Genomic DNA, 72089 nt, shown 5'->3' with positions numbered 1-72089 from the left:
TAATCCAATCCCATTCCTTCTCCATTTTTTAAGGCTCATGTCATACAACTCGATTCATGATTGATAAGTTGTTAATGTAGTCATAGCTTGTTTCATTCCTTTGTGAAGAACGAGAGAGACTTGCCAATTGTATGCTTAGAATTATGCTAAAGTCTATTAATAGAGGTGAATACGATGAGCGTTGGGTCATTCATCCCATACCCAAAGATATTCAGAATGGGGGTAGGAATTCTCCAGTCCCATTCCTTTTCTATTACTTAAGGCTCATGCCACACAATTCTAACTTTGACTTAACAAGCTCTTGAAGATGTCACCTTTGATGTGCTTGTATTATCCACTGCTTGGCATGATTGAGGATGCCTTGAGAATCTGACTTAAGGCCTTGAGCTCCACAACTTACAAAAAAAGTCTTATCAAGTGACCAAGGGTCTTTTGGTCACTCAATCCAGACTGCGGGCTTATACAAGTTCAAAGGATTTAATTAATCAAAATTACTTTTGATCAATTTGAATCGTGGGTTAAGATTTGATTTGGAAACTAGGTTAGAACCTAATCTAATGGTTAGAATTATTCAAGGGATCATGCTATAGTTAGTCAAAGTTTGATTAAAAAAATATGTTAAAATTCCTAAGGGAACATGCAATTATGTTGTTAAAATATCAAAATAACCCATAAGGGGTAAAATGGTCATATCAAAAAAATATACAATTATGAACACAAACTTAATTCCAATTAAAGTTTAATTAGAAACTACAAATCGATTAAGTCCTAAATTCTAAAATTAACCTAATCTTCAAGAATTAGCTAAATTCTAAACTTAACTAAAATTAACTATTTTATAATTCCTAATCTAACTAAACTATATTATAATCTAATTAGAAAATTATACAAAACTCCAATTAATTCCTAAAATCTAATTAAAATCTAAAGCTTAATTAAACCTATTTAAAATGCTAACAAAACAATTACTAAAAATATCAACACAAAATAAAATTAGAATTAAAGGTAATTAAAATGGTAATTAAAATGTTGGGCCAAGGGGGGTGCATGCCCTAAATAGAGTGCATAATTCAGCACTGGGGGATTTGGGTCCAACAAAATAAGCCAAAATACCAAGAAGTGTAGTTGGATACAACAACTATGTTGCTAAGTAAAATAGGGGTGTAGAAAGCAAAGTATTGGGCTCAATGGCTAAGCCCAACAGAGTTTGCAAAGGGGCATGTGAAAAAAATCAGCACTCACTCTCTTCTCTACACATCATCTTCCAATTCTCATGTCAAAACAGAACCACCACTAGAGCTCTGGCACCACCACACCGGAGTTGGCCGGAATCAAGAAAAAGCACCACTTTCTTACTCTTCTCAACCTCTTCTATCCTAATCCCTCATCCATTCTAAATAGAAGTTAATAAATTCTAGAAATTGAGCCATTAAAGTCAAGAATCCTAAGCATAAAAGCTGAAATTAAATGGAGGTGGAGGAGAATCAAACCATCAAACCTTGGGGTTTTGATTCTCCACTACATAATCTACAACGTGGTATCAAAAATTCAACAAACAAGCAAAGATGAAGATTCACCGACCTACAAGATAGAGGATTGTCTTGGAACTTATTGAAATTTGGAGGTGATGAAGAGGAAGAAGAGAAAATCATAGGTATGCTACTTTGAACCTTTAATTTTCTACTTCTACTATGAACTTCTCCTCTTCAAGAATTAATCTGAAAAATTCTGAATTGAATTGTTGTTGTTGATGTTGATTATGTGAATGTAGGGATGATTGTTAAATGCAAGAGGTTTAGCTCAATTGATAACAAACTTCAATGTGAAGTTTGCTCTAATTGTGGTTTGAGTTTTGGTGTAGGGTGAAGAATTGGAGAAGATGAAGTGAGAAAAGTTGAGTTTGCAATAAGTAATTTGAGAGTGATGATCAAATTCTGAGAGATTTGGTGGAATGAGAGTGATGTGTTTATATAGGTTATAGGTTTGGATCAAATGGAGGTTTGGAGTTAGTTTTGTGAGGCTTGGAATTGGTTAAATGAGGCTTGGAATTAGTTAAAATGGTTTGGATTTAACTTGAAGAGGTTTGAAGTTAGTTTGGTGTGGTTTGGAGTTAGTTTGACGTGGTTTGGAATTAGTTTTGGGACTGTTATGAGTAACTTACAAATGTTGAAAATATTGGTGAATTGAAGTGTTAAGAGCTTGGTCCAATGCATGAATAATATGGTTGGTTGCTGCATAATTGTGTAGAGATTTCAATGTGTATTGATGCAAGCATTGGAACTGGTTTGGAGTGCAAAGAATGTTGCATTACTACTGAAAAATGCAGTATTTTTGCTACTGTCCTAGGGGAAATCGATTTCCCAAAAGATGGGAATCGATTTCCATCACCCCAGAAATGCGCTTTTGGCCACTGGAATCAGGGAAATCAATTTCCCCATATGTGGGAATCAATTTCCAACACGAAAAATGGTTTTTTCTGGCTCCAAATCACCCAAAAATGCATTTTTGGCCACTAGAAGCAGGGAAATCGATTTCCAACATGAAAAATGGTTTTTTTAGCTACTGGGAGTAGGGAAATCGATTACCCAATATATGGAAATCAATTTCCATCACAAAAAATGTTTTTTTTCTTATTTTCGATGCATGGGCTCATGTGTGAGGCATAATGGCTTGACTTTCTTTGAATGAATGGATGTAATTGAATTAATGGGTCATGGAATGACTTGATAAAATGGACAATGAACTTGTATCAATGGGACTATAAATCAAAGCATGAATGAATCTTGACATTTTGATAACCATGAAAATAATGGATGAAGTGGGAATGAAATAGGACTCAGATCAAATGGATCATGAGACCATGGGGTCAATGAAACATGAATGCAAACATGCCTTGAATCAATCATATAACACATGACCTAAGGTTTACTATGTCAAAGTTCAAATATATGTATCGATCGAGAATTTCAAGCTAGGTGAGAGGTCAACTCGGGTGGTGCATCATTGCCATAAACCACAACTAGGGTTTCCACTACCTCAATGCAAACCGTAGGGTTCACAAACCTCAAAGCCAAGGACTAGGGTTTTGATGAACCGTAGATCAGAAAGCCAAACCAGCAAAGCACCTGAATACTAATTATCCCTGATTAGGGTTGCAGACCAAGCACAAAGCTCCTCAGACAACACCTCAAACCATGTACCCACAATTAGGGTTCAGAAGTCAGGTTAATTACACAAAAGGTCAAACATAAGATCCCATAGGAGCAAATTCAAGAATTAGGGTTTCATCCCATAAGGTGTGCAATACCGCAATCTTCAAGCAAAGCCCTTGTTTTACCAACCATAAACCTTGACTTTATGATGCCTGTTAGCAAGTGTTAATCATGAATGAATGATGCACATGAACGAAATATGAAAGAGTCTCAAGCCATAAGTCAGATGATAAGCGAAAAGGGAGGGTAATTTTGGGGTACAACAACAAGTATTTTGTTTTGTTAGTTGATGAGTTTAGTCGAAAGTCCTGGATCTATGTGATCAAGAGAAAGGATGGAGTATTCAAAATCTTTAAGATATTCAAGATGCTTGTCGAAAACCAAAGTAAAAAGAAGGTCAAGGTTCTGCGAATAGATGGAGGTGGTGAATACACGTCCAAAATATTTGAAGCATTCTGTGCAGAACATGATGTTGATCATGAGGTAACTGCTCCTTATACTCCTCAACATAATGAAATAGAAGAAAGAAGAAATATGACTATATTGGACATGGTGATATGCACGCTAAAGCAGAAGAATTTTCCAAAATCCTTATGGGGTGAAGATGTTTCGACTGCTGTTTATATACTGAACAGGTGCCCTACCAAGAAGTTGAAGAACAAGGTTACTGAAGAAGTGTGGAGTGGAAAATGACCATCAGTGAGTCATCTGGAGGTGTTTGGCTCTATGTATTACAAGCATGTTCCTGATGCAAGAAGAAGAAAGCTTGATGACAAGAGTGAACCTATGATTCTGATAGGATATCATAAGACTGGAGCATATAGGTTGTTTAATCCAATTAATCAGAAGATTATGATTAGTCGAGATATTGTGATTGATGAAAATTCTGCCTGGGCTTAGAATTCTAGTAATGCAATTGACAAGCAATTAATGAACTATGTGTCGCATCCGCGAAAAACAACCGGCGGGCTGAAACAAAAACAACACAGAGCCGCCACCGTGCGTTATTTATCCCAGAAGAGGGAAAGGAAATGCTCGAAGTAAACCTGGGAAAAGCATGGTCTCGCGACCAAAGAGAATGGGATCGGGAGTCGGTTACGCAAGGGGAAGGTATTAGCACCCCTCACGTCCGTCGTACTCGACGGGATCCACGCTCTAAAAGATAGGTTAAGGTTGCTAAAACAAACATCACACACACACTGAAAACAACACAGGTGGAGGAAAGGGGAGAGGGCTCGCTAGGATATCGCATCCTATGCCTACGTATCTCGTCTGGAACGAGAATCAGAGCTGTCGTAGTTCGGCTCACGCACGCCGAAACAAAACAAAACACAAAAAGGCAAACATGGAACCCGAACGCCAATCGCTGGACTTACATCGGCTTCCGAACCAAACAAACCCACACTGGAAACCAGATGCCACTTGATGGACTTATACCGGACTCCAAGCACACAACAAGAGGACACGGAATGCCAATGGCTGGGCTTACATCCGTCTCCTACACACACAAGAAGAAACAAGCAACAAGTTACTAAGGAGTCGGGAACTCGATCCTAGCAACTGTCAAGCAAACACACACAAAAAGAAAAAGGGTGCCCGGAGAGACCTCGCACGATCTCCTGCCTACGTACCTCATCTGGTATGAGGATCAGGGCGACGTAGTTCCCCTGAACGGGAAAGAAATTCTAACCAGATACAAAGGGAGACACACTACTAGGGAGCTGGACTCGAGCCTAGATGTTATCATGCATCATTTCCCTATGTTATGGTTTCTATCCTAACTTGCACTGGCAGCAAGCTAATCCTAAACAGGCAAAGCAATCAAAGCAAACAATCACAAATATCACACACTATATCCAAACAGAGGTGGCTCAAACAAGGGTTAGACTGCCAAAGCAAGTCAACTGTATCAGGGTGATGTTAGCTCTTAACCCTGACATTGAGAGTCAGGGTGAAGCCAGATGAAAGGTGAGTGAGGGGTGTGCCTCACAGCTCTTATCCCTGGCCAGGGAGAGCTTCAGACAAAGGAAGTGTGGGTCCAGAAAGTGGGAACCCTTCTACACTTATGACACTGACTCAACTGTACAACTGTACATGGATCTTAGGTTAGGATCCACAAGGCATCAACATGTAATGTGAGCCAAGGGACGACTCAACAGATTAGCAGGAGGTGGATTACACACCTCTTGTGTCTGCCAATTGCCTTAACAAAGGTCTTTTCCTGCTTGGGGACAAAAATAAACAAGCACAAACATCGCCTCTTAAGGAGGACTTCAGACAGGTGCCTGGCCAAGTAACAGGCCAGGTCTTCCAGACTACGTGGAGTTAGTGATTCTACCTCAATTGGTTTACACAACCAAGCAGCAGCACAAAGAGAGTTCACAAAGAACTATAGCAACTAAGGTACCTGAAATCAATCTAGCATAGTCAGTACTCAGCTCAAACAGTTAAACAGACAAGTTAAAAGTCACACAGTTAACTGTACACAAGCAATGCATCAAGCAAAGCATAATCCAATGCTCAACACAAATGAATTATAAACCACCTACAAAACAAAATTAATGTTAATCAACATCATTCAAATGAGCAACTTAAGCCAAGTGCATTAATTCCTCCATTCCATTTGCCTTTTGTCCTGAAACACAATCCAAACATGAGAAGCAAAACCCTAGGACAAAGCCTAGGGTCCAATAGGAGGAGAAATATTTCAAAACAGAACATGAAACTTATCCAAAATCAAGATCAATCAAATAAGAATCAAATCCAGTTGGTCTCATGTTCAAATCATCAATCATTATCATTTCATGAAGCAAAGAGTACAAAGCATGCAATTTAGAACCTCAAAGGACCAAACAGAATGAATCAATTCAAACTCAATCCAAAACAATTCAATAAATTTCCAAAAAATTCACAGCTAAACAGCATTCATTACATGTCAACCACACCAAATTTCAGGCCATTTGGACAAAGGTAAGCAAGCCAATTAAATTCATCAAGTTAAAGCATGCTCATACAAGTCCAAACAAGGCACAATATCATGTATCAACTTCAAGCAAGCATAAAACAATGTAGGAACATGATAAATGCACCAAACCAAAACCATGATACACTTCAAGATGTCTATAATCACTCCACAAAATTTCAAGTCCATCCAATGCATATCCAGAATTTCACAAAACATTTAAAAACATGACTCGCAAAAGGTCCACATTTGGTCAAACAGAAAGGAAATTCTCAATCAAATTGGAAACACATCCAAAAATTCCATAAAACTTCAAATTCAAACTTAACATACCTAAGAATCAACATGAAAAATGTCAGCTCATTTCAAGTTTATATGGCATGGTAACAAAATTCATGAATTCAGACAAGAAATGGTGTGACACAAATTGTCACACCTCTAATGATCATGTCATATCTCTCAATCCAGGAACTCAAAAATCACAAACTATATACCAAAATGTCCATTAAGGTCTCTAGAACAAGCATGCAAAATATCAAGAATTTCTAATTAGGAATCATCATTTCATGATCAAAAGAGTAAGCATGGTGCACTAAAGGACATGTTCATACAAACCCTAGCCAATTAATTTTTCTACACGTGCACAATTTCCACAAAAATGTTCATTAAATTTTAGAGACCTCAAGGATCATGGTGGAAAAAATCTCATTCAATTTGGATTTATAGTTTGTGAGTTATGAATTTTTCATGTGGAAGAAAAAATAAAAAATGATGAAATGAAGCATGTAAAGTCATATGAAGGCAAGGAAATAAATTGCAAAAGCCAAAATAGGAACTGCTCCCACATGGAATCGAAGCGCTACAGTAATTTATTTAAAAAAGGTAGCGCGCCACTGTAGCACGAACAACATCAGCATGGCAAAACGCGAAAATGAGGATCCAAACCAATTCTGGAAAATTTTTGAAGTGTTCTTCATGTTCATCATTTGATTCATACATTCATAGGCTCAAGAACAAATCTCCACCAAATTGGACAAACTATATATCAATGGAAAGGTCTTACAGCGTACATCATGAATCCATAATTATTTTTTCCTAATTCTTCCTAAATTAAGAGAATCGAAGCCAAACATAATCATGCATGAAACTTCAAATCAACATATCTCTCTCATTTCTCAACCAAATTTAGTGAAACGAATTGCAGAATTCTCTACTAAGAAAGATCTATCCAAATCATCAATCAATTTCAAGAATTATTGAATTCGAAAAATCACCTTAATTTGAAGACAGTTGCGAATTTGCGTGTTTTTGGCCTTGAAATTGCAAAACAGATGCGCTATGACTCTTGTATAGGTGAATGGAACAAGTCTTGTTGCTCAATTACGCACGATCTTGATGAAATCTTGAATTGCCATTGTTGCACCTCACTTTAACAGTCCAAAATTTGGCTTGGAAATGAAGAAATCTTGCTTCAATTGACTTCAATAATGCATATAGATGATGAATGGATGAAGAACAATGCAATGTTTATGCAAATTTTTGAAAAATAAGTGAGAGAGAAAGATGAAGAATTTTGGTAATTTTCAGATCTAGATCTGAATTCTGTTATGATTAAGATGAAAATAGTTATGATTTAACTTATATATGTGATGTTAATGATGTTAGTAATCATGATTAGTGAAAATGCAATGAATTAGTGAAAATGCAATTTCATGCTAAATGGCAATTTGGTCAATTCACCCACACAAGTGCAATGCAATGTAACAGTGGAATTTCATTGTTGCAGCAAGTTACAAATGGTGTATGTGAGCTAGTGCAAAAGGAATCATGTGAAAACAATGAATATTTTGCAAAATCACTTTTTCCCTCCACTTTTTAAAATTAAGTCCACTTGAAAAATGGCCTTTTTATGTGATGAGTTTTGATGAAATGTGATGATGGATTATGATAAAGCATGTCAAATGGAGTTTGCTCAAAAAAGAACCACATGAATTGGCCTTTTGGTTCAAGAGTTATGCCACTTTGAAAATCAACTTTTTTGGATAATGATCAATCCATATCTTGCCAACCACAAATGACAAATTCATGTTCTTGGACTTTTTGAAAAGGTGAGAGCAAGATCTACAACTTTCATGTTGAATAAAATTTCATTTGAAACATTTTTGGACACGTAATTTTGAGGAGAAAAACTTTCCATTTTTGGCAATTTTCAATTACAAGTCACTTTCTATCTTTGGAAAGTTTCCATCTGACTTTATTTTCTTCATTCTTGATGTTTGAAATGTCAAATGAAACTTGTTTAGACATGAATGAAGTGTCTCTAACCCTCTCCCACCTCCAAATCCATCATTTCAGGCACAATTGACCGCAGTTGACTTTTTTGACTGATAGATGAATTTCAGCTTGACTGATCAAATTGAGCCTCAAACTCTTGATGAAATGGCTCAATGATGAAACCCTAGCTTCCATAAGCTCAATATAACCATATGATGATCCCCATATCCACTGAAAACCCCATCTCCTTGCCAAGCCCTGATTGGCCTAATGCAGATGATTAGGGTTGACCAGAGGTCAAAACCCTAATCTCAAGGTATCTGATCAAGCAATGAATCCCTTGGTGATGACAAGACCATGATGATGATGATGTGCCATTGCAACCAAGATCAAGCTCAATCTCCTTGACAACCAAGAAACCCTAATTTGAATCACACATCCTCAGATGATTAATGATCAGTTCAATGAAACCCTTAGCTTGCATCTCTTAACCTCTTTATCTTCTGATCAAGACTTAGGAGGATGACTTGCTCAATGTGGCCACATAATATGCCAAGATGCAATGACTAATGACCTAAAAAATGAAATGCAATATGCTAAGCTAGTCCCAAGAGAGGAGGGCAAATTTTGAGGTGTTACACTATGATTTCGACGAAGCAAGTAATGATGTCGAATTCGAAGATATTATTGATATTCCAGTTGAAGTTGAAGCCGTTGCGGACATACCCGACACATTCAAAGTCATAGAGACTATGGCTAGCACAAGTCATAGACCTCAAAGAACTAGATCCCGTCCAGCAAGACTTCAAGATTATAAAGTCGGGGAGGTTAAGGAGAACTAGTTCATTTTTCTTTACTTGCAGGTGTTGAACCAATCAACTATAGTGAGGCTTTACATAATATGAAGTGTAAGTCTGTTATAGTTAAAGAGTTACAAGCAATCGAAAGAAATAACACATGAGAGTTGGTCGAATTTCTAGCACATACAAAAGATGTCGAAGTGAAGTGGGTGTTCAAGTTGAAACACAATGTTGATGGATCGATAGAAAGACATAAGGCGAGATTGGTAGCTCGAGGATTTCTTCAGTGAGCAAGACTCTACTACTCTAAAGTCTTTGTACCTGTCACAAGATTGGAAACTGTTCGACTAGTGGTAGCCTTAGCATGTAAGCAAGGTTGGTCGATATTTCACTTAGATGTGAAGTAGGAATTTTTGAATGGACCTTTAGATGAAGAGGTGTATGTCACACAACCTCCTGGGTTTTTGATTCAGGAGGAAGCAAGGAAAGCATACAAGTTTCACAAAGCGCTCTATGGTCTCAAGTAGACACCTAGGGCATTGAACAAGAAGATCGACTCATACTTGTTCAAATTGGGATTCGTCAAATGCAAATCTAAGTAAGATATATATGTCTAGGTTGTGGCATAAGATATGAAAATTATCTACTTATATGTCGATGACTTGCTAGTAACTGGAAATAACTTGAAGAACTTGTCAAAGTTCAAAGAGCTGATGAAGAAGGAATTTGAAATGTCGGATATGGGAATGTTGTCATACTTCCTAGGCATGGAATTTTAAATGTCGAAGCAAGGTATGATGCTACATAAAAGAAAGTATGTCAAGGAGATACTCAAGAGATTCATGATGGATGATTTGACTCATGCATCTTCGCATATCGAACTACATTTGAAGTTGGAGAAGCGTGGAGAGGAAGACAAAGTCGATGCAACTTTGTTCAAACAAATTGTTGGATCTCTGAGATATATGTACAATAGTCGACCTAATATATATTTCCCATTCGAATTAGTGAACAGATATATGAGTGAACCAATGGTGTCACACATGAAGGCTACAAGAAGAATCATGAGATACTTAAAAAAGGATCGACAAACTATGAAATTTTATTTCAACGAGACCCTGAAAGCAAATAAGATGGTTTATTGTTATTCATATGTTGATTGGTGTGGAGATAAGGAAGATCGAAGAAGCACTACTGGATATTTCTTTCAAGTATTTGGTGCCCTAATATCATGGTGCTCGAAAAAGTAACATGTGGTGGAATTGTCATCATGTTAAGATGAATATATAGTAGGATCATATGATGTGTGTCAAGAAATTTGAATCATATTTGTGTTGGAAGAGATCGAGGTCAAAGTGAATAAACCTCTGGTACTGTAGATCGACAACAAGTCAGTCATAAATCTTACGAAGAATCTAGTTTTTCATGAAAGAAGTAAGCACATAGAAGCTAGATTTCACTTCTTAATGGTGAAGGTGTATCTAGGTGAACTTGAAGTAAGACATTGCTCAGGTGAAGCACAATTGGCCAACATTTTCACCAAAGGATTAAAGATCGATAGGTTCCTAACATTGAGAAAGAAGTTAGGAATAGTTCAGATAGACAATGATTAATGTGTTTCGACAACTTGGATTATAAGGGGTATGTTAAGATATTAGATATAATCCAAGTTGAGTTGTATGGCCCAAGCCTAAAGCTAATTAGGGTTCAGGGTTTGTTACTTAGTTTGTTATTTTACTTAATAGTCAAGTCACTTAGATGTATATAAATAGACACTTTGTAATTCAGTTTTATTATTATTCAATTCAATAATGCAATCCTTATTTCCTTATTCTCTCTTTCTCTCCTCACCAGAAGCGCCTCAGGAACTAACAATATATATACCGATTATATTATAATGTTAATAAGGACTTTTATATAATATGCATCCTTTCTACATGGTCAACAAATGTCTTGGATGATAAACCTTTAGTTAACAGATCCGCTATTATTAAATTTTTACCAATGTGTTCAAATGACATTTTTTTATTTTTTCACTTCTTCTTTCATTGATAATTACTTCAATTTCATGTGTTTAGCACCTTTAAAATACTTATCATTTTTAGAGAAGAAAACCATTGCATAATTCTTAGCAGCCTAGTTATACTATCGATAATTCCAAACCCTAAGATGAAGTTCTGCAACCATAATGGTTAAATTGAGGGTTCAAAGCATGACATAAATTATGTATATTTATTAGAAGTAGCAATTATAAATTGTTTTCCAGTCTTCCATGATATTGCTCCTCCATTCAAAAGAAAAATATATTCAAGTATGGATTTTCTTGAGTTCACACATCCCGCAGAGTTTAAATCCAAATTGTCAACTACTTCAAGGTGATTTGACCTTCTATATGCAGACCTAAAATATTTGGTGTCTTCTAAGTACCTAAGAATCTTCTTTACAACTTTCATGGCTTGTGTGAACGAGACTTGATCCTCATCAATGCTCAAGTCACATGCATCCACAAGTGAACAATATTTGTTGTCTCTTTGTGTTGTATGACAACAACACAATTAGATGGACACCAAAATGAAGAGTTCCTTTAGTTGAAGAATATTCTCCACAAGTATTTATAATATCCACTTTATGTGATATCTCAATCCCATCGAACTGACTATTTTCAATAAACTAGACATTACCAGACTCAATTATTCATGTATTATGATTATCAAGAAAAAAACTATACATTTTCATGTTAATTATACACCTTTACTTTTGCTTGATAGACCTAAACATGATGATACCTTAATCTAGGTTTCTTTCATATCCATAGTTCAAGGAGTTTTAGGAACTCTCTAGCTAAGAATCCTATTAAAGAAAATATACAACAATATATACTATCCTCCGTAATGACTATGGACTTCTCATTCATTATCAATGTTATGTCTAAGTCTATAATAGAATACTAGTAACCACAAATATTTAAAACACATTCATATGTTAATATTTCGAATAAATTATATTGATTCAAAATAATCAGCTTTTAACATATATCAAAGTCCACATTTGGGTAAAACTTAAATACATTTAAATTGTAACACCCACATATAATATATGTCTAGAATACATATTATACATAGTGTAAAACTGGTACTGAAATACATAAGCGCCTAGCAACACAATGTACATATACATACATGTCCAAAAGAAACATTACATGGCATAAAATGTACACAAAAGTGCCCAAAATAAAACGACTAAATCTAGATCACTAAACAATGATCCCAAAATATATGCACAACGGAGTAACCATCAACCATCAGGTAGGCAAGACATCACTCTATCTTGCCCTTACCCTTCTCCTGCTCAGAACCATCTGAAAAACAATCAACAACATGGGGTAAGAACCATCACTCGTATGGGACTCGAACCCACTTTGAGTCTCTTTCACCGTATAGGGCTCTAACCCACTTGGGTCTCTACCTTTCCCCCATGTCCACCATGGTTAGGGCTCAAACCCAATTGAGGCACGAATCATTGGTCTCACATCCCAATGCTTACTCATCTAAGCTTACCAAATAGAGATGTGCACCATCACAGAAAACACACATTCTAAATACATGATCGGTTCCACAAATCATCGGTTCCACAAACCATAACAAGATCCATCAATCACATGTGAATTCATTCACCATAATACACAACAATAACATGGCTTGTTCCATACAATGTGTCTCATTCTCAAACACAACATCTATTCGTCCACAACCTCACATAAGCGTCGTACGAATGAATATTGTTTCCTCATATTATCTAGGTTATAAACCTAACTCATGACCTAATTCCAATCCTAGGTTATCTCACTAGATTCATCTTTTAATTTTCACCATTAGCATGTATTCAACATAAGCATGGCATCACAAATGATTAATGGTTGGAAGAATGCATTTAGAAACACTTAAGAAATGGATTTTGAAGTTTTTAACATAAGTCAATCGATTGGTTGGGGAAGCCCAATCGATTGGTTCCTCTCACATTTCTGTTTTTCAAAATTTGCTGATGATCAATCGATTGATCTTGAGTGTTAATCAATTGGCTCACTAAAATTTTTCCATTGTTCATATACAGAAGGTTTGTGCAATCGATTGTAATTCACTGTCAATCAATTGGTCCTGTAAAAATCACATTTTTCTGCAAAACAAAAGTTTGTGAAAATCGATTGATGATAGGGACCAATCAATTGATCCACTCACATTTTCACATTTCCAATTCACAGAACACCATATCCTCTGTTATTCCAATTCTAACAAAACACCACTTCTTCTTCCAACAAAACCCATCATACTACATGTTCATATAAGCATATAAATCAAGGATTCCAAGCTCATAATCACAAGGATTTCAAGGTCATAATCACAACCAATCATTTTACCACAACCATAACAAATCATGTTATCACAATAATCATAAGAACACATCAAAGCACATGTTCATGGAAATCAACAAGAGCAAGAAAAATATTCATCATATAGCATGGATTTTCATGATTTTTCTATGATTCTACAACCCTAATCCTCTAGAAATCTAGGGTTTCTAACTAGAACCCACCTTAAGAAATAGAAGAGGAGAAGTTGTTGAAGATGACATGAGGATGAGGATGATGGTGTTGGTTCCAAGCTTTCCTTCTTCTTCTTCTTCTCCACTAGCCTTTTTTCTCTTCTTCTACCTTTCCCTTGAGCTACTTCTTTCTTTCTATTATTTCTGATACATAGAAAACCAAATGGCTTATGGTAGATGACATGTGGTAATAACATGTGGTGATGGATGAGTTAAAGACTAGTTGCAAGTGGCCAAGATAATGTGTGGTAAGAAAGTGGGTACAGCTAGTAACAAATATCTCAAGTGGCACAATACTTGTAATATTTGTTCTACCAGAGCTATTGAACCATTATTAGTATTACTAAAATATCCCAATTAATAAGAGGCCATCCCTAATTAATATTAATTAAGTCAACCTGAACTCACTATTTACTCTATTTATCCCAATCGGCAACTTTTAGAGCACATAGTGTAATACCCCAAAATTTACCCTTCATTTTTCCTGGAAGCATACGCTTTACACCTCATGCATGCATTCATTTTTAGGTCATTTAACATTAGATACATTGCGTTTCATCATGTCAATCAGAATTAGATCCAAGAAACTTTAAAAAAAAAAAACGAAAAAAACGAAAAAAAAAAGTTAAAAATAAATAAATAAATAAAATTAATTAAATAAATAAATAAAACATAACAAATTTTTTTTTGGACTTGGGTCTCTCTCATTTGAGCCCACAAAGCCATGGAATTCAGTCTATAAATACCAAGGCTTCACTTGAGAAAAGGAAAAAGCAAAAATACTCTGAGGTTTCCTTGGAACAAAATCCTGAGGAAAAAGATAGTGAGAGAAGAACTAACAGAGTTCAGAGCAGCCTCCAAACCCTGAAGGGAACTCAACTGCATAGAATCACCTCTGCCTCACATAAACCCTAAAGATTGTTTTGTAAACCTCACGGGTGCAACTCAATTTCAATCAAGCTCTCCAATCAGGTTTGCCCTATATCCATCATCTTTATGCCTTTAATTTGAATGCTCTAAATGTATGAGGTATTATGCGTGAATTTGATACCCTTTTGATGCATGTGTTTGACAAGAGGTTTAGGCCTCCTACCCTTGGTTGCTTTTTGTGAGCTTTTTGTGAATTTTGATGGAATTATTCATGTGGTTACATTTTGATTTGGGGGCAACTCTTGGTTACCCTATCTTGTTTCACTAACCCTTTTGTTGAGTTTTTGTGAAGGCACATGACTTTTGCAGGGATAACTTGCGTGGTTTCCCACTTTATTTGTGGGATAACCCCTGGAGGTTCATTCCGATTACCTGTACTTACCCACTTTCTTTGATGATGTTAGCTTGGAAGGATCTCAGGGTTTCCCATTCCTCTAATTGTTGTTACTTCGGATCTTTATCCGCGTGGTACTTTTACATTTTTCCCGCATTTTACTGCTTTCCTAGCTGGAAGACCTCGATAGGAGGCAATGTTTTTGTGTTTACTTTATGCAGGTTCCTTTGTCCAGGGTTAAGAGCTATGAGGTCTTATCCTCATTACCCTTTTGCATGCGCGTTCCTACAATGCAAACAAACCCTTCATTGATTTTTCTTCTCCATAACACACGTTTACTCCTTCTACTACAGGTGAGTAAGTCTCCAAAGGTCGAGCATCCGGTAGATTGCGTAGTAACGTCGTTCATCCAAAACCCAATCCATAACCCCGTAGTTAGCCGAACTACGGCTTGCTCTGATTCTCATTCCAGATGAGATATGTAGGCATAAGACGCGATGTCTTAGCGAGCACACATCCCCCAACCCATAGGTCAGCCGAGCTACGAAAACTCTGATTCTCATATTCAGATGAGATACGTATGCAGTGGATGCGACATCCGCGCGAGTCATTTCTCTTAACCTTTTTAGTAAATAAACACATTAGGTAAACCCACACCCTTTAGACGAAAACCACAAAAGTGGATCCCGTAGAGTACTATGGATGCGTAAGGGTGCTAATACCTTCCCTTCGCATAACCGACTCCCGAACCCAAGATTTGGTTGCGAGACCCCGTCTTGTCCTTTCCTTTTTCAGGTTTACTTCGAGCGTTTCCTTTCCCTCCTTTGGGATGAATAACGCACGGTGGCGACTCTTCTGTCTTTTTCTTTCGCCGGTTGTTTTTTTCGCGCACTGTATTTTTCAGGTTGCGACAGCTGGCGACTCTGCTGGGGACACTAAGAAGTTGACCTCTTGCTGGTCCATCTTCCCTAAGCGAGTCCCTCCTAGCTTTTGTGATTTCTTGTTCATTGGGTGTTCATGCTTTTGTACATTTATTTACTTACTTGCTTGCATTCATCTGCTGTATCTGTTGGAGCTGTTGTTTGTTTGTTGGGATGGGATGTTCTACGAGAGATAAGCCCATTACCCAGGCTTGAGTGCACACACAGGTTTTAGAGTGGATGATCATGAGGCTTGCGTGGCATGTTGCTACGTTAAGTCGTTCGTGAAGAACCACACCCAGACGAGGTTTCTCTTGGATATATTATGTCCTACGGATGTTCCGTAATGACATGATGTTCCTTTAGAAATCGTCGACTCTGGTGACCATTTCCCGAGAACTCAGTCGAGGCCTCTCCTCCGAGACGTGATTATGTTAGCTCTGGTGGGCGCATTCTCGCTGATCAATCCGAGGACCCCGAGACTGGGAACTTGCTTTAGGATGTCCTGTTGAGGGGAGTCAGTGGAGGTCTTTTATCCCGTAATAATGCCAAACCTTCAGTGGTAAACGTATTATTCACGACTGAAGGGCTGAAGTTGACGAACTTCTGTTCTTAGAACCTACCAGTGAGGGGCGGGCTAAATTCAGGAAACCTTAACCTCCAACCAACCCGGTTTTCTGGAGCAGAGCTTTGATCTTATATTATATTCCTCAGTGGTTTTCTCTTCAGACAGTGTAACCCGACAGATGTTCAAGCGGATACAGCAATCCTGATTGACATGCCACTGCACTGCATTCACATCATCACATCATTTGCATTCATATCATTTAACACATGTTTATCCATTTCAAGGGGGTTTACATCTTCTTATTGATTCCAGTCGGAGTTTTTCTGGTTCTCTTAAGATGGATATTGGCAGAAAGAGACTTGTCGCCTACAAGTTTCCGGTGGTCTGTCTGGAGCCCATCCAACAGTTGATGCAGTTAATGGATCCTGGTTCTCTAGAAGGATTCCGAGAGGATTACGGTCTGATTCTAAGTTTCGTCACGGTTCTTTCCAAAGATCAACATGACGCCCTATTCACACTGCTACAGTTCTATGACCCTCCATTGAGGTGTTTCACATTCCCGGATTATATCTTGGTCCCTACTCTGGAGGAGATTGCCAGTTCTCTCAGAGTTCCTATCAGGTCACAGTTATTGTTCTATAGTTCTGAGTTTCTGCCCGATCTCAGCATGGTTGCTTCAGCCACATATTTGGAGGAATCAGTCTGGAAGGCTAATATGTGTCAGAAGGGAGAAGTTAGTGGTTTTCATCTGAGTTTCTTACTAGGAGAAGCAAAGAAGAAGCTGGAAGACGGTAACCAGAGGGGTTTCAATGCTGTGTTGGCTCTTTGCGTGTATGGGATTGTCTTGTTCCCTAATGTCTCCAAATTTGTGGACATGGACGCAATACGCCTCTTCGTGTTGAGAAATCCAGTACCGACCTTGCTAGGAGATTTCTTTCATTCAGTGCACCACAGAAATAAGAATAGAAAAGGGGGATTGTTGAATTGTTGTGTGCCTTTGTTTTATAGGTGGTTCAGTTCTCACCTACCCAAATCAGGAGTGTTCGTTAATGTCAAGGACTCGTTGAGTTGGTCGAAGAGATTGATGGGGTTGAGAGCTGAAGATATTCCTTGGTGGTCCGACCGGAGCTTGCTTCGGGGCAGATATTATTCATAGTTGTGGGAACTTCCCAAATGTTCCATTGGTAGGAAGAAGATGAGGAATCAACTATAATCCTTCTCTAGCAGTTAGACAGTTTGGATATGCTTTAAGAACTCCGCCTTTGGAAAAGGATGTGGAAGAATCTCTATTTTTCCATTCTTCGCCTGATTTGACGGTATCCCGTAAGGCAGCTGAGGCCTGGCTCAAGGTGATCAAGAGAGGAAGAACCGTCTTTGGAAAAGGAGATTGTAGAACATACCCTCGGTATGAAGAGTGGCTTCAAGGAAGAGTCGAAGAGTTTGGTCTGCCGTTCCCTATTGAAGAACCTTTGTATCCACCTACTCTTGAGCAGTCAACAATGGTGAGCCGAGAGGAGTACGACAAGTTGAAGAGTGCCATGGAGGGACTTCAAACCAAGAACTCAGAGTTAAGTGAGAAGTTGCAAGACTGTATGCATCAATTCCAGGAGGCAGAATATCAGAAGGGGGAAGCCGTCAGAGTGCAAAAGGAAGTAGAGAGGAGATTTGCTGTGGAGGCGGACTTCTTCAGGAAGACAGACGAAGCCTTGAGATCATTCAGTTCTGAGTTGAGGCGAGTCAAGCAGCAGTTAGTAGATGCTCATGGTAAATTAGCTGGGTGGCAGGAGCAATGGGATGCATTTTCAACTTCTCGGAAGGCAAAGGAGGAGGAGACAGTAGCCGAACTGACTGGTCAGATAGAGAAATTGACGACTTTGCTGAAGGGGAAAAACAATGAGCTTCTGTGCGCCCGTTCTACTAATGGCTACATCACAGATCAACTCCATGAGGCTCGAGGACAGATTGAAGAACTCAAGGTGTTGGCAGGTTTGAAGAAATCCAGACTTGAAGAGGTATTCGGAGAAGATGATGGGAATTACTACAGAGAGCACATCAACGAACTGGATGGGATCATTCACAAGAGGAATCTGCTTATCCGGCATTTGACAGAATCTCCAGATCATCCCGACACGGTGGCATTACTGGATGAAGTGAGGAGCAGTCCTTATGGGTTGTATACAGGAGGCTGATCCCTGGTTTATGTTCCTCCCTTTACTTTTTGTTTTGTTGCTGTGTAGTGATAATCCACAGGCTTGTTGTGGGGATCCTCTTTTGATGTACTTTTGGCTAAGGCCCCTTTCCTGGAACTCATTTGTATGTTGGTTTCCCTTTGTTGCATCTTGATCTCAGAAGTTTATCCATGACTCAGTCTTCTTGCACTATTCGCCTGATGTGAGACTGGAATCAAGGGGGTAGAATACCTTTTGGATTTGATAAACATGGCATTGCATTTACATATTCATTGTCATATCTTGCATAACAGGTACCGCCGCAGTGTTCTCATATTGTTTGGTGTCCCACTAGCAGGATAGCTGACTCAGGCATTCACCGATACGGTACCCGAAGGAATCAACAGAGAGCGATGGAGAGCCTACAAGCAGAGCTCACCGAGATGAAGATTCGCATGAATCAATTCATGGATTTGGTTCAAGGGGTGGCTCAAGGACAACAGGAGCTTAGATTATTGGTGCAGAGGGATCCCCCTATTACTCAACCGGAGACGTTGGCTGATCCTCCAGCTGAAGAGGCTAATGGTCCCAATGGACCGGGGCCTATCCCGATCCCGCATGTCAACCTAGATCAACAACCCATTCAGGATGGTCAGGATGATCAGTTCCCCTTGCTTCAGGAAGACTTTGGCATGGACCCCATGTTTAGAAGATTGGAAGAGAGGTTGAAAGCAGTGGAAGGACAGAATCTTCTGGGAGTAGATGTTGCTGACTTGGGGCTGGTCCCAGGTGTGAGAGTGCCACCGAAATTCAAGGTCCCGATATTTGACAAATACCATGGCAGCTCTTGCCCCAAAACTCACGTGCAAGCCTATTTCCATAAAATGGTTGCATACTCTGATGACGAGAAGCTACTTATGTACTTCTTCCAGGATAGCCTAGCTGGGGCATCCTTGGAATGGTATATGAGGCTGGACAGAGCCCACATCCGTTGCTGGAGGGATTTGGCAGAGGCTTTCGTGAAGCAGTATCAGTATAATGCAGACATGGCTCCGGACAGAACTCAACTTCAGAATCTGTCTCTTAAAAGCAATGAGTGCTTCAGGGAATACGCTCAACGCTGGAGGGAGACAGCTTCCCGTGTTCAGCCTCCTATGTTGGAAAAGGAAATGGCCAACATGTTCATGAATACGCTGCCTGGACCTTATCTGGAGCGTCTGGTGGGGTGCAATGCTTCCAACTTTGCTGATGTGGTCTCTACTGGAGAAAGGGTGGAGAATTACCTAAAGACCTATAAGAGCCAGAGTGGAGGTGGATCCTCATCAGGGGTGAAGAAGCCGTTCATTCAGGGACAGAAGAGGAGAGAAGGGGATGCAAATGCCATATCTTCTTATCAGAACAGGGATAACCGGAGGAATAATTTTCAGAATTATCATCAGCAACTGTATGTTGCGGCTGTGACCATTCCAGCTGCAGCGCCACTACAACAACAACAATCACAACGTCAACCAGCTCAGTATCAACAGCAGCAGCAACCGGGTAACAGACCCGCTTATCAACAGAGGCAAAGGATGATGGACCGGCATTTCGACACCCTTCCAATGTCGTACGCTCAGTTGCTTTCTAGTCTTCAACAACTACAACTTGTGCAACTGCGCACTCTGGCTCCTCCTATTGGTAGACTTCCGGTGGGTTACGACGCCAACGCTAGGTGTAGCTTCCACTCTGGGGCAAATGGCCACAATATTGAGAACTGCAAAGCTTTTAAGCACGTAGTTCAGGACCTCATAGATTCAAAGGCCATCGACCTTGCACCGGTTCCAAATGTCGTCAACAATCCCATGTCGCAGCATGGTGGTGCAAACATTGATATGATGGAAGGAAAAGCCAAGTCCATTAAGGATGTGTTGAAGTTGAAGACTCCATTGTTGGATATCAAAGGATGCTTGCTGAAGGCCGATGTTTTCCCCGGTTGTGGGAAGGATTGTTTGGATTGTGCCACTCAGAGTGGACGTTGTTTGAAGCTACAACAGGGTATCCAGGCCTTGCTCGACAAAGGTATCCTCCAGGTTGAAGATTTGTCTGTCCAAGAGTCTGTGAAAGAGGTTAAAGCGGGTGCCTCTATCTCATCCTTTAAGCAGGCACAGACCGTGGTGGATTCAGGTGTTGCTCCCGGTTGGGGGCGTCTGTTGGAATTACCAGTGAAAGAAGATAAGTTCGGGATTGGGTATCAGCCAGTTTTGACTTCTACAACACTTCAGGGGCCGATCACTTTCTCCAGTGCTGGCATCATTCAGTATGGTCAAGTCTCTACAGTCAATGAAGAAGATGGGGATAGTGATTGTGACATTGACAACTGGGTGCGTCCGAGGATCCCGGGTGAAGTCATCAGCAATTGGTCTTCTGAGGAGATTGTCCAAGTCACTTTTCTGAAGGAGTAATTTTCTTTGTTTATTCATGCATGTCCAAGTCTTACGTTCCGCCCAGGGCGTAATGACTCATTGTAGGGCTCATCTATGTGACACTTGCATTTTTATCATAAATAAAGGACGTATTTTTGCATTCAAATATTTCGTTCCCTGTCTTTCTATTTTTGCAGTTTTTCAAAATAAAAAAATGGCAATGTTTTTTTTAGTTTTCACTTGTTCACACTCATAAGCACATACCATCACTCATGCAGATGCACATCACCGGATCCTATTGATAACGTTTCTGCTACGGCTCGTTTCGACTTTGAAAATCCAATCTTTCAAGCTGAAGAAGAGGGTGATGAAGACTGTGAACTCCCTGAAGAGCTTACCAGGTTATTAAAACAAGAGGAAAGGGTTATTCAACCGCATCAAGAGTCTGTTGAAGTGATTAATCTCGGCACCGAGGATGCCAAGAGAGAAATCAAGATAGGGGCTGCTTTAGAAGACAATGTGAAGAAAGGGCTGATTGAATTACTGCAAGAATACGTTGACATCTTCGCCTGGTCTTATCAGGACATGCCTGGGCTGGACACAGGCATCGTGGTACACCGCTTGCCTCTCAAAGAAGGTTGTCCTCCGGTCAAGCAGAAGCTCAGAAGAACAAGACCAGAGATGGCTGTCAAGATAAAGGAAGAAGTGCAAAAGCAGTTGGATGCAGGGTTTCTAGCAGTCACCAATTATCCGCCATGGGTTGCAAACATCGTCCCAGTACCTAAGAAGGATGGAAAGGTACGGATGTGTGTCGACTACCGGGATCTGAACAGAGCTAGCCCTAAAGATGATTTCCCATTACCTCACATCGACGTTTTGGTGGATAATACAACTCAGTTCTCGGTATTCTCCTTCATGGATGGCTTTTCTGGCTATAACCAAATCAAGATGGCACCAGAAGACATGGAAAAGACAACTTTCATAACCCCATGGGGCACCTTCTGCTACAAGGTGATGCCGTTTGGTCTGAAAAATGCCGGAGCAACATATCAACGAGCTATGGTAACTCTGTTCCATGATATGATTCATCATGAAATCGAGGTTTATGTGGATGATATGATTGCCAAATCTCAGACAGAAGAAGAACATTTTGTGAATTTGCAGAAACTGTTTGAGCGTTTGAGGAAATTCAAACTGAGACTTAACCCGAACAAGTGCACTTTCGGGGTGAGATCGGGAAAATTGCTGGGTTTTATCGTTAGCGGAAAAGGGATTGAGGTGGATCCCGACAAAGTAAAAGCGATACAGGAAATGCCAGAGCCAAGAACAGAGAAGCAAGTCCGTAGTTTCTTAGGGAGGTTGAACTACATTGCAAGGTTCATCTCTCACCTAACAATCACGTGTGAGCCAATTTTCAAATTGTTGAGGAAAGATCAGGCTATCAGGTGGAATGAAGATTGTCAAAGGGCTTTCGAGAAGATAAAAGAGTATCTACAGAAACCTCCGATCCTTATACCTCCAGTTCCTGGGAGACCTCTGATAATGTACCTATCAGTGACTGAGAACTCGATGGGGTGTGTATTGGGACAGCATGACGAGTCTGGTCGAAAAGAGCATGCCATATACTACCTTAGCAAAAAGTTTACCGACTGTGAAGTCAAATATTCGCAGCTTGAGAAAACTTGCTGTGCTTTGGCCTGGGCTGCTCGCCGACTGAGGCAGTATATGTTGAACCATACTACCTTGTTGATTTCTAAGATGGATCCAGTGAAATACATATTCGAGAAGCCAGCTCTCACCGGAAGGGTCGCTCGTTGGCAAATGATTTTAACAGAGTATGATATTCAGTACACGTCACAGAAGGCCATCAAAGGTAGTATTCTGTCAGACTACCTTGCCGAGCAGCCGATTGATGATTATGAGCTGATGAAGTTTGAATTCCCTGATGAAGACATCATGTTCCTCAAGATGAAAGACTGTGAAGAGCCAGTTGTTGAGGAGGGACCTGATCCAAACGAAAAGTGGACTTTGTTGTTTGATAGGGCTGTCAATGCTAGAGGAAGTGGAATTGGTGCTGTCATTACAACTCCGAAAGGTGCCCACATACCTTTCACCGCTCGTTTGACTTTTGAGTGCACAAATAATGAAGCTGAGTACGAGGCCTGTATCTTGGGTATTGAGCAAGCCATTGATTTGAGAATCAAGACTTTGGACATCTTCGGAGATTCAGCTCTGGTGATCAATCAAGTGAATGGTGATTGGAATACTCTCCAACCCACTCTGGTCCCCTACAGAGACTACACGAGAAGACTGTTGACTTTCTTCACAACAGTAAAATTGTATCATATACCTCGTGATGAGAACCAGATGGCAGACGCACTTGCTACTTTATCCTCCATGATCAAGGTAATTCGCTGGAACCATGCTCCCAGGATCGATGTGATGCGCCTTGACAGGGCCGCGTATGTGTTTGCTGCTGAACTGGTAGTCGATGACAAGCCTTGGTATCACGATATCAAGTGCTTTCTGAAGAATCGAGAGTACCCTGCAGGGGTATCCAACAACGACAGAAAGACTTTGAGAAGATTGGCAGGAAGTTTCTTCTTGAACAAAGACGATGTGCTGTATAAGAGGAACTTTGACATGGTTTTGCTCAGATGCGTGGACAGACACGAGGCGGACACGTTAATGCAGGAAGTTCATGAAGGTTCCTTCGGTACTCATGCCGGCGGACATGCAATGGCTAAGAAATTGTTGAGATCGAGTTATTATTGGATGACCATGGAATTAGATTGCTTCAAATATGCTCGGAAGTTTCATAAATGCCACATTTATGCTGATAAGGTGCATGTACCGCCAAATCCTCTGAATGTGATGACTTCGTCGTGGCCGTTTTCTATGTAGGGCATTGACATGATTGGAAAGATTGAGCCGACTGCTTCCAATGGGCATCACTTCATCCTTGTTGCCATCGACTATTTCACCAAGTGGGTCGAGGCAGCGTCGTTCGCGAATGTCACCAGACATGTGGTTGCCCGTTTCATCAAGAAAGAAATCATTTGTCGCTATGGGATTCCCGAAAGAATCATTAATGATAATGGTTCTAATCTCAACAACAAAATGATGAAGGAGTTGTGTCAGAACTTCAACATTCAGCATCACAATTCTTCCCCTTACCGCCCTAAGATGAACGGCGCTGTTGAGGCGGCAAATAAGAACATAAAGAAGATTGTGCAGAAGATGGTCGTCACGTACAGAGATTGGCATGAGATGCTACCTTTCGCCTTGCATGGGTACCGCACTTCAGTACGTACATCGACCGGGGCAACCCCTTACTCCCTGGTGTATGGTATGGAAGCAGTCCTACCTGTTGAAGTGGAGATTCCTTCTCTAAGAGTCTTGTTAGATGTCAAGTTAGACGAAGCCGAATGGATTCGGACAAGGTTCAATGAGTTGAGTCTTATCGAAGAGAAGCGAATGGCAGCCATTTGTCATGGGCAGTTGTATCAGAGTCGGATGAAGAGAGCCTTTGATCAGAAAGTGCATCCTCGTTGTTTCTAAGTCGGAGATTTAGTGTTGAAAAGGATCCTTCCTCCTCAGACAGATCACAGGGGCAAGTGGACTCCTAACTATGATGGACCGTATATTGTCACCAAGGTTTTTGATGGTGGGGCTTTAACGCTTGCAACTATGGATGGTGAAAACTTCACTTCCCCTGTGAACTCAGACGCAGTTAAAAAATACTTCGCATAAAATAGACCCGCTGGACAGTAAAAAGAATAGTCCAGGCAAAAAATGGGCATCCCGACGAATCAAGAAAATGAAAAGGTTCGGGCAAAAATTAGGGATTAAAAATGAAAAGATCGTACACCCGGTAAGTTGAAAACCTGAAAAGGCAACTTAGGCAAAAATGGGTATCCCGGTGGATTGAAAACCCGAAAAGGGCGATCCAGGCAAAAGTTAGGGATTAAGCGAATGACTGGGTTCTGAGTTAGCTCTGAATCTCATCTCATGTCGATGACTGGAAATTTTCGAAAGGTAGGAAACAGTCCAATCACCTTTTCAGAAGGCTGATCATCTGGAGGATCTTGAAGACGGGCAAGTCATAGCAGAATTGGAACCCAATAGAAATCCATTTCACATTGCCATTAGATTAATTTTTGTTTTTATCTTTTGTGCGATTACCTCTTTCCAGGGATTGCTTCCTGATGTAAATGCCTATTCAGAGGCCATTCAATCAATAAAATCATGTTATTCAGTATATCTCTGTTTTCATTTTCATTTTACTGTTTTGTTTGCAAAAATGACGTCCGAATTTTTGATAAACATTGCATCATGACACATAAGGGCTTTACAGGTACATGCTCAATAAACATTTAAAATTGCTGTAAATTTTAAGTGCTTTGGATCGTCTATTCAGAACAGATACCCTCGGGGAATTTCCTTAAAATCCCCTGCAGATGATCGTGAATATCTTCCCCAGTGAAGTCGCCAACAGACGAATCTGGTGTCTTATCCCTGCAGAGCTGATCAGAGTGTTGGATTCTTCAATCCCAAGCAGGTTCTCACCACTGTGCTTCCCCAAGCGTTTGTTTCAGGACATACACTCCCAAGTAGAGTTGACAATGCCAGACTATATACCCCCAGCGGAGTTGACAGTGCCAGACTGTATCTTCCCAGCAGAAGTGGCTGCTCCTTAGAGTTCGAGGCCAGATCGATAATCCCAATGCCAGATCCATGGTTTCTTTCCTTGAAGCAGAACCTCGGTACCGTATCAGTGTTTGCTTCCCCTGCTGAGTCATCTCTCGCAGATCGTGGTTGCCAGAACCACTATCGCTTTCCCCAACAGTAGGTTTTCAGTGTCATTCTCTCCCCAGTCTAAATCTCGGCATTTCGTCATTGCTAGAACACCGTGTGGCGGGTCATTTCCCCACAGAATTCTTTGCGCTGTGCATCTCCAACAACCTTGCCAGGGTCCAGAAGATGGTGATCATTTCCCCAGTAGATCCCCTTGCCTCAGCTTGGCATTCTACCCAGCATTTCGCATCCCTGCATGTAGAATCATATTGCATTGCATCCTCCCAAATCGCGTAGCATTTCCATTTTCATGGAGCATTATGCCATTGAAAGATTCAAACATACGCATGTAAGCATAAAACATTCTCGGTATCCCAAGTGATAAGCTAGAAGTTGTTTCCAGTACTCAGACTGAAGATTGTTCATGACCCACCTTGGTTATCCCCAGCAAGTGTCATTGGCCCATGCGTCGCCTCTATTATCATTCCCTATTTCTGCCAATGCTGACAGGCATGAAGTTTTCCGATGTTCAGATCGAAGAAGTTTCCGACGTTCAGGTCGATGCAACTTGTGGCATTCAGGCCAGTTTTCCGGTATCCAGTCCGAAGTGGCATTCAGGCCAGTTTTCCGGTATCCAGACCGAAGTGGCATTCAGGCCAGTTTTCCGGTATCCAGACCGAAGTGGCATTCAGGTCAGTTTTCCGGTATCCAGACCGAAGTGCCATTCAGGCCAGTGTTCCGATGTTCAGATCGAAGAAGTTTCCGACGTTCAGGTCAATGCGACTTGTGGCATTCAAGCCAATTTTCCGATGTTCAGATCGAAGTCCTTTCCAGTATTCAGACTGATGAGCGGCATTCAGGCCATGGTTATTTCTGTGTTACCATTTATTTTGGTATCCAGTTTAACATTCTTTTTCGATATTCAGACTGACTCTCACCGTACCAGACGGATTCTTCTTTCAAGGCCACCTCTTTGCCGATTCTGATAGGCATTGTCACTTCACTTCACTTCAGTGCAAATTTTTGGGCTTTTATTGTATTCAATCCCTTGATACCTCGAAAGTACGAAAGCAACTGCCATCTTCTTTCCGGGTCTCCAGTTGATTGAATAGGGGCAGCTGTAATACCCCAAAACTTACCCTTCATTTTTCCTGGAAGCATACGCTTTACACCTCATGCATGCATTCATTTTTAGGTCATTTAACATTAGATACATTGCATTTCATCATGTCAATCAGAATTAGATCCAAGAAACTTAAAAAAAAAAAAAAAAAACGAAAAAAAAAGTTAAAAATAAATAAATAAATAAAATTAATTAAATAAATAAATAAAACATAACAAATTTTTTTTGGACTTGGGTCTCTCTCATTTGAGCCCACAAAGCCATGGAATTCAGTCTATAAATACCAAGGCTTCACTTGAGAAAAGGAAAAAGCAAAAATACTCTGAGGTTTCCTTGGAACAAAACCCTGAGGAAAAAGATAGTGAGAGAAGAACTAACAGAGTTCAGAGCAGCCTCCAAACCCTGAAGGGAACTCAACTGCACAGAATCACCTCTGCCTCACATAAACCCTAAAGATTGTTTTGTAAACCTCACGGGTGCAACTCAATTTCAATCAAGCTCTCCAATCAGGTTTGCCCTATATCCATCATCTTTATGCCTTTAATTTGAATGCTCTAAATGTATGAGGTATTATGGGTGAATTTGATACCCTTTTGATGCATGTGTTTGACAAGAGGTTTAGGCCTCCTACCCTTGGTTGCTTTTTGTGAGCTTTTTGTGAATTTTGATGGAATTATTCATGTGATTACATTTTGATTTGGGGGCAACTCTTGGTTACCCTATCTTGTTTCACTAACCCTTTTGTTGAGTTTTTGTGAAGGCACATGACTTTTGCAGGGATAACTTGCGTGGTTTCCCACTTTATTTGTGGGATAACCCCTAGAGGTTCATTCCGATTACCTGTACTGACCCACTTTCTTTGGTGATGTTAGCTTGGAAGGATCTCAGGGTTTCCCATTCCTCTAATTGCTGTTACTTCGGATCTTTATCCGCGTGGTACTTTTACATTTTTCCCGCATTTTACTGCTTTCCTAGCTGGAAGACCTCGATAGGAGGCAATGTTTTTGTGTTTACTTTATGCAGGTTCCTTTGTCCAGGGTTAAGAGCTATGAGGTCTTATCCTCATTACCCTTTTGCATGCACGTTCCTACAATGCAAACAAACCCTTCATTGATTTTTCTTCTCCATAACACACGTTTACTCCTTCTACTACAGGTGAGTAAGTCTCCAAAGGTCGAGCATCCGGTAGATTGCGTAGTAACGTCGTTCATCCAAAACCCAATCCATAACCCCGTAGTTAGCCGAACTACGGCTTGCTCTGATTCTCATTCCAGATGAGATATGTAGGCATAAGACGCGATGTCTTAGCGAGCACACATCCCCCAACCCATAGGTCAACTGAGCTACGAAGACTCTGATTCTCATATTCAGATGAGATACGTATGTAGTGGATGCGACATCCGCGCGAGTCATTTCTCTTAACCTTTTTAGTAAATAAACACATTAGGTAAACCCACACCCTTTAGACGAAAACCACAAAAGTGGATCTCATAGAGTACTATGGATGCGTAGGGGTGCTAATACCTTCCCTTCGCATAACCGACTGTCGAACCCAAGATTTGGTTGCGAGACCCCGTCTTGTCCTTTCCTTTTTCAGGTTTACTTCGAGCGTTTCTTTTCCCTCCTTTGGGATGAATAACGCACGGTGGCGACTCTTCTGTCTTTTTCTTTCGCCGGTTGTTTTTTTCGCGCACTGTATTTTTCAGGTTGCGACACATAGGAACTCAATTGATCTCAATTAATAGGAATTTAGGTATATAAAGAAATACGGGGTATTACACCCCCCCCCCCCCTTATTCCTTAATACTTTAACTTCTCGTCCTGCAATGCAATTTGGTAGAGGTTCGAAAGTCAGATCTGCTTCTACTTCTATTGAATCTAGAAGAATAGGATAAAGAGAATATAGAATGAACTTCCGGAGTTGAGATACGTGAAAAACATCATGCATTTCTGATAGAGAAGGTGGTAAAGCTAATTTGTAGGCTACTTCTCCAATCCTCTCTATAATCTGGTATGGCCCTATGTATCTCGGACTTAGCTTCTGTGACTTAAACGATCCTTTCAGTCTCAACCTAGGAGTCACCTTCAAAAATACATGATCACCTTCACCAAATTCCAATGGTCTTCTCCTGTGATCTGCATAGCTCTTTTGGCGATCTTGTGCTTTCTTCATCTTATCACGGACCATCATAATCCTTTTGGTAGTCTCTTGAATAACTTTTGGTCCTAAGATCCTTTCTTCACCGACTTCCGTCCAACATAGAGGTGTTCTACATTTCCTTCCATACAAGGCTTCATAAGGAGACATCCTAATACTTGCATGATAACTATTGTTATATGCGAATTCAATCAATGGTAAAAGCTCCTTCCATTTCCCTCCACTTTCAAGTATACAAGCTCTTAACAGATCTTCCAGTGTCTGTATTGTACGTTCCGTCTAACCATCCATTTGAGGATGATTAGAAGTACTTAAACACAATCTCGATCCCATGGCTTGTAATTCTTTCTAAAATCTTGAAGTAAACTTTGGGTCTCTATCGGACACAATGCTAGTTGGAACACCATGCAACCTAACAATTTTTGAAATGGACAACCGTGCAAGATGACTTACCTTGAAGTAGTCTTCATGGCCAAAAAGTGTGCGGACTTAGTTAACCAATCTATAATCACCCAAATTGAATCATAACCACCTTGGGTCCGAGGTAACCCCACTGCAAAATCCATTGAAATACTATCCCATTTCCGAACCGGAATCTTTAAAGGTCGCAATAAACCACCTGGCTTCTGATGTTCGATCTTTACCAGCTGGCATACAATGCATTCTGACACATACTCTACAATATCTCTTTTCATTCTAGGCCACCAATAGTCCTTCTTCAAGTCTTGATACATCTTTGATGAACCTGGATGTATAGTAAACGCCCCTTTGTGAGCTTCCTCCAAAACTTTTCTTTTCAACTCAACATCATTCGGAACACAAATCCTTTGATTAAACAGAATGACTCCATCTGGTGACTGAGCGAAACCTCGTTGAATCGACATCTCTTGCAACTTCTCATCTATCATTTGTCCTTGTCGGATCTCTTCCCTTAGGTTAGAAGTAACATTCAAATTTCCCATTATCACACCATCCTGCGTCCAACTAAACTGAAGATTAAGATCCCGAACTTTTCCAACAATGCATATTCTAACATCATCAACTCAGCTTTATGTACCTCTTTTCGACTTAAGGCATCTGCAATCTTATTCTCCTTCCCCGAGTGATACTTAAGCTCAAAATCAAAATCCTTCAAATACTCCATCCATCTCCTCTGTCTCATATTTAACTCTTTCTGGTCAAATAAGTATTTCAAACTCTTGTGATCATTAATCATATCAAAATGCACTCCATACAAGTAATGTCGCCACACTTTCAATGCAAAGACAACATCAACCAGTTCGAGATCATGAGTTGGATAGTTCTCTTCATTAGGCTTCAACTGACGGGAGGCATAAGCTAAAACTTGACCATTCTGCATTAACACCCCTCCCAATCCTTTCTTAGAGGCATCACAAAATACTTCATAAGGCTTACTAGGATCAGGGATGACTAAAATAGGAGCAATTGTTAGCTTTTCCTTCAAACTCATAAAACTCTTCTCACACTTCGAATCCCATTTGAAAGAAAATTCCTTTCGGGTAAGTCTAGTCATTGGTAATGCTATCTACGAAAACCCCTTTTTAAACCTTCAATAGTAATCAGCCAAACCTAAGAAACTTCTGATTTCGGAAGCATTCTTCGGTCTTTCCCAATTAATAACTTCTTCAACTTTAGATGGATCCACTAATACTCCTCCTTGTGATATTACATGACCAAGAAATTTCACTTCGTGCATCCAAAATTCACACTTACTTAACTAGTCGAAAAGTTACTTCTCTTGCAGTACAGATAGAAAAATCCTTAGGTGTTCTCCGTGCCCTTGAGGAGTACGAGAATAAATAAGAATGTCATCAATAAAGATCACCATGAACTGGTCCAAGTAAGGATGAAATATCTGATTCATATAGTCCATGAAACAGCAGGAGCATTCGTCACACCAAACGACATTACAAGGAACTCATAATGGCCATATCAGGTTCTAAATGCGGTCTTTAGTACATCCAAACTCTTAACTCTTATTTGATGATAGCCCGATCGTAGATCAATCTTCGAGAACACGCAGGCTCCTTTCAATTGATCTAACAAATCGTCTATCCTTGGCAGAGGATACTTGTTCTTAATGGTAACTTTATTCAACTGGAGATAATCAATACACAACCGCATACTACCATCCTTCTTCTTTACTAATAACACGGGGGCTCCCCATGGTGAGACACTAGGTCAGATGAAATGCTTGGTTAACAACTCTTCCAATTTATTCTTCAACTCTCTCAACTCTAGTGGTGCCAGGCGATACGGAGAAACGGAGATTGGAGCCGTCCTAGGTATCAGATCAATAGAGAATTCCACTTCCCTTTCAAGAGGAAGAGAGGTGACATCCTCAGGGAAAACTTCCAGAAATTCATAAATAACAGAAATTTTTTTAACACTCAGATTATCGCTAGATTCCTTGGTAAGAACCAAGAGAACTGACTTTTCATTCTCAAATAAGAAATTAACCATGCCAACCGTACCTTCCAAAATAATAGTTAATACATCCTTTGGAGTAGCTTCACTAGATGGAATGATAATCAACTTCTCTTCATATCCAATAAACACCGAATTGGCGGAAATCCAATCCATCCCCAAAACTACATCAACCTTCTTAAGTGGTAAATAAATAAGATCAATCTGGAAAATTCTACCATTCATCGAGAGCGAATAATTTTCACAAATCAACAGTGTCTCAACCACATCATCCATGGCGGTAGTAACCACCATAGGAGGAGACAAGGGAATTGCTTGCAAGCCAAGACGCTTCATGCACCGAATTGATACAAAAGAGTGTGTCGCCCCCACAATCAAACAATATAAAACAAGGATAATTATTGACGAGACACGTACCAACAATTAAGGCATTATTGCTCTTAGCCTTCCTTGCATCCAAAGTATAAACTCGAGCAGTGTTCCTCCCCTGCATCTGATTCTTATTCTGAGGACATTCCCTAGACATGTGACCCTCCCTCTGACAAGTAAAACACCTAACTCCGCTTACAACACATCTTCCAAAATGAAACTTCTTACATACTTGACATTGAGGAGGTTGGTTAGGTCTTGCATGTTGTGTAACAACCCAATTTTTAGTATTTATTTATTATACTATTATTATTATATTTTATTTTAATTATGTGGAGTATTAATTAATTAATTGGTTGTTAGGTAGTATAATAATTGATTATTTTAATTAATTTGGTGTGTTAATTAATTATTTAGTTGAGATGAGATATAATTAAATAATTGTATTAATTAACTTGGTGTGCATATTATGTTAGTTTAATTTAATTGAACTAATTAGAGATATTTAAATATTAGGTCTTATTAGGCCTATTAATTAAATTAGAAGTATCATGATTTAAGCCCAAATAGAATACTAGTATATAAAGGGGAGGAGAGTGAGAATTAGGATTCACTTGATCATTTGACAACAATAGAGAAAGAGAAGAGGAAAAGTGAGGAGAAGAGGGGAAGAACAAGAGAGGAGCTAGGGTTTCCAGAAAATTGAAGAGGTAAGGGGGGTAATCCTTATTATTATGGGTTAGTATGATCGGGTCAATTGTTAGATGTATGTTAGGTTAAAATTCCCTAATTTTGTATGGTTGTTTGAAATTATTAGGTTTTGATGATTATTCTTGAATTGTGGTGATTGATTGTGTTAAAACTGCAAATTAACGTTATATATTTAGAGTATTGTATGATTTATAATTTTCTGAACGTGTAGCTTTTTACGGAATCGAAATCGGAGGTCCGAAAGTCCTCCAACGATGAAAAACGCAGAAAGTTCTACATTCTGTTTTGTGTTAACGCATGAATAGCATTTTGTTCTGCGTTAACCGGTTAACCAAATGCATTAACCGATTAACACTGTTGAAAATTTCCAGGAAGTGCATTCTGTTTTGCGTTAACCGATTAACTATATACGTTAACACTGTTTGAAAAGTGAAAAATTGATATTTAAATGTTGTAAATCATTTTGAGATGAAATCTAATTGTGCGTATTTGATAATTAGTTATGTATGTGAATGGTGGATTGTGAATGATATATTGTTATGAATGTGTATATGTACCATTGGTGGATTGTGAATGATATATTGTTATGAATGTGTATATGTACCATTGGTGGGTTTGTGAATGGTGTATTTGTTATGAATATGTATATGTACCATTGGTGGATAATTCATAGAGTTGAATTGTGGTGATATGTGAAATATTAAGATGGTAGAGATGATCTTAATTGCATATGCATTGGTATTTGTACATTCATTCATGGCATGGTCGGCTTCATAGTGGAAGCGGTGAAACTGTGGGTTCACAATAGACGGTGATCCTTAATTGGAAATAGACGTAGCACACGTTGATATTTAATTGGAAATAGGCGTGGTAGATAGACGGTGATCCTTAATTGGAAATAGACGTAGCACAGGTTGATCCTTAATTGGAAATAGGCGTGGTAGATGTTGCACACGTTGATCCTTAATTGGAAATAGGCGGGGTAGATATTGCACACGTTGATCCTTAATTAGAAATAGGCGTGGTAGATATTGCACACGTTGATCCTTAATTGGAAATAGGCGTGGTAGATATTGCACACGTTGATCCTTAATTGGAAATAGGCGTGGTAGATGTTGCACACGTTGATCCTTAATTGGAAATAGGCGTGGTAGATGCTGCCCACGTTGATCCTTAATTGGAAATAGGCGTGGTAGATGTAGCACATGTTGATCCTTAATTGGAAATAGGCGTGGTAGTGGCTTGGATTCTAGATATTGAATCGGAAAGCGGTGAAACGTTGGGTTCACATTATGGTACCACATGCATAGAGTCACATGTCTTGCATTGAGTCACATTAGAGTTATGTGATAATTGAGTGTATGCATTATTGTGATTGTGATGTGTGTATGAGATATGGTAATTGAATTTGATGATGTTTGGATACATAACTTGACAATATATGTGATTATGTGATAATTGTAATTATGTGTATATTTGAGAATATAATATTGGATTTTAATGTTATACTCCTTGAGTTTGATGGATGTTTGAAACATGTGAAATAGATGTTGATGAATATTATTTACATGGTTATATGAAGTGTGATGAATTCCTTTAATTGTCGTTTTAATCATTGCGCTTGATTATACTTCTTCATAATGATTTGAATTCTCACCCTTTCTGTTTGAATGTTACCTTTACATGGGTATCGCGCAGATACTCAGGAGTAGTATTGCTGAAGTAAGTGCAAGGTAGCTCTTTCGAGATTTAGCCGGAGAGCTTCCGTATTTTAGTTGAAGACTAGGTAATGAGTCAATGCTCTGGTCATGTAACACGGGGTAGATTGGTAGTATTAAACTCCTATCCGATTTGGATACATTTTATGGTATTACTTGTGAACATGTTTAATTGAAGAGATTATTGAGAGATGATCATGGTATGGGACATGGATCATTTTATGAAATACATGAGTATTCATAATTTTCCGCTGCGAACGCATATTCTTGAATATTTATGAGAAGTGAAATGTGTTATTTTAAATGACCAAGTGTATTATATATTGATGATGAATGATTTTTGGTTTTTGAAAGCTTTTAACTTATAAAAACGTCGATGTGACGCCCTTTTGTTTATATGCGTGCTGATTTACTCTGATTATATGTTAAGTATTTTGGGGTAGAAAAAGGGGTGTTACATTAGTGGTATCAGAGCCTGGCCGACCAATTGGTCAATAGTCGTTAGGGTTTTCCATCCCGTTGTATTTGATTTGTGTATCTGACACAATCGATACTGTTTGTTTGGTTGGTTCGTCCAGCCAGGTTGTTTAATTATGTTCGTTCACTAGTATGTGACATGTGTGTGAGAACACTGTCGATGCTTATTTTATTTTCCATTGGCAGGTTGAGAATGAAATAAGTGGGGGAGAAGCGTCTGCTTATCTTGAATGTTCCAATTGTATCGAGCTTGGACATTATGTTGTTGCATGCAAGAGTGCGGTGTTTGCTAGTTAACCTGTTTCGAGAAGACGGTTATTTTCCCTGAGGTTGGTGCGAAGGAAGATTGGTTTGTGTCTGCTAAGCAAGTTGATGAATCGGTGCAAGGTGGTGCCGAGTTGTTTATGTTGTTGGCAACTTTGGATATTCGTGAGAAGAGGACGATTGAAGAATTGCCAATAGTTTGTGAGTTTGCGGAGGTATTTTCGGAAGATATAAGTGATTTACCGCCGGAACGTGAGGTTGAGTTTTCGATCGATTTAGTTCCTGGAACTAGTTCTGTATCGATGGCTCCCTATAAAATGTCTGCTTCTAAGTTGAAAGAGTTGAAGAGTCAACTTGAAGACTTGCTCGAGAAGAAGTTTATTCGTCCTAGTGTGTCGCCGTGGGGTGCACCTGTTCTGTTGGTCAAGAAGAAAGAAGGTTCTATGAGATTATATGTTGACTATAGACAACTGAACAAAGTGACGATTAAGAACAAGTATCCACTTCCGAGGATTGACGATCTGATGGATCAGCTGGTTGGAGCATGTGTGTTTAGCAAGATTGATTTGAGGTCTGTGTATCATCAGATTCGTGTAAAGGCTGAGGATATTCAAAAGACTACTTTTCGGACAAGGTATGGTCACTACGAGTACTCCGTGATGCCTTTTGGTGTGACTAATGCACCTGGTGTATTTATGGAGTATATGAATAGAATTTTTCATGATTATCTGGATAAGTTTGTTATTGTGTTCATCGATGATATATTGATTTATTCCAAGAGTAAAGAGGATCATGCCGAGCATTTGAAGGTTGTGTTATCGGTGTTGAAAGAGAGGAAGTTGTTTACTAAACTCTCTAAATGTGAGTTTTGGCTGAGTGAAGTAAGTTTTCTTGGGCATGTGATTTCGAGTGGTGGTATTTCTGTGGATCCTACGAAGATTGAAGCTGTATCTTAGTGGAAAGCTCCTAAGTCTGTTGCTGAGATTCGAAGTTTCCTTGGTTTGGCTGGTTATTATAGGAAGTTCATTGAAGGATTTTCTAAGTTGTTGTTACCCTTGACGCAGTTGACTAGGAAAGGTCAAGCTTTCATTTGGACTTCGCAGTGTGAAGCGAATTTTCAAGAGCTTAAGAGACGATTGACTACGGCTCCTATTTTGATTTTACCAGATCCGTTAGAAACTTTCGTTGTGTATTGTGATGCTTCGTTGTTGGGTTTAGGAGGTGTTTTGATGCAAAAAGGGAAAGTGGTAGCTTATGCTTCAAGGCAACTTAAAGTTCATGAGAGGAATTATCCGACGCATGATTTGGAGTTGGTCGCCGTTGTGTTTGTGTTGAAGCTTTGGAGACATTATTTGTTTGGATCGAGGTTTGATGTGTTTAGTGATCACAAGAGTTTGATGTACTTGTTCGATCAGAAAGAATTGAATATGAGGCAAAGGAGATGGTTGGAATTCTTGAAAGATTATGATTTTGGTTTGAATTATCATCCTGGAAAGTCGAATGTTGTAGCCGATGCATTGAGTAGGAAGTCATTGCACATGTCTATGTTGATGATTCGAGAGTTTGAATTGTTGGAGCAATTTAGAGATTTGAGTTTGGTTTGTGAGGCGTCGTCTTCGTGTGTTAAGCTTGGGATGTTGAAGCTTACGTGTGGCATTCTTGATGAGATTAGAGAAGGTCAGAAGTCAGATTTGAAATTAGTCGATGTTACGACATTGATTAATCAAGGAAAAGGTGGTGACTTTCGGATTGATGAGAATGGTATCATGAGGTGTCGTGATCGAGTTTGTGTTCCGGATGTTGCGGACTTGAGAAAGAGGATTCTTGAGGAAGGGCATAGAAGTGGTCTGAGTATTCATCCTGGTGCTACTAAAATGTATCAAGACTTGAGAAAGATATTTTGGTGGCAAGGTATGAAGAAGGATGTAGCGGAATTTGTGTATTCATGTTTGACTTGTCAAAAGTCAAAGATTGAACATCAAAAGCCATCTAGTTTGATGCAACCATTATCTATTCCCGAGTGGAAGTGGGATAGTATCTCTATGGATTTTGTTTCGGGTTTGCCGAGGACATCGAGTAATTGTGAGGCGATTTGGGTCGTTGTGGACAGGTTGACGAAGTGTGCTCATTTTATTCCGATGAGGATGGATTATTTGATGGAGAGACTTGCTAAGTTGTACATCGAAAGGATTGTGTGTTTGCATGGTATTCCATCGAGCATTGTTTCGGATAGAGATCCGAGGTTCACTACGAGATTTTGGGAAGGTTTGTAAAGTGCTTTGTGTACAAAGTTGCGTTGAGTTCGGCATATCATCCGCAAACTGATGGTCAAACGGAGAGGACTATTCAGTCACTTGAAGATCTTTTGAGGTCTTGTGTTTTGGAACAAGGAGGAAATTGGGATAGTTTCTTGCCTTTGATCGAGTTTACGTATAACGACATTTTCCATTCGAGTATTGGAATGGCACCTTTTGAGGCTCTTTAAGGTAGAAGGTGTAGAACTCTTTTGTGTTTGTACGAATCGGGAGAGAGTGTTATGGTTGGACCCGAGTTGATTCAAGAGACTACGGATAAGATTAAGATGATTCAAGAGAAGATGAAGGCTTCTCAAAGTCGTCAAAAGAGTTATCATGATAAGAGGAGGAAAGCTCTAGAGTTTGAGAAAGATGAGCATGTGTTTCTTCGAGTTACGCCAATAACGGGTGTTGGTAGAGCATTGAAGTCGCGTAAGTTGACACCACGTTTCATTGGTCCTTTTCAGATTTCCGAGAGGGTAAGTGAAATGGCATATCGGATTGCATTACCACCATCACTTTCTAATCTTCATGATGTGTTCCATGTGTCTCAATTGAGGAGGTACATTGCGGATCCATCGCATGTTGTTCCATTAGATGATGTTCAAGTGAGGGATAATTTGACGGTTGATACCCCACCTATGCGAATTGAAGATCGAGAAGTGAAGAAGCTTCGTGGTAAGGAGATTGCTTTGGTGAAAGTGATATGGGGCGGAGTCGCCAATGGCAATATTACTTGGGAACTCGAGGATAAGATGAAGGAATCGTATCCGGAGTTGTTCGTTTGAGGTATTTTCAAGGACGAAAATCTTTTAAGTGGGGGAGAGTTGTAACAACCCAATTTTTAGTTTTTATTTATTATACTATTATTATTATATTTTATTTTAATTATGTGGAGTATTAATTAATTAATTGGTTGTTAGGTAGTATAATAATTGATTATATTAATTAATTTGGTGTGTTAATTAATTATTTAATTGAGATAAGATATAATTAAATAATTGTATTAATTAACTTGATGTGCATATTGTGTTAGTTTAATTTAATTGAACTAATTAGAGATATTTAAATATTAGATCTTATTAGGCCTATTAATTAAATTAGAAGTATCATGATTTAAGCCCAAATAGAATACTAGTATATAAAGGGGAGGAGAGTGAGAATTAGGATTCACTTGATCATTTGACAACAATAGAGAAAGAGAAGAGGAAAAGTGAGGAGAAGAGGGGAAGAACAAGAGAGGAGCTAGGGTTTCCAGAAAATTGAAGAGGTAAGGGGGGAATCCTTATTATTATGGGTTAGTATGATCGGGTCAATGGTTAGATGTATGTTAGGTTAAAATTCCCTAATTTTGTATGGTTGTTTGAAATTATTAGGTTTTGATGATTATTCTTGAATTGTGGTGATTTATTGTGTTAAAACTGCAAATTAACGTTATATATTTAGAGTATTGTATGAGTTATAATTTTCTGAACGTGTAGCTTTTTACGGAATCGAAATCGGAGGTCCGAAAGTCCTCCAACGATGAAAAACGCAGAAAGTTCTGCATTCTGTTTTGTGTTAACGTAGGAATAGCATTCTGTTATGTGTTAACCGGTTAACCAAATGCGTTAACCGATTAACACTGTTGAAAATTGCCAGGAAGTGCATTCTGTTTTGCGTTAACCGATTAACCATATACGTTAACCGGTTAACACTGTTTGAAAAGTGAAAAATTGATATTTAAATGCTGTAAATCATTTTGAGATGAAATCTAATTGTGCGTATTTGATAATTAGTTATATATGTGAATGGTGGATTGTGAATGATATATTGTTATGAATGTGTATATGTACCATTGGTGGATTGTGAATGATATATTGTTATGAATGTGTATATGTACCGTTGGTGGGTTTGTGAATGGTGTATTTGTTATGAATATGTATATGTACCATTGGTGGATAATTCATAGAGTTGAATTGTGGTGATATGTGAAATATTAAGATGGTAGAGATGATGTTAATTGCATATGCATTGGTATTTGTACATTCATTCATGGCATGGTCGGCTTCATAGTGGAAGCGGTGAAACTGTGGGTTCACAATAGACGGTGATCCTTAATTGGAAATAGACGTAGCACACGTTGATCCTTAATTGGAAATAGGCGTGGTAGATAGACGGTGATCCTTAATTAGAAATAGACGTAACACACGTTGATCCTTAATTGGAAATAGGCGTGGTAGATGTTGCACACGTTGATCCTTAATTGGAAATAGGCGTGGTAGATATTGCACACGTTGATTCTTAATTGGAAATAGGCGTGGTAGATATTGCACACGTTGATCCTTAATTGGAAATAGGCGTGGTAGATATTGCACACGTTGATCCTTAATTGGAAATATGCGTGGTAGATGTTGCACACGTTGATCCTTAATTGGAAATAGGCGTGCTAGATGTTGCACACGTTGATCCTTAATTGGAAATAGGCATGGTAGATGTAGCACACGTTGATCCTTAATTGGAAATAGGCGTGGTAGTGGCTTGGATTCTAGATATTGAATCGGAAAGCGGTGAAACGTCGGGTTCACATTATGGTACCACATGCATAGAGTCACATGTCTTGCATTGAGTCACATTAGAGTTATGTGATAATTGAGTGTATGTATTATTGTGATTGTGATGTGTGTATGAGATATGGTAATTGAATTTGATGATGTTTGGATACATAACTTGACATTATATGTGATTATGTGATAATTGTAGTTTTGAGTATATTTGAGAATATAATATTGGATTTTAATATTGTACTCCTTGAGTTTGATGGATGTTTGAAACATGTGAAATAGATGTTGATGAATATTATTTACATGGTTATATGAAGTGTGATGAATTCCTTTAATTGTCGATTTAATCATTGCGCTTGATTATACTTCTTCATAATGATTTGAATTCCTACCCTTTCTGTTTGAATGTTACCTTTACATGGGTATCGCACAGATACTCAGGAGTAGTATTGCTGAAGTAAGTGGAAGGTAGCTCCTTCGAGATTTAGCCAGAGATCTTCCGTATTTTAGTTGAAGACTAGGTAATGAGTCAATGCTCTGGTCATGTAACACGGGGTAGATTGGTAGTATTAAACTCATATCCGATTTGGATACGTTTTATGGTATTACTTGTGAACATGTTTAATTGAAGAGATTATTGAGAGATGATCATGGTATGGGACATGGATCATTTTATGAAATACATGAGTATTCATTATTTTCCGCTGCGAACGCATATTCTTGAATATTCATGAGAAGTGAAATGTGTTATTTTAAATGACCAGGTGTATTATATATTGATGATGAATGATGTTTGGTTTTTGAAAGCTTTTAGTTTTTGAAAACATCGATGTGACGCCCTTTTGTTTATATGCGTGCTGATTTACTCTGATTATATGTTAAGTATTTTGGGGTAGAAAAAGGGGTGTTACATGTTGCACCTGTTTTCCCTTGAAAGCCTGAGGTCTAGGCCTAAACTGGTTACCTGGCCTCCCTTGGTCTCTCTGTCCACTCCTATACTGATCCCTTTCTTCTTGAACTTTCTTCAAATTATTCTCTGCCACATAGCATTGCCTTAACAATTCAACATAAGAAGTGAATTCCCTTTGAGATACACTATGAGAAATTTCACCCCTTAGACCAAAAAGAAACTGATCAATCTTCCACCTCTCATCAGGTGCGTACGCGACCTTCCTAGAATAAGAAGCCATATCTTCGAACTTCTTAGCATACACAGTTACTGTCATGGTACCCTGTCTAAGCTGCTGAAACTCAAACTCTTTCTGAGTCCTCAAAGAACTAGGAAAATACTTATCCATGAAAATAGTCTTAAAATGCTCCCAATCCTCAAGTACTCCTTGATTGGTGATAAGAGTTGAAGCACTTTCCCACCATCTCACAGTTGGACCCTTCATCATGTGAGAAACAAACACAACCTTATTCTCTTCACTACAATGCACTATCTGAAAAATCCTTTCCATGCTGGTTATCCACTCCTCAACCTTCACAGGATTCAACCCACCATGGAATTCAAGAGGATTCATGTGGAAGAAATCTCTGAAACTACCACCTGCATCTTCCTGTGGAACCCCTTGCGGATGAAAACCACCATTCTACTGTTGCATCATATGTTGCATTAATTGGTTATGTTGCTGTTGCATCTGTTGCACAAATTGAGGCCATTGAAAACCTTCACTACCACTTGGCGGTTCAGATTCTGAATTCTGGGTTCTGGGTCTACCACGACCTCTACGTCTGCCAGCCATAATCCTGAATGTCATACAAGTAGGATTAAGTTGATCAAGCTCAATACTATGAATATAACACCATGGACAATGATGACAACCCACATATGAGGCAGAAAGAAATACTTATAATATTTCATGGCTAGGTCGAGGATACGACCTGCTCTGATACCAACTGTAACAACCACATATAATATATGTCTAGAATACATATTATACATAATGTAAAACTGGTACTGAAATACATAAGCGCGTAGCAACACAATGTACATATACATACATGTCAACAAGAAACATAATATGACAGAAAATGTACACAAAAGTGCCAAAAATAAAACAACTAGATCTAGATCACTAAACAATGATCCCAAAATACATGCACAACGGAGTAATCATCAACCATCAGGTAGGCAAGACATCACTATATCCTGCCCTTACACTTCCCCTGCTCAAAACCACCTGAAAAATAATCAACAACATGGGGTGAGATAATAATCTCAGTGGGTTCCCTATCTTATGGGTCCACTTGTAACAACCCAATTTTAGTAATTATTTCTTATGTTAATATTACTATATTTTATTTTATTTATTTGGAGTGTTAATTAATTAATTGGTTGTTAGGTAGTATAATAATCCATTATATTAATTAATTTGGCGTGTTAATTAATAATTTAGTTGATATGAGATATAATGAATAATGGAATTAATTAACTTGGTGTGTATATTGAGTTGGTTTGATTTATTTGAATTAAATAGAGATATTTAAATATTAGGTCTTATTGGGCCTATTAATTAAATTAGAGGTATCACTCTTTAAGCCCAAATAGAATACTAGTATATAAGAGGGGAGGAGAGTGAGAATTAGGGTTCATTTGATCATTGAAGACAATAGAGAAAGAGAAGAGGAAAAATAAGGAGGAGCTAGGCTTTCCAGAAAATTGAAGAGGTAAGGGGGGAATCCTTATTATTATGGGTTAATATGATTGGGTCAATGGATAGATGTATGTTTAGGTTAAAATCCCTAATTTGCATGGTTTTAGAATTGTTAGGTCTTGATGAGTATTCTTGATTGTGGTGATTTAATTGTGTTAAAACTGAAAATTAATGTTATATAATTAAAGTATTGTATGAGTTAAAATTTTCTGAACGTTTGGCTTTTTACGGAATCGAAATCGGAGGTCCGAAAGTCCTCCAACGATGAAAAACGCAGAATATTCTGCATGCTGTCCGTCACAATCACGGCCTTTTTTATGTTTTATTGTCGAAATCGTTTTGGTCATAACTTTTGATCCGTAAGTCCAAATTGAAAGCCGTTTGAAGCGTTGGATATCTGAAACAGAAGGCTATAACTTTGTTTCAGGAATAAAATAATTTTGGAGATTATTTTATGGACGTTTTGGGGGTTGAAGGAGATGAAAATTATGTTGGAAAATTTAATAAACAACAACTTTTTAGTAATGCCTTCGTGCACGGTTTTGATCATAAATTTTAAATCATTTTGGGTTGGGGTTTAAAGAATTAGAAAGGTGACCCTAAGAGATATAGTGTGATGGTGATAAGTGAATTGATTGAGTATTATTCCTATGCCTACTGTATTGATAAATATATTGGTTTATACGTTTAGTTGATGAATCGTTGCATTGTTGTAATATGATTGTGTGATAATTATGTTGTTATGTCGATGATGTTAAGATGTTGACGAGTTGTTGTTATTTGCTGATATTATTCATGTGGTAACATGAATTGGTTAATTGCATATTATGTGAATGGTGTATTTGTTAAGATGGTAGAGATTATCTTAATTGCATATTATGTGAATGGTGTATTTGTTATGAATGTTAAGATGATAGAGATGATCTTAATTGCATATTATGTGAATTGTGTATTTGTTATGAATGTTAAGATGGTAGAGATAATCTTAATTGCATATTATGTGAATGGTGTATTTGTTATGAATGTTAAGATGGTAGAGATGATCTTAATTGTATATTATATGAATGGTGTATTTGTTATGAATGTTAAGATGGTAGAGATGATCTTAATTGTATATTATGTGAATGGTGTATTTGTTATGAATGTTAAGATGGTAGAGATGATCTTAATTGCATATGTGTATTTGTGAATGATGTATTGTTATGAATGTGTATATGTACCATTGGTGGATAATTCATAGAGTTGAATTATGGTGATATGTGGAATGTTAAGATGGTAGAGATGATCTTAATTGCATATGTGTGGTATTTGTACATTCATTCATGGCATAGTCGGCTTCATGGTGGAGGCGGTGAAACTGTGGGTTCACATGGTATTAGACGTTGATCCTTAATTGGAAATAGGCGTAGCAGACGTTGATCCTTAATTGGAAATAGACGTGGTATTAGACGTTGATCCTTAATTGGAAATAGGCGTAGCAGACGTTGATCCTTAATTGAAAATAGACGTGGCATTAGACGTTGATCCTTAATTGGAAATAGGCGTAGCATACGTTGATCCTTAATTGGAAATAGACGTAGTGGCTTGGATTCTGGATATTGAATTGGAAAACGGTGGAACGTTGGGTCCATATAGACGTTGATCCTTAATTGGAAATAGACGTAATGGCTTGGATTCTAGATATTGAATCGGAAAGCGGTGAAACATTGGGTTCACATTGGTACCACATGCATAGAGTCACATGTCATGCATTGAGTCACATTAGAGTCATGTGATAATTGAATGTTTGCATTGGTGTGCTTTTTATGTGCGTATGAGATATGGTAATTGAATTTGGTGATGTTTGGATATATGATTTGGCAAATTATGTGATTATGTGATAGTTGTAGTTGTGTGTATATTTGGGAATATAATATTGGGTTTGAATATTACACTCCTTGAATTTTGATGGATGTTGAAACATGTGAAATAAATGTTGGTTAGTATTATTTACATGGTTATATGAAGTGTGATGAATTCCTTTAATTGTTGATTTAATCATTGTGCTTGATTATACTTCTTCATAATGATTTGAATTCTCACCCTTTCTATTTGAATGTTACCTTTACATGGGTATCGCGCAGATACTCCGGAGTTATATTGCTGAAGTAGGTGGACGGTAGCACTCGAGATTAGCTGGAGAGCTTCAGTGCTTTGTTTTAGAGACTAAGTAGTGAGTCAATGCTCTGGTCATGTAACACGGGGTAGATTAGTAGTATCGAACTCATATTTTATTGTTTGAGAGGCCATAGTGCCAAATATTCTGAATATGGTTTTATCTTATCTTGAAGAGATTATTGAGAGATGATCATGGTATGGGGCATGGATCATTTTATGAAATGCATGAGTATTCATTATTTTCCGCTACGAACGCATATGCTTGAATATTCATGATAATTGAAATGTGTTATTTTAAATGACCAGGTGTATTGTATGTTGATGATGAATGATGTTGGTTTTTGAAAGCTTTTAGTTTTTGAAAACGTTGATGTGACGCCCTTTTGTTATATGCGTGCTTATTTACTCTGATTATATGTTAATTATTTTGGGGTAGAAAAAGGGGTGTTACACCACTCGGCTCTATAGGGTTTTCTAATCAATATTCAGTTTCTCTAACAATATACAACTCAAGTCAACAAGGGAACGAATACTTGAGTGATGGGGAAACTAACTCGCAATGTATGGCAACATGCACCTGAGTTCTCACAACTCAACCACGATCATTATTCAGATCACGGCGCATCAATTACCGAACGGACTTACGTCTAAGCCAGGCCCGATTCATGCATGCTCGTATGATTCAAATTTCACGGTGGATATCAGGTTCCCCTATGGGACTCGAACCCACTTTTAAGAACCATCACTTGTATGGGACTCGAACCCACTTAGGTGTCCACCTTTCCCCCATGTCCATCATGGTTGGGGCTCAAACTCAATTGAGGCACGAATCATCGGTCTCACATCCCAATGCTTACTCATCTAAGCATACCAAATAGAGATGTGCACCATCATAGAAAATACACATTCTGAATACATGATTTGTTCCACAAATCATCGGTTCCACGAACCATAACAAGATCCATCAATCACAGGTGACTTCATTCACCATAATACACAACAATAACACGACATGTTTCATACAGTGCGTCTCATTCTCAAACACAACAACCATTCGTCCATGACCTCCACATAAGTGTCGTACGAATGAATATTGTTTCCTCATATTATCTAGGTTATAAACCTAACTCATGACCTAATTTCAATCCTAGGTTAACTCACTAGATTCATCTTGTAATTTTCACCATTAGCATGTATTCAACATAAGCATAGCATCACAAATGATTAACGGTTGGAAGAATGCATTTAGAAAAACTTAAGAAATGGATTTTGAAGTTTTTAACACAAGTCAATCGATTGGTTGGGGAAGCCCAATCGATTGGTTCCTCTCACCTTTATGTTTTTCAAATTTTGTTGAGGATCAATCGATTGATCCTGAGTGTCAATCGATTGGCTCACTAAAAAATTTCCACTGTTCATATACAAAAGGTTTGTGCAATCGATTGTAATGCACTGTAAATCGATTGGTCCTGTAAAAATCATATTTTTCTGCTGAACAAAAAGGTTGTGCAATCGATTGATGACAGGGACCAATCAATTGGTCCACTCACATTTTCACATTTCCAATTCACAAAACATCATATCCTCTGTTATTCCATTTCTAACAAAACACCACGTCTTCTTCCAACAAAACCCATCATACTACATGTTCAAATACACATATAAATCAAGGATTCCAAGCTCATAATCACAAGGATTTCAAGGTCACAATCACAACCAATCATTTTACCACAACCATAATAAATCATGTTATCACAATAATATAAGAACACATCAAAGCACATGTTCATGGATATCAACAAGAGCAAAAAAAAATTTATCATATAGCATGGATTTTCATGATTTGTATATGATTCTACAACCCTAATCCTCTATAAATCTAGGGTTTCTAACTAGAACTCACCTCAAGAAATAGAATAGGAGAAGTTGTTGAAGATGATATGAGGATGAGGATGATAGTGTTGGTTCCAAGCTTCTTCTTCTTCTTCTTCTTCTTCTTCTTCTTCTTCTTCTTCTTCTTCTTCTTCTTCTTCTTCTTCTTCTTCTTCTTCTTCTTCTTCTCCACTAGCCTTGTTTTCTCTTCTTTTACCTTTCTCTTGAGCTACTTCTTTCTTTCTATTCTTTTTGATAAATAGAAAACCAAATGGCTTATGGTAGGTTACATGTGGTAATAACATGTGGTGGTGGATGAGTTAAAGACTAGTTGCAAGTGGCCAAGATAATGTGTGGTAAGAAAGTGGTTACAGGTAGTAACAAATATCTCAAGTGGCACCATACTTGTAATATTTGTTCTACCAGAGCTATTTACCCATTATTAGTGTTACCAAAATATCCCAATTAATAAAAGGTCAGTCCCAATTAATATCAATTAAGTCAATCTGAACTCACTATTTACTCTATTTATCCCAATCGGCAACTTTTAGAGGACATAGGAACTCAATTGATCTCAATTAATAGGAATTTAGGTATTTAAGGAAATACAGGGTATTACATCAATAACTTATAATGATATTAAATAAATATACTTTAACAGATAATAAAGTCACTTAAAACATGCACGTACATCTTTGGATATAATGAATTTGACCACTTTGGTGATTAACAAATTTCTAACTCAAATAATTTCGAATTAGACTGTACACTTTTCATGTCAAAATTAAATAATACTAGATTAAGTTCATAATCAAAATTCAATTGTAAAATTTGAAATTATAAAATTTTATGAATTTGACCACTTTGGTGATTAATGAAGAATTTAATCTAATTAAATCGATAATCATTAGATATAATTATAGCATATTGCTATATTATATAATAATAACCAATAATAATAGGAAATGTGTACCTTGTCGAATTGGAGAGACTGGTTAAGACGAGTGATTATGAGAGAATTACTACCCTCATTTCCTTCTAGAGTTTCAGAATATGTTAATCGTCTAATGGGTTAGTATTTAAATAACTAAACGGATGAAGGCAGTGACCTCTCATTTGGGCTTAACTGAATGATTCAATCCATCATGATTTATTCTGACACAGAACCGAATCAAATAATTCTTCAACAAATAGTGTTTAATAACAATGCACATTTGATTAATTAAATAATTAATCTAACAATCTCCCACTTGGATGACAATTAATAATCAATTACTAAAAATATTACAAACTATTAATTATGATCAAAACACTAATCAATTAAAAGAGAAGTAAGTTTCAACGCTGCAAAAATCATATTCAATAGGGAAAACAAATCATACATGATAAAGACTCACAACTTATATAAAGAATGATGAACTTAAGTAACATATTTAAGTTAAGAGCGTGTATTATAAAGAATGACCCAAGCATATTATATGTCAAAGATAAACTATCACTAATCCAAAATATTAAAGACTTACTCATGTGTATAAGTCTATGGTTAGTCATTATACTAATGAATTTTAAATTATAGGTCATATAATATTTACATAGGTTTAAGAATAGTAATTATATATAGACGTACCTTATTGAGAGAGTAATTGTATTTAATCTGAAGTACTTTCACAACATAATATGATACTCGATAGAAGTATTGATATTATACTTGTACTTTCGTATTTATAACCTCAAGAGTGTGGAAGTTGAAGATATAATAACATAATATTATTACATACTAAAGAATTATTGTGTCTTTTTAATATCTATCTAAATATCAAATTATGATGTTTCTTGAGATTAAGAGAATAATATATATCTCAGTATAATAGAATAAGACTTCTTAAAGTTATAATCTAAAAAAATTCAGATTATATAATTGTGTACATATGAACTCCCACTTATCCAACATGTATAAATAAGATAAAGATATATCAGAGTCCAATAGTATTAAATACAGTGATTAAACAATGGGATACTAATTCTATTTTTAGTACAAAACTATACAGAGAAATGATGGTAAAATATATCATCATTAGAGTTTTACAAACTCAACCATATATTTTACACATAAATAGAATATATCATTATTTAGATTATTTTATAGAAAATAATATGATGGTCATATAAAAGGTTTACCATCAATTGAGTGAGGTCAAATTCATATAATTTTAAATATAATATAGGATTATACTCAATATCTTAATAACTCACTCAAAACTCAAATGCTACAAATATAATTAACTACACACATTTGAGAAACAAATTATGTTATACGCAGGAGAAAAATATGAGACTTTAATTTAATTAATATTTAGGATATAACACAAGTAGTTCTCACTGCTACAATTCATTACAAAACTTTCACTTGTCACAACAAAAAACTGAGGTATAATGTCAAGGTGTGTCGTGTTTTATTATATTTTTAAGTAAATACCACATATTCCAACGGTTTATAAATATAACCGAGGGGGAAATAATTCAAGACATGGTTCGAATCTCAGCAAATACAGTTTAAGTTTTTATTTCTTTAAAAGTTGTGTCTTTCTTTTTATTTTATTTTTTATTTTTAAATTAATGATCTATTCATTCGGTTTCTCTAATGATCGAAGGATTAGATAATCAGATTTCACTATAAAAGCATTCGTTAATCAAGTTTTTATTGTTATATAATCCAAATTGTAATTCAATTTTATAGCATTCAATAATAACGACTCTTATTCTTCATTCTCTCTCCTTCTCTCATCACTAAAAGTGCATCGCACACTGACAAATTGATATCTAGAACTCTGGTTAGTTTCTTGATCGTGCTTTCAAATATATTGATGAAGCAGCAGAGATGAAAGAAAAAGTAAAAATAGAGATGAAGAAGGACTTGAACAATTACCTCAATCTTCAAGTAAAAGAAGAAAACATCACCTAGAAATCGTGAAAATCGAATATGATAATGTTTGAAGAAGATGAACAACGAGATGAGATTTAGCAAAGCAAATCTTATGAATCGGGAGAAAGAAAGAAGGACAAGTTTGGCAGAAAATAAGATAAAGTTTCAACCTTTTGAGGGATTATTTCAAGTACAAAAGTACAAAAGTACAAAAGTTGAAAAAGTAGCATTGGATTGAAATCAAATTGTATAGAAAATCGATTGATAACATTGCATAAGTGAAAGAAAGTAGAATAAATAAAACCATTCTGGTTGACATAACTAATTTGATTGGAAAAAGTAAATTTAAGGCTTTAATTGTCCTCGTTTTAGAAGATGTCAAAATTAAAAGAAAGGACATATATGATATTACTAAATTATATGTTATTTTCTTATATTATAGATATATTATAGACTATTTTCTTATTCTATTAGGAAAATTATCGGAATCTCCCATGTATCAAAGATAAGTCATCACGTATAATTAGAGTCATTTTCATTGTTCTTTAACATTTTTTCCTGATAAGATTATTATTTATTATTATCATATTTTTATGAAAATTACATGATAATGCATATACATGCATCATAATCAATAAATATGAACACATTTCAGTTTTGAGGCGTCCTACTAGGATCTTATCTAACTTATGAATTGAAAACCATCACATATAATATTTTTCCATTTTTTTTATATATTTCTACCCAAGTTTAAACTAGGTGGAGGTTGTGAACACTATTCCAAACAAACAGAAAACATAAATAAATTTATATCTCTAAGAGATCAACATGTTCATGTAAACTTTAAAAATATATCATCATAATGTATTATTGGAGACTAGAGAGAAACTTATTTTTTTCGTACAAAAGAACCACATATTTATTTTACATAGTTTAGGATTTTATGTGCACGATAATTGGACTCTTGACATTGTGAGTACCATCTGACCAAACAAGTGAAGAAGAAAACTCGGTTTGTCGTGATCCTACTCTCCCAACAGCGGTGACTACAAATGATTGTGTCTCTTGCAATGATTTGAATGAGAGAATGTTTGGCTCCACTGTAATCTTGACATTTGGAATTGGAGTAATAATAGCTTTATAAGTTGCGTTTTTTGAGCCAACATTTGTAACTTTTTTAGGAAACTTGATATTGAAAGGTGTCTCAGCCGCAACAGAAATTACTATTGCAGGATAATTTAGATCTTTTACCAAAGTTAGGTTAGAAGCATCGCGACAACTTGAGTTGTCTCCAGTAATCTGTTTAATTTTTCCATTATCATAACCATAATTACAAAGCATTTGCACATAATCGTCCTTTGTGATGTTATAAATAAGTCCCGGGTCAATAGCTAATCGTGGATTTGCATTTCCTGATCCATAAGAAAACTCACCAGCCAAATTATTATAAGTACCATTTACTGGTTTTGTTGTGGTCATGATGGCAGATTTGATAGCTGCGGGTGACCAATCCGGATGAAATGATTTCACATAGGCAACAATACCAGCAATGTGGGGACATGACATGGAGGTTCCAGATTCTATGTTGTAGTTTACCTTTCTCGTATCACCGGAATTCCCGGAGGGTGGGGATATAGGGGAATATGCAGCCAAGATATCCACTCCTGGGGCGCTTATATCTGGTTTCATTATATCCATAACCAATGAGTTTGGCCCACAAGAAGAGAAAGAAGCAACTCTAGGAGAAGTCGTGTCATGGAAGATCTCACTCTTCAAAATTTCAGCTACAGGGGATTTAGTGGAATTTGTGTAAGATTGAACAAGAACATAGTCTTTTAAATCAAGGTTAACTGAAGGCATTTGAGTTACAAAAGAAACGTCATTAATTCCTAGGTCAACACTTGAGACTATACCAAATGCACCATTTTGAAAAGCCCATTCATCAAACCCATTTAATTCACACAAAATAATCTTTCCTTTCATCAGTGTTTTGTTAAAGGATTCAGAGCAAGATCTCTTAACTATTGAAATTTTTGTACCATTTGAAGGGAAAGCATTTACCGACCTACCAACGAGAGTCTTTCCATTTCCAAGAATGAGCTTATCAATGAATTGACGATCTATGGTAGTTGCAGCAACACTAAATAACCAAGGTGCTACACTTGAAGTAGAACTTGGGTTAGGACCAGAGTTTCCTGCCGAATGCGATACAAGTATTCCTTTCTCCATGGCATGAAAAGAAGAAATAGCAATAGGATCGTTAAGAAACTCAACAGCAGACTCGCTCCCAATTGAGATTGTTATGATGTCAACTCCATCAGCAATGGCATCATCAAATGCAGCTAAGATATTAATACCGGTGCATCCACCATCCGCGCCACATAATTTATATACAGCAATCCTTGAAGATGGGACTCCACCCCTTGCGGTGCCTTTTGCAAAATCAAAAAAACTCACACCTTGCACCTCTCTTCCACCCGCAATTGATGCTGTGTGAGTTCCATGACCAAGGTCGTCTCTTGCATTCTCCTTTGCATTACCGTAAGACCGTGCTCCAATAATTTTCTTGTTGCAAGTGAAGTTAGCACCGCCTTTACAAACTCCCTTCCACTTTTTGGGAATGGGACCAAGACCTAATCAATCATAAAATTCAATAACTTTAATAAATTAATATACTATACTTAGATAAATATTATGAATCTACTCATCATTTTGGTTTTTCTTCTTCCAATATAAACAATAACTTTGTCAAATATTCTAAGATACAAATGATTAACACAAATTACAAATACGAGAATGTAAAGTTGGATTAGTTATCAAGATGAAGATGGTAAGGAAGAATGATAAAGTGGTTACACTGAGATATTAGTCACAAATTATTCTATAGAGTTATTATGAATCATTTTTTAAGTGGGGTCACTATTTTGTACCGGAATACAATTTAAAAATAAAGCAATATAATTTGACTAAAAAAATACCTTTGTCATCGAAACTTTGAGACTCGGGCCATATTCCGCTATCTATAACTCCAATGATCAAATCACTCTCAATAATTTGATCCCTTTTGATTGATTGAGGGAATCCAAGAAAATCCCACGATCTTGTGGTTTGAATGTGAAAGTTAGTGTTTGGAAAAACTGAGACCACCTCTTCCATGGCGAGAAGCTTTTCCCGTTGTTGGTCATTGAGTATGGCGGCAAAACCATTGAAACTTCTCTTGTAACTTTGAACCAATGAATTTTCTGCGCCGCTATCACCTATGACTTGTTCCAACATGCTGAGATGATGAGAGGTTGCAGAATAGGATGCTACCTTAGGAAGTGAGCCCATATATACAATATACAGTTTACTGCTTTCATCACCACTTTCAGTGGCAGAACACATAAAAAACGTTATTGGTGATAAAACCATAGAGACAAACAAGAATAAAATAACATTATATTTCACCATTGTCTGCATTTTTGAAAATCTGAATGTTTATCTCAAGCCCAAATAATGCAGGTATATAAACACATAAAAGACCAAATTAAATTATATATTTAATGAATCCAATCCTCTATATAAGTTATTATAGTTATAAATAGAAAAATAAATATGCCAGATACATTTTTTTTTCTATAATTGTTCATTTATAGAACATATACATTTGAATAATTGATATATTTAACTAATATTTGACCAATTAATTGATTATTCAATGTACTTCATTTTTTTATAAAACAATATATATAAACATATAAATTTTCTTCTATCAATATTCTAAATACAAGATTATGATTTAGATTCATTGAAATTGAGATGTATTTGATCTATATATAGATCAAATACATTGTTAGTTTATTGAATTAAAAAAACATTGTTTTATCTATAATAGTATAAATATAGATAGAAAATGTAAAAGTAAAAGTTTATTATACCATTACTATTACAAATAAAAGTTTATAATTCTAACTTATTGAGAAAGTGAGGTATTATATATATATATATATATATATATATATATATATATATATATATATATATAATTTAATGAATTAATTTTTTTAAAATAATTGTAATTAAATGTACATATATATTTTTAATATAATTTATTGAATCTAAAAAATATTTTTTATTTATAATCATAATATATATATATATATATATATATATATATATATATATATATATATATATATATATATATATATATATATATATATATATATATATAATATATATATATATATATATAATATATATATATATATATATATATATATATATATATATTTATATATATATATATATATATATATATATATATATATATATATATATATATATATATATATATATATATATTATTTAATGAATTAATTTTTTTAAATAATTGTAATTAAATGTACATATATATTTTTAATATAATTTATTGATTCTAAAAAAATATTTTTTATTTATAATCATAATATATATATATATATATATATATATATATATATATATATATATATATATATATATATATATATATATATATATATATATATATATATATATATATATATATATATATATATATATATATATATATATATATATATATAATATATATATATATATATATATATATATATATATATATATATACTTAATTGAATATAATAGAATATGAGACCATTCTTTTATTTATATGTAGCATAATATAAGACCATTCTTTCAATATACCCAATAATTTTTTAACTTTTAATTTAATTAGTATTAGTTTTTTTTTTAAAATGTTCTAATCATAAATGGACATATTTTTAAATTAAATACTATTTTTTAATATAATATAGTTATATTAAAAAATAGTTTAAATATTTTTAAAAACTATACATAAACAAATTTGATCATATTCCCTTGATATTTAATTAATTTTGAATTTATATTAAAACTATATATTTTTTTAAAATAGTGTTAACTGATAATTTATATTGATTTTATACTTTTTTATACAAATATTGATTTTATATTTCTTATATCAAAGGAACAACAAAATCAATAAATTAAATGCGTAAAATAAAATTATATAATTATCTTTAATTATTGTTATAGTCATTATAAATAAAAAATTTTATATACCAATAGACATAATTGTAAAAAAAATCGTTCGTATAAATAGCATTTAAAGACAGCAAGTCAGCCGATGATATATGGTCCGAAATAAAAGGAGTTCTAATTTCACCAAGATAAATGAAGTTGTTATTAATTGGTTTTACAATTTTTTATTTATTATTTAAGAACTCAAGAATAAAAAAAAGAAAAGGATAAGGAGAACAATGGATAACGATCCCATACCGTTATTAAAAGATAAATTCACGATGTCATTGTTAAATGACCTTTCGATCAAAATCAAACGGTTCATATAATAAAATTAAATATTTTTTATTTTTAAAAAGTCAGATCAACATTAAATCAGATCCATTCTATAGTGATCTAACGGTTGTCTAACGGTTGTAAACGTCGTGACTGTGTGATTCCAGCAAAATGACAACCGCAGTGGATCCATTTCCGAGAAGAGTACAATACAATTGTAACAATTAAGGTCTATAATGACTAAAAATAAATCTAAGATGGTAAATTAGCCAATTTTAAATGCATTGAAAACGAAATAAGGGAAGATCGTCTTTATTTCTTCGAAAGTCATAACTAATGTAATGAGACATGAAATATCACTAAAAAGTAATTGACATTGGATTCTTGATTCACAAAATAATCAAGACTCCCATTAGGAAGAAGTGTGGGTAGAAATGTAAGGTCTCTTCTTTCAATAGAGTTGAATTGTCTGATTTTGATGTTTTTATCAATTTGATGGACCTCATTGACCTCCCTGTTTCTGGTGGGAGATTCACCTGGCATAATTCCGATAGTTCGGTCATGAGCAGAATCGATAGATTTTTGTTGTCTGGTCGCTTATTAGCTTCTTGGAATATTGACTCTCAATTTGTTGCCAAAGGGATCTATCCGACCGTAGCCTATTTGGATAAAAGGAAATGTCATCAATTGGGGCCCTAAGCTTTTCAAGTTTTTCAAGAGTTAGATTGAAAATGAAGACTTTATCCCCTTTATCTCTAAATTCTGGACTTCTTTGACTATTATTCCTGACAATTCATCTTTTATTTTGAAAGAGAAGCTAAAGGGTTTAAAGAATTCTCTCAAAATTTGGACAAACAAATTTTTGGGATTTAAAATCTAGAGGTTGAAGAGTTTGTTAAAACCTCGAACGATGTGGACCTTGAAGCTTAAGAAGTGTTGCCCTTTATCCTGAATCAACTGTCGGTCAACCTTAAGGATGCAGCTGCTAAGGTTTGGCACTCCATGAAATCAAGAGAAAGCATCCTTCGTTACAAGTCTTGCCACAAATGGATTCAAAGTGGAGATTCCAATTCAAAACATTTCCATTATATAATGAGAAACATAATTCGTAGAAATTCCATATGTGGTTTGGATACTCCTTTAGGTCGCCTTTCCAAAGTTGACGAAATTAAGCTCAAGGTTAAGACTCATTTTGAAACTCTTTTCAAAGAGCCTACTTCCCTGAGGCCCTCCTTGAAGGTGTTCACTTCAATCAAATTCTTGATGTTGATAAAGTTACTTTTGAGGCTTCGTTTTACTTAGAGGAAGTAAAGGAGGTTGTGTGGAATTGTCTCACTTTCTTCAAGGTTTGTTAGGATTTCGTCAACCATGACGTCCTCGCCTTTGTTAATGAGTTTCACTCTAAAGCAAGAGTCCTTAAGGTAGTCTCGACATCCTTCCTTAACATGATTATGAAATTATCAAATCCTCAAAGTCTTAATCACTATAGAGAAAAGAATGAGAAAAAATCCTACCATATCCATAGGCTTCTTCACGTCACCATCAAGGTCAACTTGGAGAGAAGTACCTCATTCTTTATCACTGCAATTGTCAGAACCAATCACAATACCGCACACTCTTGCAAGCCTATGAAATATTAAACAAATATTCAATGAAATGTTAAAACCAAAACGAATCTACTCAATCAATCATGAATCTTCAAAGATAAGATCCAGATCCATGCAACAAATGAAAAAGGAATGAGATAGAAGACGAAATAAATTATTTGCAAGTGTTCGATATAGATTCAAAACTCTTTTAAAAATGAGAGAAAAAATTGTTTGTGAGTTTCCAAATCATCAATGGAAATGTATGTTTTCTAACATTGTGCTTTACTTTGAGAGAGAAAATGATTTATAGGTGCTGAAAATGAAGCACAAAAAGTGGTAAAAAAAGCATGTTTTATTCGAGTCATGAATACTTGGTGATTTGAGTCAAATGGAAAAGTAATGTAAAACAAGATGTGCACTTAAAGATAAACCCATTTTGCTATGAATCTAGTCAAGCTTATGTTGTGATTCGACTCACATAAGTTGTAATTCGAGTCATGAACAAGTCATGGTTCGACTCAAACTTGGCCGAAGCTGAAGGAAGTATCATGACTCGAATCATGTTTAGACTATGATTTGACTCACATGGTGTATGATGTGAATCATATGAAAGTTGTGATTTGACTCATTCTACTCAAGCGATTTTGTGATTCGAACCACACATCCAAAATCACAAAATTTGATGTTTTCAAAGATGTTTTGAGATTTTACTTATGACATGACTTGAAACAATCTCAATTATGGTTCTTGTTCCAAAAACTTAACTATTTGACTTAAATTATACTGTTCATACTCAAATGCAAATAGTTTTAAATATGCATGCTAAAATACAAATCCAAAACTCAATCCTCAAAGATGCGCAATTAAAGAGGACACTCAATGATATAAAACTAAATAAAATAACGCTTAAGAGGCAAGCAACAAAACCAGATAGAGGTTTCCCTCTTAATATATAAGAGACATGCAACTTAAATGTGCAAATCTGGTCCAAACATAATTGTTATGTGCAAACAGAATTTGTAGAATTGGGCAAAAATAATTAATCATATAAACATAATTGGCAAGCGTAAATGTTTTTTCATTCATTAATTAAATGCGTTACAAAATAGAGGGCAAAACATCACTTAATCACTTGTGAGAACATAATCACCTAAACATCACCAAATTCCTAATAGACTAGTCACCCATTTCATTAGTGTTGAAGAAACTAAGGCAAATAGCATAATGAAGGTGATCATTCATTTGAACTTTAATTCCTTCTTCAATAACTTCATCTTCATTTCTTCATATTTTACTTTGGCATCATTAACCCTTTGCTTATCTTCATTTAAATTTTGTAGTAATGAGGATTTAATTCCTTTAATCTATGAGTCATTTTTTCATCCAACCAAACAAAATAACTACATTTCTTGTAGCCTTACTACTGGAAACATCAAAGGATATGAAAGAAGATTAATGACTACAAAAAAGTGACATGGGTAAGACAATATAAAAATAAAATTTGCAAAATGAAAACCTACCTAATACATCCCACAATCATAGAAACAACAACATGGGTTTGCATCACTCCATGTCGTCATTAATAGAGCATCAAAACAACATTTGCATTTGTACCTATAAGAACGAGATATGTTACCCGTGGTAGAAACTGAGTGGTGCGATTTCTTGATCAACAAGGTTGATTGAATCTTCTTTGGCTTGATTTGAAAAAAATCACGAATATTGGAAGGGAGAAGATATGTGTGGCCAATTATGGAGATCCTGGGTTTCAAAGCACGGTTTAGAAGAAAGAAGAAGACCATGGAATATGGAAAAAATCTGAGAATTATTTAAAATATAAATTAATTCATATTAATTTTTTCATATCATATTAAAAAACCAATAAACAATTTTAATTTTTTTAGAAAAATACCTTTTTTAGTCTTTTATCTTTAACTCGGGATCCATTTTGGTCCATCAACTTTTAAAAAGACCAATTTAGGCACTTATGTCCTCAAATTGGATCACATTTGTCCTTTTTATTAACTCTGTTAGTCTCAAATGAAATGGCCACGTAGTGTACATTTGGAGATGATGTGGAGATTAAGTTAAAATATCATGTGATAAAATGAAAAGATTACTTGGTTTTACCATTTCCAGGTTACTATTCATGAAGCTAAAACCCTAACTTAGAAAAATTGAGAAGAAGGTGAAGAAATTGGAGAACTATAATGTGTAGGTGAAATTGAATATGAGAAAAACGCTTTTTGGAGAACACGAGTGAGAAGGCGTGTTTGAAGCTTCAGGTTTTGCAATAGTTAGTAATTTCTATCCCATTTCTAATTTAGGTTTTGGGGTTTTTTTGGTTCATCTATTTTGTCTTTTACATTTTAGATTTTATTCGTGTTAATATGTTTTTAATTTCAGTTTTTAGGGTCATTTTAGGTTTTAGAGTTTATTCTTGTTCATCTATTTTCAATTTTAGTTTTTAGGGTTTATGAGTAGCCTTATATTAAGTTTTAGTTATATATTTTATAGTAACTTTGTTTTCGTCACCCCCTTTATAATTTTAATGTTGTTGGACATAGGTAAAATGGAAGAATACATTCATCTATTTATTCATCAATGTGGTTCATTTTTGGATAATGAACTAACTATATATGAATGAATAATTTCTGAATTAAAGGTTGATGTTGATAAGTGGAGTTATTTGGAGTTGGTAGGTATAGTCAAGGAACTAGGATATAGGAAAATAGATAGAATATGGTACAAGGACCCAAAATTTGGGATGCATGTTTTGGCCGATGACAAATGTGAAATAGATATTGCAAATCTTTGTTGGGCACATTTGAGTGTTCATGTTTATATACAACATTCACTATCACATCCAAAGTATTATGATGATCCTATTGAGTAATATAATTTAAATCATGAGGACATTGTAAATCTTGAGGAAAAGGAAGCATTGATTACTAAACTATATGAAGAGGCAGTTATAGGGGATTATGGGTGAAAGGAGGTGATGTTCAAGGTAGTAATGTGAAATGTGGTTATATGAAGGATGGTGATATGGAGGATGGTGATTTACATGATAATGATGTGCATAATGGTGATGTGCAGGGTGGTCATGTGCATTATGGTGTTGGACAAGATAGTGATGCTCAAGATGTTGAGGGACAAGATGGTGAGGTGCATGATGGGTTGGAGAAAAATGTTGAAAACTCACATGTGATGAACGAGGATGATAGTGATGATGATATTTTTAATTATGATAGTGCATTGGAAATTGCATTTGATGACTCTTATGATAATGATAATGGTATTTTTTTCAAGAGGAAATGGATAATATAATTGACTATTAAAACATGTTCATATGTTAATGCTTTGAATAAATTTTATTAATTCAAAATAATCATCGTGTAACATGTATCAAAGTCCACACTTGGATAAAACTTAAATACATTTCAATAACTTTTAATGATGTTAAATAAATATACTTTAACAAATAATAAAGTCACTTAAAACATGCATGTACATCTTTGGATATATAAGCAACAAGTGTGTCAACATGTACTTTAACTTTATTAATTATTATTCATGATCCATCTTTAGATGATCTATATGTGTCATATAATAATAAATCTTATTAAGCACAAACATGTTATTCCCATCGCATCCGAATTAAATTCCATCTTCATAATTTGAAATTATAAATTTGGATGAATTTGACCACTTTGGTAATTAACAAATTTCTAACTGAAATAATTTTGAATTAGATTGTACACTTTTCATGTCAAAATTAAATAATACTAGATTGAGTTCATAATCAAAGTTCAATTGTAAAATTTGAAATTATAAACTTTTATGAATTTAACCACTTTGGTGATTAATGAAGAATTTAATCTAATTAAATCGATAATCGTTAGATATATATTATAGCATATTGTTATATTATATAATAATAGGAATCATGTACCTTGCCGAATTGGAGAGAGTGGTAAATGTAGCGGTTAATTCATGACCATCAAGCTATGGATAAACTTAACGTCAATAAAACCAGAGTCGCCACTGCGCTTTTATTGTTTCCAAATGAAAATGTAAAAGTACGAACAAAACCCAAAGATAAGAAGTTTTCAAATCAAAACTAATAAAATGTTAGAGATTACAGGTAAGGGGATTGGTTACACAAAGGGAATGTGTTAGCACCCAAATTGTCATAGGTACTCCTAAGGAGCCCTTTTTTATGTGTGCATATGTGTTTGGTATAAAAGATGTTTGAGAAAAATAGAGTGTGGAGATGAGAAAAGAATTCATTGATTATATTTTTATGTTTGACAAAACCTTCGGACTTGTGCCTACGTACCAACATAAAAATGAGGGATCAAAACCTCGTAGTTCGTGGTAAAAGTTTCAAAGTTGGTGAATTGTTTTTAACAAAAGTTTAACAAGAAAAGGCACAAAGGGCCAAAAGTTTGAATGGAGTTGTTAGTTCTTTTTTTCTTTTGAAATTTTAAGTCAATATGATTAAATTTATTTATAAATTTGATTTAAGAAAAAGTTTGAAAATTCATTGACATAGAGCCAAAGTTTCTAATCATTAAAATAAGGTCTAAGTTTAAAATCACAAGCAAAGAAAGTTTTTGAAAAGGGGGAGAGATTTTGAAATTTAAGAAGTGGGAGGATATGAAAAGACTATCCTAAGCATAAAATTAAAAGTTGAGAGTTGAAAAGATCTGACCAATGGGAGGCAATCCAATAGACAAGAATGTCATATAGAAACCCATATTCCCTTGGACTTTGACAAGCAACAAGCAATAAGCAAATAAGTAATATCCAGACATTATGAAGATCAAGACATCAAATAAAGATAGTCACATCCAAGCAACCAATCCCAAAGGCTAGCAGTCTTATTAGTCTTCTCATGTATCAGATGAAATATTCCTTGATCAACTCAGAACAAAACATCAGGCATAGACAATAATAACACAATAACATATAAGCAAGAAGACAGAATAGCAGATGAACCAATGGGAACTCAAGGATTGTATCAGATGAAGGCTCAGTTCACAATAGCTTGGTCTCAAAATGTTGGCATTGTCCAAGTCCTTTTTACACAGGGAATGTTGCCTAATCCTAAGTCCAAGAATTCAGATCAAAATCAACAATCCACCAGATATTTTTTAGGGTTTTTGTTGTTATTAGGTGTTTTAAGGTCCTAAGACCACAAACAAAATCAAAACAACAAACAATATATATACAATCATGAGATATGGCTCAAATGAGCAAGGTGAAAATGACATAAATATAAACAAGTTAAATGAAATATAAATGGTAATGAATGATAAATGACTGAAATTTAAAGTGTATAAAGTAAATGACTTAAAAGTAAAGCAATATTAACAAGAATTAGTCAAATGTTAGTCAAAGGTTAGTCAAGTTTTAGTGGTGTTTTTTAATTGATTAAGTCATTCTTTGGAGGATACTCAACCATTCATTCACAAGTACAAATCCTTAAACCAAGACATCTTTCATGAGAAGGGCTCCAACTTGGATAATTCAACAAGTATGCCACTAACTCCCGTGAAAGGTAAAAAGGTCAAGTCTCCACACAATATCATGAAGAATGGGAGACTTACAATCTCACTAACTAGAATGATATGCCATTAGGGTCAAATTTATCTTTACGTTAAGCAATCATAATTGGACTTATGTAGAAGTCACAACTATCTGAGGTCGAGCAATAAAAATTTAGGTGTTAATGCATGTTAGAGATTTGGTATGAAGAATCAAACTCCTAAAACATACCACACACTAAAAGAAAAGATCAAGAGGGATGGACATATCTCAGTCATACTTGTATTGGTTCATCTGACACAAGGCCATTGATGAACCAATTTTCCTTAAGACATTAGAGATTTCATTGGTCAAATGGAGGTATGGAGAAGAATAGGGATGAAGATGAAGAGGGATAGGAAGATAGAAACACAAATTGACCAAGGGAGGATTTTATCAAATCAAAACCATTTATTCATTTTGGGAGATGAAATGTAAATTTCATCAATCCCCTAAATCTAATGGTTTTGATCCAACAAAAGTCAAATCAGCTTTGACCAAGGCCCAAACAGAAAGTCAAACGTCATAAGACCATAAAAATGGCTCAACATAATTTTTAAACAATTAATCAATTAAAAATCCAATTAAAAGTGAATAAACATACATTTTCATTTGGCCAAAACCTAAAATCCCTTCAAAACACCAAATAAATGGCCAACGGATTTATCCTAGGTCAAACAAGGTCAAAGGACCTTAGACAAATAATTTCACTATTTTTGAAAAGTCAGAAGTATTTTTAAATAATTAAAAATATGCACAAAAACATTTAATTCATGAAAAATATCAAAATTAATCCAAAACATTTTTGGTGAAAGTCTCATAATTTTTGGATTAAAAATGAAATTAATATGAATTAAACAAAATAAAAGGATTAAATGAAAAATTCAGAAAATAAAAATAAATTAGAAAAAACAAGGGTCATCAGATCTCCCTCATTAATTGAGGTGCCAAATCTGATGGTCAAGCGCGCACTTCCATCATGTTCTGCAGTCAACGCGTGTACACGCATAGTAATCAGGAAGAATGGCTCAGATTAAAACGTCCAAACATGGTCAGATGGCCAGGAGGTGTGCCAACACACCACAGGAGCTAGGGCTCCGGTGACCTTCACCGGACTGGTCCAACTTCATCTCAATGGAAAATGAAGAACAAGGACATTATTTCAAAGAGAGAATGCTCAGGATCTCGAATCTGGCCTCAATTTTCTCCAATTCCAAGTATATAAAAAGATACAGGGATTTGAATTTTGAGGATCATAAACTAAGTTTCTTCAATTTGACCTCAAAGCAACTCAATCTTGTTGCCTATATTGGTAGGACTTCAGCCAACAAAAAATCAAAGAGAATGGTGAAGAATTGAGAGAGAATCGAAGAGATGAAGTTTCTGAAAAATTACCTTCGAGGGAGCTTGAAACTTGCTTGATCTTGCTTCCAATTGGCCTTGGCTTGACTTCAGATGTTTGCAGGAGTTGAATTGGATTAAGGAAAGGCTTAGATTCTTTGAGTTTCAACTTCAAAACTGAAATGAAATTGAAACTCGATTTTCAATTGAAAACCTTCAAGTTTTTCCTCTAATGGTGAGAGTTAGGATTGCAGGTTCAAAGCTTGGGCAAGGTGCCCCCAATTCTGAGCATGAGGGGTCTTATTTATAGGCTACGCATTTGCTTTTCACACACTTCATTTAAAATGCCAAAACTAGAAATCTCCCTTGCATGGATGCATGGGCGTGTGATAGTGTGATAGGCCCATCCAATGATGCCAAATGATCCATAATTATGTGCTATCCAACCTGAAATGATGTCACATTACCATGCATAAGGAAATGAATGTTAACCATAAATCTTACCAAATGGAACCTTGTGAAGAACACATGCGCAAGTCCCTCAATTCTTGGCCAAATGAGATGATCTTGGACTTTTTGGAAAGGTGAGGTCAAGGGGAACAACTTTCATGTTGAAAACCTCTCCATTTGAATCTTGGATCATGATGAATTTTGAGGTGGAAGTTTGGAAAATCAAACATAAATAAAAAAATTCTAAGTACCAAGCCAAATGTTCACTTCTTCCACCTTGAATAACTTTTGCTATGGGCTTCAAATGGAAATAGTTCCTTTATAAAAGTTGTAGATATTTCAAACCTCTTAAATTTGGTTACAAATTTGACCTCATTTGGATTTTTAATGAAGGAGATATTTCAAATGAAGGAGTCATACAAATTTGGCACATGCATTTTCAAGTTGAATTTGAATTTCTTCAAAGAATAAAAGTTGGAAAGGACATATTTAATTTGATCATGACACTTGAATGGTCTTCATCTCATAAAAATTGAGTAAGTTATGATCCTTGGAAGTTGACCTCCTAACTAGGGTTCAGACAAAATGACCTATAATCTTTCATCATAAAAAGTGACTTTACAAGAAAAACTAGATCTTGACCTCAACATGAAAGTTGTTTGGAATTTCATGAGGAGTAACTTTTCTCTTGGAATCATTTTCATATGACAAAAGTTGTAGGAGATAGGGTCTAGTCAATCCCAGTTTTGACTACTTGACTTTCTCTAGTCAACTACCATGAACCAACTTGCAAACTTAAAGTTCTCTTGATCTCTTAGACTCATGAAGGATAATATATGTATAAGATGATGTAACATGAATTATACTTTGAATTATTTAATCAAATTATGAAGAAACTTGCTGAGGAAGTCACACAAGATACCCAGATGAATTAGGGCTTCCAAGGCAAACCAGTTTCAAACTCTTGATGAATTCTTGATCAAAATGATAAATGGAGATCATGGGTGTAACACCCCTTTTTATACCCCAAAATACTTAACATATAATCAGAGTAAATAAGCACGCATATAAACAAAAGGGCGTCACATCGACGTTTTCAAAAACTAAAAGCTTTCAAAACCAAACCTCGTTCATCATCAATATACAATACACCTGGTCATTTAAAATAACACATTTCAATTATCATGAATATTCAAGAATATACGTTCGCAGCGGAAAATAATGAATACTCATGCATTTCATAAAATGATCCATGTCCCATACCATGATCATCTCTCAATAATCTCTTCAAGATAAGATAAAACCATATTCAGAATATTTGGCACTATGGCTTCTCAAACAGCAATTGCAAATAAAATATGAGTTCGATACTACTAATCTACCCCGTGTTACATGACCAGAGCATTGACTCACTACTTAGTCTCTAAAACAAAGCACCGAAGCTTTCCAGCTAATCTCGAGTGCTACCGTCCACTTACTTCAGCAATACTACTCCGGAGTATCTGCGCGATACCCATGTAAAGGTAACATTCAAACAGAAAGGGTGAGAATTCAAACCATTATGAAGAAGTATAATAAAGCACAATGGTTAAATCAACAATTAAAGGAATTCATCACACTTCATATAACCATGTAAATAATATTAACCAACATTTATTTCACATGTTTCAAGTACACACAAAACTCAAGGAGTACAATATCCAAACCCAATATTATATTCCCAAAAATACACATAACTACAATTATCACATAAACACATACTTTGCCAAGTTATGTATCCAAACATTATCAAATTCAATTACCATATCTCATACACACATCACAATCACAATAATGCATACCCTCAATTATCACATAACTCTAATATGACTCAATGCAAGACATGTGACTCTATGCATGCGGTACCTCAATGTGAATCCAACGTTTCACCGCTTTCCGATTCAATATCTAGAATCCAAGCCACTACGTCTATTTCCAATTAAGGATCAACGTCTGCTACGCCTTTTTCCAATTAAGGATCAACGTCTATATGGACCCAACGTTCCACCGCTTTCCGATTCAATATCTAGAATCCAAGCCACTATGTCTATTTCCAATTAAGGATCAACGTCTGCTACGCCTATTTCCATTCAAGGATCAACATCTAATACCATGTGAACCCACAGTTTCACCGCTTCCACCTTGAATCCGACCATGCCATGAATGAATGTACAAATATCAATACATATGCAATTAAGATCATCTCTACCATCTTAACATTCCACATATCACCATAATTCAACTCTATGAATTATCCATCAATGGTACATATACACATTCATAACAAATACACCATTCACATAATACGCAATTAAGATCATCTCTACCATCTTAACATTCATAACAAATACACCATTCACATAATCAAATCTCAATTTTTCACTTTTCAACAGTGGTAACCGGTTAACGCTCGGTGAGTAACCGGTTACTATAAAACAGAATTAACAGATTTTTAAGCAAGTAACCGGTTAACGCTCGGTGAGTAACCGGTTACTGTAAAACAGAATTAATAGATTTTTAAGCAAGTAACCGGTTAACGCTCGGTGAGTAATCGGTTACTGTAAAACAGAATTGACAGATTTTTAAGCAAGTAACCGGTTAACGCTCGGTGAGTAATCGGTTACTGTTAAACAGAATGCAGAATTTTCTGCGTTTTTCATCGTTGGAGGACTTTCGGACCTCCGATTTCGATTCCGTAAAAAGCTACACGTTCAGAAAATTATAACTCATATAATACTCTAAGTATATAACATTAATTTGCAGTTTTAACACAATCAAATCACCACAAATCAATAGTACTCATCAAAATTTAACAATTTCAACAACCATACAAAATTAGGGATTTTAACCTAAACCCTAAACCCTAAACCCTAAACCCTAAAATCTCCTCTTTTCCTATTGTTGTCAAATGATTAAATGAATCCTAATTCTCACTCTCCTCACCTCTTATATACTAGTATTCTATTTGGGCTTAAAGCATGACACTTCTAATTTAATTAATAGACCCAATAAGACCTAATATTTAAATATCTCTATTTAATTCAATTAAATTAAACCCACTCAATATACACACAAATTTAATTAATTCAATTATTCAATTATATCTCATATCAACTAAATAATTAATTAACACACCAAATTAATTAATATAATCGATTATTTTACTACCTAATAACCAATTAATTAATTAACACTCCAAATAAATAAAATAAAATATAGTAATAATAATATAAGAAATAATTACTAAAATTGGGTTGTTACAACTCTCCCCCACTTAAAAGATTTTCGTCCTCGAAAATTTACCTCAAACAAACAACTCCGGATACGATTCCTTCATCTTATCCTCGAGTTCCCAAGTAATATTGTCATTGGCGACTCCGCCCCATATCACTTTCACCAAAGCAATCTCCTTACCACAAAGCTTCTTCACTTCTCGATCTTCAATTCGCATAGGTGATGTATCAACCGTCAAATTATCCCTCAGTTGAACATCATCTAATGGAACAACATGCGATGGATCCGCAATGTACCTCCTCAATTGAGACACGTGGAACACATCATGAAGATTAGAAAGTGACGGTGGTAATGCAATCCGATATGCCACTTCACCTACCCTCTCGGAAATCTGATAAGGACCAATGAAACGCGACATCAACTTATGCGACATCAAAGCTCTACCAACACCCGTTATTGGCGTAACTCGAAGAAACACATGCTCATCTTTCTCAAACTCAAGAGCCTTCCTCCTCTTATCATAATAACTCTTTTGACGACTCTGAGAAGCCTTCATCTTCTCTTGAATCATCTTAATCTTATCCGTAATCTCTTGAATCAACTCGGGTCCAACCACAACACTCTCTCCCGATTCGTACCAACACAAAGGAGTTCTACACCTTCTACCATAGAGAGCCTCAAAAGGATCCATTCCAATACTCAAATGGAAACTGTTGTTATACGTTGTCATACGGTGAACTGGACCTTATTGGATTTGTAATCGCAATGTCGCGGTTAGCAAGAGTCGCCACCGACTTTTCTTTTATCCCTTAAGGAAAGGTGGAAAAGAACAGGAAAGACCTTAATTTTAAATTCTTAGGTTCGGGAGGTACTTTATACAAAGGGAAGGTATTAGCACCCTTTGTATCCATGGTTATCCATGGGCTCTTAATTGCTCAATCATTTATGTTTTCTTTGTTTGAAAAAGGTGGTTGAGAAATGTATGAAAAATGCTTTGAAAAGGAGAATTTAACTTTGTAATGATTCTTGCATGAATGTATACAAAGTGGTTATCTCATTTAGTTTTTTTTGAAAGTAGTTTAGAAAAATATAACTTGGCAATGATCCTAGTACGGATGTATGCTAAGTGGTGATTTTCCAAAAGAAGACGTTTGAAAGGTGTGGGGTGTGAAAAGCATTTTTTGTTAGGAATGAGCAATTAAGGTTATACCTGTCCGAGGTCTTTCTGGGCATTTCCCATCCTTATGAGGGTAAAACTGTCCTTACTATTGAGAAGCAAGTAGTTTATCCTTGGGATGTATAAGGGTCATCGTAGGGTCATCGATAGGTCATTGAAGGCAACAGTTGTGAGGATACCTTAGCATTCGAAGGGACTACCATCATTTAACCGTAGGCTACACCGAAGGGTCATCGAGGGACAAAATGGTATTTTCGAAGGCAACATCCGAGGGACTATGATGATTTTACCGAAGGGTCTTTGCTAAGGATATCCCCATATTCGCGGGACATGACCGTAATATTGTAATCGTGGGGTAATAAAGAGAGGTCCGATGTCATTTATTTAAAGTCCATGTTTTAAGTCCATTAGGTAATTATGATGATACCGCATTAAATCGATACATTAAAATCAACATTACATTAAAAATTAATATAGTAAAATTAATTAGGCACTCGATATGAATCTTCACATTAAAGTGAAATAATTTAGAATCCCTCTCCATGAAGGCTTCCCATGCGTAAAGCGGAGTACCTAACCGGCTATTTCTTTGGAAGTATGCTAACCTTCACCATGAACACACGGATTAAAGCATAAAATACAATTGGAAATTGCATCATAAGATAAATATAGCAGCCAAGAATTTAGGCCAAATAATGCAGAATCATCATTAGGTAAACATGAAATAGGCAGCAAAAAGCAAAGCAGCCCCTGGCCCGGTCGCCTCTGCTTCGCCTAGCGAAGGCTCAGCGAAGGCTCGCTGCGGGCTCGCCTAGCGATGAGCTAGCGAGCGGCCACGGGTTTGAAATTTGAGAACATTATGACCTTAACCTGCAGCATGGCTTATGGCATCCAACATACAATTATATGGTTCAGTTTCACAATAGGCAAACACATTTAAATTCTCATGCAAGACTTCAAGATGTTTATGAATTCAATTATAATCCACAAATTAAGAACATGAAGTGGTACCATATGCCAATTGAAAATACAAAACGATATCACATGCAAATTAAGATACTAAAATGATACCACATGCAAAATAAGGACACCAAATGATAATCATATGCCAATTAAGAAGCTAAAGCGATAATAGTGAGGCTAACCTGTTTGCAAATCAAGTTGTAACCTTGAATTGGCGAGCCGGATTGAGTTGGACGGCGGTAGCTTCGGAGTGAATAAACGGCCTTCAGGGTTTCCGTCTTCTGAGTTCTTTGGATCAGCAGGGTTTCTGTGTTTCTCCCTCTGGATGCGTATTTCCGTCCGTCTTCGTCCGTCTGTGTGTCTGTGTGTCTGTGTCTGTTTCTGTGTCTCCTTTTTCGTGGCAGTGGAGCATGTATTTATAGTAGTGGTAATGGTGACCTAATGGGCTTAAAATGAGGTCCAAAAATCTCAAACTTCGCAAGCTTCGCTAGGCGAAGGAATTGCTCGCCTAGCGAGCAAACTAGGTCTGGGCCTTTTCCTGGATCTGACGCTTCGCTGGGCGAGTGTCATGACGAAGCACTCGCTAGGCGAAGAGATTGCTCGCCTAGCGAGCAAGCTATTTTGGGCCCCTTTTGGATTGGGCCTGTTGTGAGCTGGGCTTGATGTCGGTGCCTTGCAGAATAAGTCGGGGTCTTGGAAAATGCTTTGTAATACCAACGGGCAAATTTTGGGGTATGACAGCTGCCCCTGTTCAATATTCTTGAACCGAGAGAGTAGAATGGTAGGTGCCGTTCGTGGTCTGGAGGTGAAAGATTATTGAACACTTAGAATGCCCCAAAAATTTGCACTTGTTCATTTGTCTTGACGGAGATGGGCTTAAAGATGCCATCCAAGAAACTTGCTGAGGAGATTTCCAGATTGTGTCGTACGTTAGACGATACCTAGAGACATGGGTGTCACACCGGGTCATAAATCAGACCGTATAGTGAACCATCCATTATGCTGTTGACTTCGTTGGGGAGTCAGAGTATGCTATACTGCTGGGGATGAGGGATCAGAATGGATCATACGTTAGACCGTGTCTGAATACCAGAGTGAGCTGTTCATTAGGCAGATGACTTTGCTGGGGATGAAAGATCAGAATGGATCGTACGCTAGATCGTATCTGAGTTGCAGAATGAGCCGTACGTTAGGCTGAAGCTGCTGAAAAGGGAGTAGTCGTATACTAGACTACCATTCAGGAATGTACCTGTCCGAAGGTAGCACCTGAGAAAGGGAGTAGCCGTATACTCGACTACCATTCAGGAATGTACCTGTCCGAAGGTAGCACCTGAGAAAGGGAGTAGCCATATACTAGACTACCATTCAGGAATGTACCTGTCCGAAGGTAGCACCTGAGAAAGGGAGTAGCCGTATACTAGACTACCATTCAGGAATGTACCTGTCCGAAGGTAGCACCTGAGAAAGGGAGTAGCCGTATACTAGACTACCATTCAGGAATGTACCTGTCCGAAGGTAGCACCTGAGAAAGATGAAGGTTTAACTTGGTCGTACATTAAACCGTATTTGAGCAGCATCTGGTCTAACTTGGTCGTACATTAGACTGTATCTGATGCCTGGAAGGTCTAACTTGGTCGTACATTAGACTGTATTTGAGTCGTTGAAGGAGTCATATGTTGAGATGAATCCGGATGAACCGTATGTTAGGCTGTATCTGTATACATTGTATTTGCAATAAATGTTTGGGATGGGCTTAAAGATGCCATCGCTAGGAGGATATCGAAGTGTTGTCAGAATGAATGTTCCCATGAATTGCATCTGGAATGTGTATCTGAATCTTGTCTGTGATTGATAAAGGCGTCTACCTGAATGAGCCTTTTACTTTGACTATATCAGGAGGATAATTAACCTGCAAAGAAAGGTTAGCTTTATGCCATGTCATGATGCATGAGATGTTTTATGCTTTCGAAAATAAATGCGAATGTTGTATGCATGCGTATGTTGTGAAACGATGTAATGAATGAGTTATGCGTATGAGAAGTTCTGCTTGGGGACTCTACTGGGGAAAATAAATCCCCATCTACTGATTGGAGATATTCGTGTTGAGGACCCTCTCTCGGCTGGGGGTTCTGATTTCTGTCTGATGGTAGAGATATTCAACAGAGCCTGGCTAGGGATGGGTGAGATGATCAATCTGCCTGATGAGGCCGACCTCTGTTGGGGAATAGCTGGCTGTGCCGGGGAATACTGCCAATTTCTTCTGGGAAAAACAGGCTGGCTGGGGGAAGAGAATTGGTAGTGGATTCATTGGAAGCATGATTAGACCTTCTCCTCGATCCTGAAGTCTTGTAGTAATTGCTATTGCTATTCTATGCATGTATTTTTGGTAAACATCAGTCATATTCAAATGCACATATTAATTCAAATTTAAATCAATGGACATTTACGCAACCAAAACAGAAAAGTAAAAACAAAAGCATCTTTTTTTTGAAAGAAGGTTGTACTGATTTTGAAAGGAGGCCTATAAACAGGCAAATTGTGTACAAGGAGACAGAAATCCTAGTAAGAGGAAATTGTCAAAAACAAAGAGACAGCTATGCAGAAAAAGTCCTATTGATTTTAAGTCTACTACCGCCATTATGTCTTCAAGCATCTCATCCCCTGCTGTCGGATAGAAGTGATTGGCT

The 72089-nt window shown here is 36.5% G+C and overlaps 2 protein-coding genes across 2 annotated transcripts; both read right to left on the bottom strand.

Annotated features, from left to right (window-relative positions):
* Positions 1–31449: 31449 nt before the first annotated feature.
* LOC127138206 (uncharacterized) lies at positions 31450–41594 on the bottom strand. The gene is made up of 3 exons (XM_051064597.1): positions 40992–41594; positions 32113–32233; positions 31450–32009 (listed from the first exon to the last, which is right to left on the bottom strand). The coding sequence occupies exons 1-3, from the start codon at positions 41592–41594 to the stop codon at positions 31450–31452; spliced, it is 1284 nt and encodes a 427-aa protein (XP_050920554.1).
* Positions 41595–50458: 8864 nt separating this feature from the next.
* LOC127076786 (subtilisin-like protease SBT4.3) lies at positions 50459–53151 on the bottom strand. The gene is made up of 2 exons (XM_051018578.1): positions 52659–53151; positions 50459–52313 (listed from the first exon to the last, which is right to left on the bottom strand). The coding sequence occupies exons 1-2, from the start codon at positions 53137–53139 to the stop codon at positions 50614–50616; spliced, it is 2181 nt and encodes a 726-aa protein (XP_050874535.1). The 5' UTR covers positions 53140–53151; the 3' UTR covers positions 50459–50613.
* Between the last annotated feature and the right edge of the window lie 18938 nt (positions 53152–72089).

This window comes from Lathyrus oleraceus, chromosome 4 (assembly GCF_024323335.1).
Source record: "Lathyrus oleraceus cultivar Zhongwan6 chromosome 4, CAAS_Psat_ZW6_1.0, whole genome shotgun sequence".
NCBI lineage: Eukaryota > Viridiplantae > Streptophyta > Magnoliopsida > Fabales > Fabaceae > Lathyrus > Lathyrus oleraceus.
This window is presented reverse-complemented; position numbering and strand designations above follow the sequence as displayed.

Excerpts from the sequence above, each read along its gene's own strand:
- LOC127138206 (XM_051064597.1), bottom strand. The coding sequence starts at position 41,594 with ATGAATCCTCTTGAATTCCATGGTGGGTTGAATCCTGTGAAGGTTGAG. Across the intron at positions 32,234-40,991 it reads AGGCTTTCAAGGGAAAACAG|AGGGAGGGTCACATGTCTAG; the intron begins GTGCAACATGTA and ends TTTACTTGTCAG. Across the intron at positions 32,010-32,112 it reads CAATAATGCCTTAATTGTTG|CAATTCCCTTGTCTCCTCCT; the intron begins GTACGTGTCTCG and ends TTGGCTTGCAAG.
- LOC127076786 (XM_051018578.1), bottom strand. The coding sequence starts at position 53,139 with ATGCAGACAATGGTGAAATATAATGTTATTTTATTCTTGTTTGTCTCT. Across the intron at positions 52,314-52,658 it reads TCAAAGTTTCGATGACAAAG|GTCTTGGTCCCATTCCCAAA; the intron begins GTATTTTTTTAG and ends ATGATTGATTAG.